The sequence below is a fragment of the Adiantum capillus-veneris genome, chromosome 11 (genome assembly GCF_014529385.1).
Source record: "Adiantum capillus-veneris isolate H3 chromosome 11, ASM1452938v2, whole genome shotgun sequence".
Taxonomy (NCBI): Eukaryota; Viridiplantae; Streptophyta; class Polypodiopsida; order Polypodiales; family Pteridaceae; genus Adiantum; species Adiantum capillus-veneris.
In genome coordinates this window covers 103,047,241-103,119,329 of record NC_140941.1, presented here as the reverse complement: position 1 = coordinate 103,119,329, position 72,089 = coordinate 103,047,241, and the positions used below count along the sequence as shown (strand labels likewise).

At 42.7% G+C, this 72,089-nt stretch overlaps 1 protein-coding gene across 1 annotated transcript; it reads right to left on the bottom strand.

The window, feature by feature from the left end:
• Nucleotides 1–20,350: 20,350 nt before the first annotated feature.
• LOC147447754 (kinesin-like protein KIN-13A) lies at nt 20,351–67,132 on the bottom strand. The gene is made up of 12 exons (XM_086523468.1): nt 65,960–67,132; nt 65,311–65,541; nt 64,932–65,144; nt 64,724–64,831; nt 64,071–64,148; nt 63,717–63,798; nt 62,421–62,583; nt 62,045–62,347; nt 61,747–61,965; nt 21,520–22,096; nt 21,321–21,386; nt 20,351–20,940 (listed from the first exon to the last, which is right to left on the bottom strand). The coding sequence occupies exons 1-12, from the start codon at nt 66,155–66,157 to the stop codon at nt 20,755–20,757; spliced, it is 2,424 nt and encodes an 807-aa protein (XP_086379594.1). The 5' UTR covers nt 66,158–67,132; the 3' UTR covers nt 20,351–20,754.
• Nucleotides 67,133–72,089: the final 4,957 nt, after the last annotated feature.

Genomic DNA, 72,089 nt, shown 5'->3' with positions numbered 1-72,089 from the left:
GGAGGAATCCCTACTTAATGGACCTTTTGAACTCAAAGGATCCCACAATTCTATCATTAAATAGTTGTTTGTCATTTGCTAGGATCTAGTAACTCGGGCCTTGTAACTCCCCTCGCGCTCAAGCATTGTGATGAGAGGTTGCAATCCTATGGCGAAGAGCAGGGGGCTAGGAGGCATACCTACTTAATAGACCTTTTGACCTCAAAGGATCCCACAATTCTATCATTAAATAGGAGCTCTGACTGGCTGCCACCTCCAGTGTGCGAATGAGGCGACACAGGCGAGGCCCAAAGCCGAGAGCTTCCATGACAGCTTCTATCTATGCCTATGTTATTCTTTCATAAGCCTTATCAAGGTCCTGCTCTAGCAAAATGCACTCTTGCTTGGTGGAGTCACTGTATTGCATGCCCACCATTGCTGCAAAGATGTTTTCATAAATGGATATTCTTAACGAACCCATGTTGATGGGGAGCGATGATCATGTTCAGTAGGGGGTCTAGTCTTAGGGCTACTGCCTTGGCAATAATTTTGTGAGCTATTGAAATCATTGTAATAGGGTTCCAATGCTTTAGTTGAGAGCAACAGACCTGTTTGGGGATGGGTTTGATAAGACCTCTCTTCACACTTGTATCCTTTGGTAATGGCTTGGGTAGCCAACTGTGTGATTGGGAGCTTGAGATCATCCCAAAATTCTCTAAAGAATTTAGCCATCATCCCATCCCAGTTAGGGGAATTTTCCTTGCCAAGGGCTTGCAATGCTAGTGAACATTCACCTTCGGAGAATGCCCCTTTTAGGCAGCTGAATTTTGTTTGGGGAACCTTCTTCTCAACACTCTCAAGCAAAAGTCACTTTGGTTTCATGCACTTCCTTGGCCTAGATCTCTATGTGGCCAATAATCTGGCTGAGCTCGTTCAGCATTAGACCAACCATCTCATCTTGGTTTTGAACTGCAGTCCTAATTATCAATCTCACATTGACTTGGCTTGCCTATTTCAACATCTTGCATCATGCCATTTATATTTAAAATGCAATAATAGGTGACCAGATCTAGAGAAAACCCTATATATACGGGCACGCCCAATGCAACCTAAGGACGAAGCTATTCAAAATCAAACATAGACTACATTTTGTACATGTTGACAAGAGCATTGCCAAACATGAGAACATATTTAGAAATCAATGCATTTCTATGGTTTTGACTTGGGGTGCCATTTGTACATCGTCCTTACTATGGGAGCCTCTCTTGCCGTGCTGAGTGATAAAGGTGTTGCTGATTCACATTGATCCAGATCCTCCAAGGATTGACTTGAACTTCCATGAAAGACTTAGCAAGCTAGCCCTCCAAAAAACTGGCTAGTGTGCATACGTGTAGGTAGAACTGACCAGTAGATCCGGTCACACGCTTTGGGGGGAGACTTAGCAAGCTAGCCCTCCCAAAAATTGGCTAGTGTGCATACGTGTAGGTGGAACTCACCAGTAGATCCGGTCACACGCTTTGGGGGAGGCAACCTTTGCAAGCGTGCGTGTGTAGCGTGGAGGTAGCCTATCGCTTGCAGTCAGCGAGATTGTGAGTTTGAAGCACGTAATGTGGAAACGTGTTGACCTTTTGGTCAATTGCTACCAACGATTTCAAATGAACACAACTAGCTTTGACTCCTCTACCACTTAGGCATGCGAGCCAAAATATAACCAAAACCCATCCTTGTGAAGTTGTTAGCCATTATACAAATGCCACACCTACGCAGGTAGGATGAAATCTGAATTCAATTGACCATTTCTATCACACTCCCATTGTGTTCTCCATGTAGCACATGCTAAAGCCTTCTAGTCACATCATTGATACCATGGATCAGCTCTTTATGAAGGGCAACAATAACCTCAATTAGGTACCCCCCACACAGAGGGGGGCCATCATAAAATCAATGTTGAATTTATTGATTGGACTTTCCCACTGACACATAATGTGAGTAGCAGTTTGAATTTTGTGTTTGTTTTGCAACTACACCTCAAGGAGGAGGAGCTAGTGGAGGGGGGAGGGGGTAACTCAAAATAGTTATCCCCCTCCCGTGCGGGGGTACCCTTACATGCAGCAAAAGCTAGAGGTAGAGTCCAACACTAAAGAACCTGGCCAGCGCTATCCAAGCCAATGTTCACCTATTAGACACTCATATCTAAAATTCATGATGGCAACTCTGCTAGCTTCTTGAATGTGAAATTCATAGCAGCAATCGTCCATGGGTCATCATCTTGTTGGCCTTCCTTCTCTTTCTTGCTATCTCGATAATTGTTTTGACTTAAATTTATATGCAAGTGTTTTCTTGCTTCTTTGAGATACCACTAAAGTGTGTGAAATCCTTCATGCAACTATCTTTATTAAAAGAGGAGGAGTTAGTGTTTGGCCCCTTGGAAGCAAGGCAGTACATCCCTCTTTTCACAACTCTCTCTCTCTCTCTATATATATATATATATATATATATATATATATATATATATATATATATATATATATATATATATATATATATATATATATATATATATATATATATATATATATATATATATATACACACACACACACACACACACACATACATTGTGTAATAGTCCAGAAACAACATCCACACGATGGCAAACTTCTTTGAAGCCTTAAGAGTCAACAATCAATTCTTAGTCAAGCTTAAGTGCAAAACCATGCATATCCAAAAAAGACTATACTTAAATATACATCAAAGCACACAAGCACTCATACAATAGGCATATGACTATTAAATAGATTCAATTAACTAGAGCGCTTTATTAGCTGCATGTGAAATGAAATAATGTGTATGAGGTGGAGGTAAAGGGAGCAGGTGTGAGATTTAAGATCATTCATATGATGTATGGAACCTCATGGATCGATGTGGATGTCTCATGTGCATGTGTATACTGCTTTCCACCCTTCTATGACAAAACTAGCTCTATGTGTAAGGAGGGTGAGATGTCGTCATAGTATACCACTTATGCATGGTTAAAAATTATCAAAATGGTATTTTGAAGTTATGTTTAGTCGCTTGTCAGAATTCTTTTAGGCATAAAAAGTTCATTCTTTAAGGGCCATGTGTGTTGGCTCGGTTTGATTACAATGGATGGGTATGGTCAAACTCCAAGTGTGGGAGTTGGTTCAGTAAGGAATATGGTATGTGGTAAGGGGCTAAGATCCCTCATGGATTATGGTTGTGATTTTAATTGGTGAAAGCCGATGTGTCCCTTGGCTCATTTTTTTTGTTATGTTTGTGTTGCCGAAATTTTTGCAGCAATGTTATGTGCTAAAGTGGTTTCGTAGGCTGGATGTATATCATCGTTATTTGGGTGGAGTGCTCACCCATGTGATGGGATTGGATTATGGTTTACTATATTGGGATAGATTATGAACTGTTTTTTATGGTTTTATGGTGGACCTATAAGGATAGAGACCTGTACAGTCTGACTGCTTGGAAAGGATTGTTTGTGCATATACAAGATGCTATTTTGACTAGACTCATGTGTTATGTTCCTCATGACAGCATCCCTACAAGATTAGGTTCCTCTACATGGTTAGTGTGTTGAGGGTTGAACAACCTTCATGGCTAACACATCAGCGATCTTGCCTTAGCATTGCCTAAACACCCAGTTCCAGGTAAAAAAGAGGCATGGCGCCTAAACTAGTACCACCTGCTAGTATTTGGAATCCTTTCAAAGCTTGGGCTCATGGGGGGAGGCAAAGCGGCCTCCATTTAGGTCTAGCCTAGATAAGTTGGAGGCGTTCTCACTCGCTCCCTAAAAAGTGAAGTTCTCTCTGTTCGTAGTAGGAGCAGAAGTGGAGGGGTGGACGCATCAATCCCTAAACACGGTCCGGTGCTTCTAAGTTATGGTATACCCACATTTTGTTATTGCATGAGTTCATGGTTTGCATGTTTCATTTAAATGGGGCATTTAAAGATTATCTTTTGTCATTCTCCTATTTCTTTGCTCTGCTCTCTCTCTCTCTCTCTCTCTCTCTCTCTCTCTCTCTCTCTCTCTCTCTCTCTCTCTCTCTCTCTCTTCTTGCAATGCAGTGTACACATATATTCACCCTCCACTTGGTCATTTTCTTGAGTGCGCTTTCATTCATATCACACATTTAGGGGTAGCACTAGTCACTAGATACCTCTTAATGCAATCCAACTCATGGCTTAAAGGTCATGCTAGGTCCGGTGTTGAGAACTCCTCCCCTATGCAAATGCTCCTGCAACTCTGATATATATTGAAATTGTATAAACGTGTAAATTGTATACTTTTTTCATAGACCCTTGGGAAGGGGTATCTCTCAGTTACACATGACATGGCATATCATCTTGTAGATATACTATCTTGTAAACATATTGGTAAAACTCTGCAATTGAATTGTTGAAGATAAGCAAAACTAGAAGCATACATTGTACTTTCTTTCAACCTGATAGTCATCATAAAAATGCTTGAAATGTTTCCAAAATATCGGTATGATTGAAACATATTCGTAGCTACTTTCCATCTTTGGATAGACTGTGACTATTGTAGTCCATAAACTACTACAAAAGTAGAAAAAATAAATGCCACCTAAATTGGCTAGCTATGGTTCACAACCCTGCTTCATGATAAAAGAAAACATCATCCATTGCTTGTGTATAGAATAGTTGAACTCAACCATAAATGAGTTGTTGCTTGTCAATAGGGGCAAAATAAATTCCTAAAAGAAGATATCCATATCCCAAACATAATAGAAAATGCAATGAGTATAATTAAATGCCAATCCTTGAGTGCCCCCTATGAAACAGTTCCATAAGCACTCACGTGCAAAAAGTCATCACAGAGTGTGCTGCATCATAGAGAAAGCTTAAATAATAACCTTCTTGAGTGGAATTAATTCCACCAAATTGGTACACCTTGCATGCAGTTCACAAATAGCAAATGAATAAACCCTTGGCTACAATGGCAACATCAATGGTTTCAGCCAATATCCTTAAATGGCCTACTCTCCTTTGTGGTTACACCTTGCTTAAACCTTGCCTAAAATAAACATTCATGATATTGAAAACCTTCATGGCTCTACTTGCTCAAAGGTCATGGCTTGCCTTGCAGTATTCCAAATATTTCACGGGACTATGTAAACTCGTCCATGCATGCATCATGCATGTGATATGGATCATCAATGAACCTTGCATACAAGCTCAAGAAGTAGACATGCCTCATGCATGTGTAGCCCCTTCTCTATGATGCATGAGTTCTTTGCTTTGTAAGTCGATTTGCATACCTTGGATATGGCTCGTGCCTCCTTGCATGAGCTTGATTTGTAGCCAATTTATAACCTTTGTGCACAAGCCAAAATGGATGACTTAAAAAATGTAGATTACTTTCATGATAATGAAAGGTTCATCAACTGCTGTTGTTGAGTTTTTGGTTGAGAATAATGGGCTTTTTCTTGGGATATGCAAGAGAGGGGGGGCGAGAGAGAGAGAGAGAGAGAGAGAGAGAGAGAAGAGGGGGGGTGAGTGCAAGATTGGTTGTTGTCATATTTTTTTGCAATCTTTGAAATTGTAAAATGAATAGGATTTGGGTCGTGTGTGTGTGTGTGTGTGTGTGTGTGTGTGTGTGTGTGTGTGTGTGTGTGTGTGTGTGTGTGTGTGTGTGTGTGTGTGTGTGTGTGTGTGAGTGAGAGAGAGAGAGAGAGAGAGAGAGAGAGAGAGAAAGAGAATTTCTTTCTCTTGCTTAAAGAAAGTGAATGGCAGAGAAAGAGAAAGAGTTAAGAGTGTATCCATAGCAGTGGCATGAAATATGTCAACTATCTAGCACAAACACAAGATGAAAAGTTCATCTAATCGTCCTCTTTATGATCAATTATTTCAAAAAATTAGTGAGAGCAAATTTCCAATGGAAATATATATAACTATATGTCTTCTCTTGTAAGGGACAAAATTGAACATTTTCGTTAGTTGCATATGAGAGAGAGAGAGAGAGAGCGAGAGAGAGAGTGAGAGAGAGAGAGAGAGAGAGAGAGATGAACTCATACGTCCACTTTATATAACATAGAAGGCCTGTCTTTGGCTACTTCAAGGGCAAAGTTCATGGGAATGTGTTTGGAATAGTATATGTTATGCACACCTACAAATTTTCATAGCTTAAACACGAATTTTACCATGGTTGTACACCCTATCTATAGACCTTAAAACAATTTTCATCCAAAGAGCTCGAAGGTGTATTACCTCTATGTCATTAGACAACATTGTTGACAATATAAAGTTCAATGGGACAACGTAGCGGTCTAACAAACGTAGAATCAATTGTGCCATGTGCTCCTCCTCCGAGTAGACCTCCAGCTATAGTTCTATTTTGGCCAACAAGCCATGGTCAATCGCTCTATCGGTCACTATTTTCCACACTACCCATTAGGGCCCCACCTACACACGCCCCAGTAGCGCAACCACCACAAGAATTGCGGCCACTGGGAAGTAATGGCACACCAAAACTTATTGGTTGTTCATACTATGTTTTAATTTTTGATGAGCATCATGTGCTATGTGCTTGCCACTATGTTTTGATTTTTGTAACTATGTTTTAATTTTTGAAGGCAAGTCAATCGAAGGTGGTTAATCTTTTAGTGAGATTTTTTTTTTCTTTATTTTATGTGGAAATATTATGGAGGACATGGTACGAATGATATTCAAAGTAAAGTCACTCGGGGTTCTTTATAAATAGCCAAAAAAACACTAGTTTTATTCTTTCATTCATTTGCAAGTTTCTCTGAATTTCTATTTGCAAAAGCTATTCCTTCAGTTTTCTCTCATTCACATATTTACATGTCAAGGGAAAATTGCGGACAACACGATCAGTGTGGGCCACCCGCACAATGCGAGCATTGCCCTCAGCATGTTCAAACCCCCCCCCCCCCCCCCCCCCCCCCCCTTGTTGACCCCATCAACAATGTGTATGCTATGAATTATTTATACAGAGCACAAAGTGCGCGCAACTACACTGAGGCTTCTCGTACAATCAATGATGCCACAATGTCCATATTCAACACCATGCATGACCTTCATTTCAATGCACATCCAACCAAAGGGGATATCGAGCAAGTTTCCACTCTAGCCAACAATGCAATCATGATTTGGGGGGAACATGGTTTTTGCACGCCACAAGAGTGTGCATCCTACTAACCACATGTGGAGGCTTGTGTAGAAGTGTGGATGACATACATTGCTGCGCAAGGACAATCCAATGGATCCAACGATGACAAAGCCAACAATGACACTAGCGATGAGGACGACCGGATTTCACCTTTCCTCATTAATGTTAGAGAATTAAGCCCTTGACACCATATGATCATATTGTACTGTTTTATTTTGGTCCATATCTATCTTATTGTAGTTGTTGTTTTAAGATGTGTACTTTCAACCCTTTTAATATTAGGCTATGTGATTTTGGTATTGCAGTCTTTAAATGTTTTTCAATGTTGTTCAAAGTCGAATCGGATTATTATGGGTTGTTAACCGTTGTAATTGGCTTGTTGCGAACGATTTTTGTGCATATATCATTGTCCGGTTGATGGCTAATCTTGTTGCACGGTGTATATCATGATGTTTGAAAAGAGTGTGCATGCTTTGATCTGGGTATATTTTCTGTGTTTGTATACGAGTGTGCATGTGTACTAGCACACACAAGTGTGACGTAATAGAGAGACACTTATTGCATTGGTAGTTAAGCTTGTTGCCCAACATATATCACAACGTTTGAGAAGACTGTGTGTGCAATGATTCGGGTGCATTTATGTGCTTGTATGAGTGTACATGAGAGAGGCAAAAGAGAGAGAGAGAGAGAGAGAGAGAGAGAGAGAGAGATTTGTAAATAATGAATGTTTGATCAAGGTATGTTCACCAATGTGTGTGTGTGTGTGTGTGTGTGTGTGTGTGTGTGTGTGTGTGTGTGTGTGTGTGTGTGTGGCGACGAATCCTCTATAGAGTAAGACTGACGTTTATACCTGCCACCATCCAACAATACATATGTATTAGAACACACCTAAACATTGTGGGTAGATAGGTATAAGGCAACATCAGCCGCTTGTTATCGTCATCACTCCCATAAAACATCCATCGCACACTCAATTGTCAGTACAACGTTAGTTATCCAGGGTAATGTACAACATTTTTGGCTTTTCGGGCAAGTAAAGGTCTAGTCCTAGACAAGGTTATGTCATTTGTATCATGAATAACTACCAAGGGGTTTGGTTTCTGTTCGTTACGTTCTACATATATTTTCTCATTGATAATTTTCATCCTGACTAGATCAGTACACACACGCATTTTAGCAATACTTTTGTAATTGCATTCCATGCCCTTAGCTTGAACTTGAAATACATATCTATTTATGAGATATTGGCAATAAATGGAAAGTGTAACATTAAAAGCAGTTTTTTTTTAAAAGCTAGTCCCAGTTACCATATCACAACGAGTATGTTAACCCTATTTGAGTTTTGGGTGAGAAGTACTACCATTTTTTTATGTGTGTTAAACAATTAGTTATAATACCCATCACAACATCATGGTCATAGATTTTTCTTTTTTATGAGATTCAAAGACATCCTCTTGATAAAGAGACATATACTCAGTATGCATAAAAAAGACCAGAATTTACAAGTCAACTACTGCCATATGCCTTTTAAAATGAGTCTTCATATACCATCCACCAAATGCTACTATCATGATGACATAATTCCAGTAAAGTTATTGTTTCAAACACATCCCGTACCATGTCGAGACTTCAAAAATTTCGCCAACATTTTGTTTGTTTTTTGTGTCACTTTTCAAAAAAAACCATACATCAACATTATACCTTCGTACACTGTCCAATTTGAAATGGACATATCTTTTTACTGACCCATCAAGTATCATTCAATAGGTTCTTTATCTATTCATGTTTCTACAGTGTTTGGAAATTACAAGGTACTAAAATTAAGCACAAGATAACGGGCTGTTTCTCACAATAAATGTATTTATTGTCTTACCTCATTATTTATCTAATCCATAGAATATACCATTACACTTTCACATGTGTTTGTGTTAGAAATAAAGGATGAGCATTTTAGTAAAAACATATGAGCAGTATTGTATAATTTGAAACTAACCAGTATAACAAAGCAGAATGAGGCAAACATAGCATCATTGTCCATAAGTTTATTTAAGCATTCAATTTAATTAATCTCAGTAGGTATGATAACCTACTGGATTAGTTGATGCCATATGTTACGGCGAAGTAGGATGTAGTAGAACCTTTCATTTTGCTAAACCAGCAAGGGGACAACGTCTTCCCAAGAGATAAGAGTCGCAAGTAGATGGAATACCTTGCAACTGCTAGTGTATGTGAGTGTGAGTTGAGTGTGTGTGCTCTAGCCTTTGCTTATGAGTACTCTCTTTACCACAGCCAATATGCAGAGCGGCAGATTATTATCCTACAGCAAAATGTAAGCATGCGAGAGTGTGCGGGTGTACGCAGGTAGCGGTGTGCGAAAACCCTGCATATGCATGTCAATATATATACCATAAGTTCGGGTGCAGAGCAAGGCACAGTGCCAGCGAGGTGGCATTAATATCGGAGATGAGCATTAGGTAAGGAAACCAAATATAACCTTAAGTAGTTAGAGTACAACTATCTATAGTAAGCAAATCACCATAATATCCCACCACCGCCATGTGCTAGGCCACAAATGATGCACCCAAAGAGCAGAAGGTTTTTATTAAGAAGGAACATTACAATATTGGGCATATTCAAAGTACATGGAATAAAAGAAGGGGGGGAAATCGATTTAAGCTTGCAATTTCACCATATCATCTCCATCATCCAAGTCGAGTGAAGAACATGTTCACATGTTGTCCGAGGGAAAAATGGTGGCCAAAGTACTTCTTGATACATAACTTTTCTGCATAAACCATCATTTATAGTCATAATCATGAATATAGACCCAGACATATCTTGGAAATATTGCCAGTTTGAACATTTGACCTTGAGTATTCCAGCATAATGTTTATTATTTTAAAAAAGTTCCTATGAATTTATGGTACTTAGTGATTTTAGGTTTTTATGGAATTTGTTTATAATATGATACTATTCATGTGATTCATCCAGATCATCCCATGTTATGAGTGTGTGTGTGTGTGTGTGTGTGTGTGCATGTGTGCGTGCATGTGTGCATGTGTGTGTGTGTGTGTGTGTGTGTGTGTGTGTGTGTGTGTGTGTGTGTGTGTGTGTGTGTGTGTGTGTGTGTGTGTGTGTGAGAGAGAGAGAGAGAGAGAGAGAGAGAGAGAGATGAAAAAAATCAGAACTAAAAAGGCCATCCTTTAACCTATGCTTTGTCAGGTCAAAGACGGCTTGGGCTTGATCATCTGGATTTCTATAGAAATTACTGACCACGCCGTAGAAGTCTGCAATCACCTCTTCATCCAATTCATCATAGTCCATGTTCCAATACTCTCGATCAAGCAAAAAAGCAACATTATGGAGAGGGCTATGCGTACTGACCCACAGAGCATGTACATACTTATTAAAGATATCCCTTTTAGATTTACTAAAAGGTTCTTTCCAAGGTTTAATCAAACAATTTGCAGGCTCTAAAGAAGATTTCAAACTCTCCTAAACATTATACCAGCCCATGTACGCCTTCCCTATATTGGGTAACTTAAGATCAAATTGTCGCAAAGATATCATCACACGCCTCATCACCAAGTATGTGTCACCAACGTCAGACCAAACGTGTCTATCATCAATAAGCACTTTCTAGGACCTCACCTTTGTTTTTACTCTTTTTGGTTGCTCAGCTTCTCACTCATAGAAATTAGCACAAAAAAATGTCTCTAAAACAGTATTTCTGTATTGCAGCAGACTTTCCATAATGTAGAAGTTAGTGCAAAATCTTGTTTCACACGATAGCTTCAACATTGTAGACATACTTTGCCGATACATGTCGAGAACACACTATCTCTTCATAATAAGCTTCACCACCTTCCTTGCACTGTCTATAATGATTTTGTACCAATTAGTGCCATCTTTTTTATACCAATCGTGCAATACAAGATTCAAGCTATGTGCATTGCAACCAAATGTGTGCAAGCTCGAAAATCACTCCTCCAATAGACGACCGACTGCTCTGGAATTTTTTGTATTGTCCATAATCACCTGCACTACATTGTGGACACCTATTTGATAAATTGTCTCTTGTTATTATATCAACTATATAGCTCCCTGACTTAATCTCACCTGAACTGTCCACTGCTTTAATGAAGCACTCCCCTCGAGGACTAAATAGCATCACATTAATTAGCGGCTTATGCTGGACATTTGACCATCCATCACTAACTATATTGCATCTTGTTTGATCTATTGATTTCAAGATCAATCTCTCAACTTCCTTTTGGGTGTCTACAAAGCATTTATCCAAGAACGTTGTGTGCATTTGATGATATGATGGAGGGTTAAAACCTACACCTCACCGATATTCTTTCATGCATGTTTCCATGGCTGTAATGTGACCATCAACATACAACCACCTGTAAAGTAGATAGCTTGTGCAAGAGCAGATTGCGCCTCTTCAAGGACAGTTGGTCAAAATCTCTTCTTGAGACTTACTTGCCTCATTCAATGCATTCCAAACTAGTGCTCACACGACCCATCTTGAGTACTAGCTCTGTGTGTGTGTGTGTGTGTGTGTGTGTGTGTGTGTGTGTGTGTGTGTGTGTGTGTGTGTGTGTGTGTGTGTGTGTGTGTGTGTGTGTGTGTGTGTGTGTGTGTGTGTGTAGTGGCTCGGATGCAGGGTGAACCACTATTTTGTATGCCTTGAGAAACACTACATTGCACCTCTGAGGTCGATCGGCTTGGGGTCATTATTCTAAGTCGCTTCGCATTGGCTACACCTCCTAATAACTCTCTCAAGCATTTTGTGGCATTCTCATGAGCTACCCCATTACATCTACCTCCATTTTCCCTAGCTATTAGATGTTCCATTCCCTGATCCAAGGAAGTGCTCCCTAATACGACGTGCACTCCTGACTTTCCTTTGCCACATAATTTGCAACTTCAATCTATAAATGATCTAATGTTCTCTGCAAATTGCCACTCGGGCCTTGGCACCTTGCCACCAACCTTTTGCTTTCCTTTATTGGAAGTTCCTTTTTTTGATCCTTCACCCACTAGTCAATGGGCACCCAGAAGCAGTTGCATTGATGTTGTGGGAGCAAGGATTAGCCTCCATGATAAGTTCACAAGCTGCCTACACATTCATACAAGCACAAAAATGTTAGGTTTTAAAAAAATAAATTTAATTGAATATTTGGATAATAAAATACAATAATATTCATATGAAATAAAACAAAAGACAGCATGAAATCGGTGTAGTGAGGAGGGACGCTCCATTCCAACAATAAAAATGAGCCCCATGCACTTGCACCACCTAAATCCTCCACGAGGATCCTCCCAATCCAAACATGTTTCCAAGTAGATAGACACCCAAGGGAGGTAACAGACGACAGAGGTTGATGAAATGGAAAGAGTAAACGTCAAAGTGGACATGAGGGCAGAAAATCTTAGCAGGATCAATCACACGGTCTGTAAAGAGGCAAAAATGCCCTAAGTTTGGTGAATGTTGGACTGGTGGTGAGACTGGTACCACTACCGCGACCATAATGATCCTCGAAGACACTTGCACCCATGGATGCAAGGTTTCTGATATATCGCCTCACGCCGTCTGTTGCAATCTTCCTATAAAGCTGGGGGAGTTTTACATCAAATCCATGATTGAGGGACATGTAATTCTTGCCCTTTGTTTGCAGCTCCTATTATTGCACAAGCTTTTAAACCACAAGCAAAGGCAACTGCATCTGCAGTCTACATCTGCAGAGAAGCCTCATAGTTGCATATGCTCAAAGAAACTTAAGGCTACTTCACCATGCCCATGGAGAGCATAGAACGCAGCCTGCGCTTTTTCAAATGCATCGCATTTTGCATACATATCTACGAAAGCATTCCCAATTTTGATATGTTTCTCCAGAAAATGCTCTTTACAAATATGAGCATGAATTCATGGCCCTTGTCTACCTCTGGTAAATTGCCACATGCTTTTAATACCCATGGTCAAGTATGCCCGGCTTGAGAAGGACGAATTTGTTCTCTCTCTCTCTCTCTCTCTCTCTCTCTCTCTCTCTCTCTCTCTCTCTCTCTCTCTCTCTCTCTCTCTCTCTCTCTCTCTCTCTCTCTCTCTCTCTCTCTCTCTCTCTCTCTCTCTCTCTCTCTCTCTGACAAGATGGTGGGACAAGGCCTACAGCTAGATATGGTCACTTTTGCAATTGTTTTAGATTCACGTTGTCGCACTGGTCTTCTGGACCGCAATTGGGAATAAGCAAAGATTGTGTTTTTAACCCGACAGTAGATAACTACAACGATATGGTCAAACGTTTTGGGCACGCGGCCCACTAGGACAAGGTAGCTTTGCTTAATGAGAGAATCCCACTTGTTGGCAATGCTTGTCATGAAGGGTTGATGTTGAAATATCCAAGATGGGAAGTTGCAGCCGGATGAACTTGAAGCAAGGTATAATGGTCGATTATTAAATTTTTCTTATGATGTAGCTGAGTTCCACATCAATCCTATTTCATGCTGCTGTAATTATGACATGATTGACTGACACTACTGGTTCATACTGTTTAACCTCTTCTAGCTACACATATGTCATTATGATAGCACCAGGTAATGGTGGTTGATTCCTAAAGATAATGTTATAGTTAGTGGATGCACCCAAATTCCATTCCATGAAAGTTTTGTGTATCTAGATTGGGAGAAAATCCCTTCCCTGCTTCCCTATATGGCATTCCGTGAAGCTTCATTCTTGAAGGGGAGCTCATCAAACACTACTTGTGCTTTCTCAAGTGCACCGCATTTGGCAAACACACTAACAAGGGTGTTTTCGACATATACATTCTTTTCGAGAAACCCACCAGTCACAATTTCTTTGTGCAATTCACGGCATTTACACAGATCTCTGTTGTTGGCACAAGCCTTCAAAGACAAGATGAGGGCAATTGCGGCACTAGGATCTTCTTGATGCAAGAGCATCTTCCATGTGCCAGGAAGCTTGTTAGCGGAATCCCTACATGTTTCTGGTTTCGTGCAATAATCATTGCATGGTCTGCTAGCAAAATGTATGGATATGTGATGTATCTCTTTGTGACGCCTTGTTTGTTTCAACATCAGAACAACCCCCATTAATCGACATCTCTTAAACCGAAGAAAGTGCTCACTGCAACTTGTGTAAGCAGTAGGTAAGCACTAGTACCCTTGTCTAAAGCTGCGGAGAAGAGTAATCAAATTTGGAGGTGGAAACCTCCATGAGATCAAGCATCTAGCAATCTCTCTGACACGTGAACTGGCTCTATAGCAAACTAGTAAAGATGCTAGCCTAGGGTGACAAAAGAGTTGGTCTAACAATAAGGCTTTGTCTTCTCAACCTACAAGTTGTGGGCTCCCTGTTGGGTCCCCTCTAGAGAGACACCTTGTGTTCACGTTCGTAGCTTGTTGCTGGCAGCTACGTGCTCTATCCGTTGTTCTCAGTACATGTGGTGCATCAATTAGGTGGCCATGGTGATGCCTATGTGTGGCTCTTGCCCAATGCAACGCAGCCCTTTCCCGACCATGTTTCATGGCTAATACTTGAAAAGGATAAGCACCTCCCCTTGTGGGCCCTCGTCATTAGAAGAAATTTGGACTCACTTTTGTACCCTTTAAGAAGTTCCACTTCAACTTAGAGAGAGAAATTAAAAATGATAAATAATACATTTTAAGTCATGCTTTTCTGAGCCAAGAAGATGCCAAAATAACATAATATTTGTTAGTTAGCCACCGTTTTCCTTTTCTTATCTTCATTCTCTTATCAGGAATCCAACTAATCGTATGACTACTGATTTGAAATGCAACTCTTTATGTAGTGGATCCTTGACATAGAACATAGATCTGGTTATCTTTGGGTTTATTAATCAATATCTTGCATCTTTTGTATTTGTCTAAATGCGTGTTTTGTGTCTGACAGAGAGGACATATATTCACAACAGTGGACGTTTTGATTGCACAAGCAAGTCTCCAGTTCGACAACACTGCAAGGTTTGTTATCTGCATCCAATATTTTCCATGGCTATGCGTTTGCTTGGCGCAACAGATAAATGCTACGGGGTAGGGTACGGCTTTCGTTTCTTATCATTTTTGGAGAGGCCACAATGCCAACTCTCCACCATACTTTTGTATGGCATTTCTGCATGACATGCACCGTATATTTCGTATTTTCAAATCTGTGACCCTTCATTGCAAGGCAAAATGTTTAACTATTCACATTGTTTTTTTGTAGCTTGACTCAAATATTGGCCTGCAATTTGGACAATCGAAACGCACCTATACATCATTACAGATTAGTAAAGCATTTTATTTCTTATTGCAATTCGTTGATGCTTTATCACTTGCTTGTTTTAGAATTTTGCACAATGCTTCCTTTAGTTTGGTTTACATGTATGTTGTCTTTAAAAATATACAATTAATGTCGATTCTGCATACCGTCTGAAGAGGTTCTAGGCGACATGATCCGTCGCCATTCACAGCTACAATCCTTTTCCCTAATGGATCAAGCCCAAATGAAACCAGTTTCTTGATTTTGGAAACATTGGTTGAGCCACCAAGACGACAGAGATATATCACATCCGATACACATGAATTTGGCTCCATGCAGCCTGTCAAAATCATGTTTTCTTAATGATTCATTGCTATAAATTGTTTTAGAAAGGCCCACCAAGCAAGACTACTTTGTGGATCAAAAGAAAGTTGACAATCTGAGAGCCAAATATAACAGTTAGCGTGTAAAGATAGTCTCACTTTCCCTAATGAGTTGGAGGGGTGGTCCTCAAAGCAAAACTATCCAATCAAATTATGCCACCTAACTGTTCCACAGATGCACTCGACGCTAAGGTCCAATTTTGACCCATCTCTCTCTCTCTCTCTCTCTCTCTCTCTCTCTCTCTCTCTCTGAGTTTAGCTCGAGGCCTCGTCGGATAGATCTTTAAGGTCTCTTGGGATGGTTTCCTACGACGTTAAAATTCTCTTCTTCTCGGGTGTGCGTGTGCGTGTGTGTGTTAATAAGAAGAGGAAAATGGTATAAACTTTCTATCACCCAAGTGTGGTAGATTGGTTATGCCATTTCCCTCTTGAATAACAGGTCTTGAGTTCAGCTCGAGTCCTCGTTGGATATATCTCTAAGGTCTCTTGAGATGGTTTTCTACGACATTAAAATTCTCTTTTTCTCGCTTATTCAACACGTCTTGAGTTCAGCTCCAGCCCTCGTTGGATAGATCTTTAAGGTCTATTGGGATGGTTTCCTACGACGTCAAAATTCTCTTCTTCTTCTTCTCTTGATCAAGGATGCGTGATCGCTCAGCCCCACGACATTCTCCCTTTCTCTCTTTGGGTGCGCCGCGCCCAGGGTTTGGGAGACCTTGAAAAATGCCAAAGGCGATAAAATCCAATGACCCGTGCACATTGATTTTGCGACAACTCCAGAGCAGTGATGCACAAAACAGCAGCGCCCACCTAAATCGCAAGATGGTTTTTGCCACGCCAAGCTTTCCATTTAAACACACACGCACGCACGCAAGCAAGCAAGCAAGGCGATTGTTTGTTGTTTGAATCGCACAGGTGCGCTACTTTGATTGTCCTTGTCATGGACAGCTTGGATTTCTTCTTGCCTGATCTCTTCACTGCCACTAGCATTAAGGCCGCGCCAGCAAAGCAACACAACGCTGCCAAGGCCAAGGGCGATGACGAGGCAGTGGTGCCATTGCCGGCCCCGCCCACTAGCTTTCACAAAAACATGGCCACACCAGCTGCCTCTCCTCCGCGACTGAAGGTGACACTGCCCTTTTACCCACTTGTCGATGCGCCCGAGGTTCTGTGAACAAAATGCACACTCTCTTGTACAAAAACCCTTAGAGATGCTTCTCTTAGTTTTGGAGTTTAGCTTCCATGTTGTAGACTTTGCCACTTGTAAAGGGCTCCCCCGTCCGCCATATTATGTTAGTTTAGATGTACATGCCTCTAATCTGGCAACACCATACCATCTTTTGTAACCAAATGTATATATTAATAGTGCCTAGTTGTGTGAACTCTTGCATTGGTTGTGGTGGTCACTGGTGTGAGTGAGAGGACCAAGATGTCATCTACATCCTTGGTTCCTCACAAGAAGATTTAGAAATTTTCTCGTATAGGAAAAGGGAGACTTTTTCAGTGTTTTTCATACAATGCATAACATCATGAGCTTCTGCTTGAGAGGCACTGCATACCTAACTAGGTACGATTGGGGGCAGGGGACCACCGGCCCGATGGGGAAGCTCATGATGTCGAGGTAATTCATAATGTGAGAGAAGCTATCCAAAACTTCTTGCGGCCTATAGCCTCTTCTACAGCCTCACTTAGCGCAAAAAGAGAGAGAGAGAGAGAGAGAGAGAGAGAGAGAGAGAGAGACCCTACTTAAAACAAGATGAAGATCATCGTGTTAGCATCTACGGAAAATGCTTTTTGTAAATCTTGAAAAAAGTGTGACTTTATAGCAAAATGTGAATAGAAAAAGGAATTATTCTAAAAAGATGTGAAAGAAATTATGTTTATATAGCAAAACCAAACAAAAAATGCATAAAGTGAATACAGCATATAGAAATAGCTTTTAAAATCAAGACTCCACCCTTTCAAAAATGACGTAAATTTTTTTAGTGTTCAATACCTTTAAGTCCCACTTGAGAGAGACATATCCATCAATAGAAGTTGAACTACCTTTGATACTTCTCTGTTTTTAGCAAACCAAAAACTTTCTTTTTTTCCAAACTGACAATAGTGAGTGGATGATTTGTATTCACCAAAAAGAAAGTACGGAGCAACCTCCAGCTCGTGATGAGCCTTGAGGGATACCATACCACAACAATACGCTACCAAGCCTCACAAAGAGGTAACCAACAGGTCATCTTTTGGACAGCTTATAGTCATCAAGCTCTTTTTGGCTCTATAAACCAAGTCTTAAAGAAGACATTTGAGATTGTATTTTATTATTTCCTGTATTGATTGGACCTATCCTTTTATGTGAGGGTTAAAATCTTCTTCTTGTTTTAGTTTGTCAATGGGTCTTTTGATTTCAAGCTTGACTTTATTTCCTTTTATTGTTTTAGAATGCACTCTTTGTTTTTTAAGGCATGGTTGAACATGTCAAAAAAGGCACTTCTAAAGGACAAGGTGAAAACTCAAATGGCATATTAAGCTAAAAACTCGACAAAAAAGAGTCTTATGAAAGAACCATTTACAAATCAAAATAAATATTTTTATAAAAATAGGTTGAAAGGAAGGCATGCTCTTCAATGAAGAATTAAAAATTTGTGCATCTTTCTCCTAGCGCATATTTCAAATCGAAAGAAGACATTCAATAATTTGCATGCCTTGCTCCCCTCTCCTCTATGACATGTTTTAACACACCAGAAATAGCAATTGTTTACTCCGATGTTTGTACACAAGCTTAGAATCCTCAACATACTTCCCCCTTTTTGCCGAAAAGCAATGTCAACAAATCAATTGCAAAATATCCGATACGTATGTGTTTCCATCACGTTTGTGAAAGTTGTGTCCACATATAGTCTGTAGGTATCATCACCACAGCTTTGTAACCATTCTATTCGAAGAAAGCCATATTTGAAACAATTTCTTGTTTGCTTCCTTCTGTTCAAAAGGGTGCAATGAGCTTTAGTGGGTATGTTAGCTCTAATGTGAGTGCCTCACATGGCATTTGTGACGCAATTGACCATGATGCTTAAATTTTGGCATGGAAAATATTTAGTAAATGTAGAGACTAGATTTTTCCGTTATCAATCAAAAAATTTGAACGACAAAACGGGACTGACATACATCAAAGTGTTAGTGGGTCCCCAAACCAAGCACGTACTTGCACACATTTTAAATTGTCTCCTGTATACTCACCGGGGTGGCGAAACTATCGTTCAGGAGTGATGCTCCTCATTAGAATCTTGAGACGATGAATTCTCCAAAGAAGCATGGTCACTGAAACTGAACCCATGGGTCTCCATTACAGCTCAACATTTGGGACCCATCCACAGCATTAGCAGTCTAAAAACTCCATACACGAAAGCTCAAAAGCCTTGATTTGTAAGTTATTGTGGAACCAATTGTTTAACCCAACTGAGTATACAAAGTTAACCAACCTCTTCAACATACTCTCTCTCTCTCTCTCTCTCACATGTGGGGCGCACACACACACACTGGTGCAATCTTTGCACTTTTGAAGAGAAGTATGGACCTTTTGGCATTCCTTCTCATCGTCACAAAACACGAGCTACTTGATTACTCTTATTAGCAACGCAGTATTTTGTGCTCTGGCCATCCACCTGGCTCTAGAGGTTGGAGTAGAACTCCCCAAAAGAGAGACTGACCAACTCTCTCCAAGCCTTTGTGTAAATAGATGACTCAACAATAGATGGCTGACCAACTGATTTAGAAAATCTCTGATTTGCATGAGCTCATATGAATTCTGGGGAAACAGATACATTTAAATAAATCACAAATATCCATCCATCACTTTGAGAGTGGCTCCATCTCTATTACGGATTTGTGACTTGAGGTTCTCTCTCATTACCATTGTTTCCTGTCTCACATTTGTTTTGCAAAGCTGTAGCTGAGGACCTTATCTTCAACCTTGCAGGGCTTGATTATCCAATCGGGCACCATGCATATATATAACCAACAACTGTGCACGCTCTAGCAATAAGCCAATGATAGCCGCTAGGGATTCAGTGAGATCCATTAGCAGACTGCCCAGGCAAAACAATTGTTTCAGAAGCAATGGCCTCCCCTTTTCCTTTATAGACACATTTTTGTTGGCAGAAAAACTGAGACAAGTCAACAAAACTAACCAATGGGCTCACTCTTACCGAATATATTGCTCACTTACTACTAACACTTCATGCCTGCCAAGAGAGACTTCCAAAAGGCTCTGTAATGTGCAGAGCATGAACACCATTGCAGCAAGTTTTGACTTCTCCCGAGCCTCTTAAAACAAGATCGGGCAAAAAAATAATCACGATACCATGAAGAAATGAGCTATAAAGGAAAACGGGTGCCAAGTTAGAATTTGTTTGGGTCCTTCACCTGTGCTACTAAAGCCCCTACCCCCTTCTCAAGCCCCCTTAGGTTGAAATCTCAGTACAATGACAAAAGGCTGAAATAATTACTTGTGCTGAGCCCTGCAAATTAGAAGCTCCAAAAAACAAAACTCCTTCACACAATAAACTTCATGGTAAGTAGTTTGATGGGCGGGAACACTTATGCTTTGGATTCCTACCATCTTTACAGACTTGGTGGTGTGTACAACATTTGCAAACTCTGAGGATGTATCAGAGTGCCAACCATGATTCGAACGTACTCCAAAACTTTCTTCAAACACAAATGGCATCGCACTACCTGTACTAATACAAAACCATAGGTACATTTAAGCATACCCGCTGCTGCGACTCAAGTTTGTAGTTCCTCAAGTGAATGCAGAACCCACACTCAGCTCACATTTATAGCTGAGATGGCAATCAACTTAGGCCCTCTCAACAAGGGATACCCAAGAATTCTCTGAATAAAAGATGGAGATCACCAAGCAAATCCTCTCAATGACCAGCATTCATATTGCGGCTTAAAATTTCCTGTTCCTTGAGATGGCGCTGAAACCTTGCTAGCCGAGCTTGCAAATTCACGATACCGGCTGCTTTTCTTGAGAGAAGATAGCTCAGCTGTGACACATAGCGATCAATCCGGCTACCAGGTTGGTCTACTTCTGTTAGGAGCTTCATTTCCTACACATTCACGTTTTAACATAATCAATCATGCCATCAAGCAGTCATAACTTCTACTAGCAAGTTATCCTGACAGCTACAGAATTACTTTAACTAAAGCAACAGTAAACAATTCATTGTAAGAACTAAAGGTCACAGCATTCAGGACCAAATGGAAGTGCAAACTTTGCATGAAGCTTTATTGGAGGCACAAATTCATGAATGAAAAGGTACACTGAACTTTGCATGAAGCTTTAACACAGGCACAAATTCATGTGAAGAGGTTTCTTGCAACCCGGATCTCAACAACACACAAATACTCAGCATACATATAGACATGTGCAACCACATCAATGATCAATACTTGCAGAAGGTAAAGCAGATTGGATTAAGAAAAATACCTCCCGAACCAGCTCCATTGTGTCCTCCACCTCCAACCTGTGGGCTGCAATAAGGTCCTCCTCTTCCTGAAAAGTTTCACAGACAATACTACGTCAATACACACAAAACTGGAGTTTAAATTCAACATGGTAACAAACACAATTCATCAATAACGAGACTTTGGATTATTACGTTGGCAGTATGTAAGAATTCTTTTACCTCTAGTATGGCATTGATGTGACCATCATAACCATTCTGGGAAACAAGCATCTCAGGGATGTCTTTTGGTCTTAATGGAGCGCCATTAGAAGATGTTTCCTCTTTGTACTGAACACTTCTTCGGACAGTAGCATTCTTCTCAACCTTCACATCATCATTTGGGACCCTCGGCTCATATCTATCAGGCTTCTCGTCTTTGGCAGCCCTTTGACTTTGGCGAGAAGGTGAACTTCTATCTTGTTCATTTCTATCCATGTATGGGTCACGTTGATAATTGAAGCTATTAGAAAGGTTGTCACGGGAAATCAGTCGATCTCTGTCATTCACAGAAGAGGAAACTTTATTCTCTTCCCTGCCCATGGAATTCTGATGAGGAAACCACTGTTCCTGTTCCACTCGTTGCATCTGCCAATTCATCTGTTCCACAGCTCTTTTACTAGCCTCTGGAACTCTGTACTCTGTGTTATTATCCACATCAGCAGGAGGTGGAGCAGTAACAGTATCCCTTTGGGTTTGAACCCCTGTATTTGGACTAGGATCCCTCTTGGAATTGCTGTTTTTTGACAAGCCCTTCACCCTACAAAGTTAAGCAAGCAATCTCAGTCAATAGCTAGCTCTTTAAGGTCTCTTGGGATAGTTTCCTACGAAGTTAAAATTCGCTTCTCTCTCTCTCTCTCTCTCTCTCTCTCTCTCTCTCTCTCTCTCTCTCTCTCTCTCTCTCTCTCTCTCTCTCTCTCTCTCTCTCTCTCTCTCTCTCTCTCTGTGTGTGTGTGTGTGTGTGTGTGTGTGTGTGTGTGTGTGTGTGTTCAGTTGTGAAGTGCTGAAGTCTGTTCCAGTTCTGTTCTTTTCAGTTGGCACATGGTGCATGTTGGTTACACAAAACTCCCTCTTGGGCATATATGAAAAGGAATTCATGCATTGACGATTTGGAAACAGTCTGTTCTTTTCTATTGGCACGTAGTGCCTGTCGGTTACACAGAGCTCCCTCTTGTCATATATACAATGGAATTCATGCATTGACGATTTGGTCCAGTCGCAGGTTACCTTTGCAAAGTTCTCTCTGTGTGTGAAAATCTAAAGTAAAGTAAAGAATTTCGAGTGAAAGCCACAGCCTACCACCCTACGGGCCGGTTTCAAGGTTCCGTTGCCAGGACTAAATCACTTTTTCTTCAAGAAGTGAGCCTTCATTGTTTTGGGAAAAGACATAAGAGTACAGGAACGCGGGATTACACTATGGCCGACAAAGGGAAAGGTACAATGGAAGAGGGTTCCTCCCCGCAGGACGAGCAGGAAATTCCTATGGCGTTTAAGGTTGGAAAGACTTCACGGCCACCCTTGTCCGTACCTTTTCCCAATGAGAATGCTCCTCCAGTACACGGCTTAATGACTGGGCAACTTGAGGATGATGCGTTCAAGACTCAGTTAGTTGCCACGGCGAATGACTGGTACAAAACCCAAGGTTTATGGAGTTCTTGCAAGCGCCACCACTGCCACAACAAATAAGGCGACCTACACTGCCTACAGAGCCTACTGAGGCTTAAGCCCAGGTACTTCATGCCTCTCTGGAGCACTCGCATGTTGCGGAGTAACGTGCTCCAAAACACGTTCCTTCTGTCCATGAACAGGTGGCTAGGACGCCAATTCCACAGGCTATGCCGGTTCAGCCCGCCATTTTCAGAGCCCGCATGTTGTCTTAAATGGACGGGGAACTAGTTACCAGGCAATGCATCAAGTTTTTTCACCACCCACGATACATCCTAGATATTTCCGGGGTGAGTATGGCTGGTTATGCACCTGGACGCTAGCCGTACATGCCAGGAACAGTGTTTGGGGGTATGCAAGGCAGGAGGCCAAACCCCATGTATGGTAGCATCGGCATGCAGCAAGGCTTTCAAAGCAACCAAGGCCAGTTCGGGGTGCCACAAAGTAATTTTGGCATGGCTGGTTTTCTGGACAGCAGCCAGATATGGCACCTATGACGCAAAATGTCAATGGCCATGACGTGCCGATTATTCCTTCTACAGTACCCATGTTGCAGACAATTCCTTATGACAATTTGGGGGCACCGGAAAAGCCGAAAGCTTACAAAGAAGATGGTGCAATTGTAAAGTCCAACACTTTCAGAGGGTTTGAGGATAAGGCAAAGGCTCTTACTTTCCTCCAACGTCACCATAAAACGCGTTTCGACAAGTCAGGGCAGGTGAAACGTTTCAGGCCTTGAAACATTTTGCTTAGCAAGTGAAACACAAGCCGTTTCACTAACAACAAGTTATTGGAGTTTTACTTTGAAAGTCGCTAAACGCACATTTCGGTCTCACGTTTCACTGTGCTCTAATTTTGGACTAAAACGTTTCGTGGTGAAACACCACGTTTCAAGGTGAAACGTTCCAGACTTGAAACGTTTCGCGGTTACGCTGCTTTCCTGCAGCAATTTGATACAGCTTATGCAGAAGGGAATTTTACAGAGGCCTCTAAGGTCAAGAAAGCTGCCACTTTCTTGAAAGACAATGCGCTTACATGGTGGACGACATTGTTAATGCAAGGACCGACACCCGCCACACGGGTCTACTCGTCACAAAAATACGGAAGCATAAACTGACTCTTAATTGTACTTCAAATACACAACAGAATCGGAGAGAGAGAGAAAGTTAGACACTTCATTGGGGACCAGAAGATGGGTTGTCCCCGCCTCCCCCCCCCCACACACACACATAAAGCGATTATCTTTATTACTAAGGGAGAATCTTTACAAGCACAGGAATGGTGTAACAAACTTGGACACTCCAAGTCAAGAATCAACCGCGACAGCACCAAATAACCACTTCAAAACAATTCACAGATCACAATAGATTTGCACTGGCCCGGCGGAGTTCCGTGCCTAGAGATATTGGCCCCAAAGACTGGCGCCCCTTTCGGTATTTCTTTTTGTATTAATCAATCATCAAAGTACAAGAGAGCGGTTAGGGTTTCACTCTCAGACTCTGCGTCCAGATGCTCTGATACCACTGTAACAAACTTGGACACTCCAAGTCAAGAATCAACCGCGACAGCACCAAATAACCACTTCAAAACAATTCACAGATCACAATAGATTTGCACTGGCCCGGCGGAGTTCCGTGCCTAGAGATATTGGCCCCAAAGACTGGCGCCCCTTTCGGTATTTCTTTTTGTATTAATCAATCATCAAAGTACAAGAGAGCGGTTAGGGTTTCACTCTCAGACTCTGCGTCCAGATGCTCTGAGAAGTGAGGCCCTCACCACTAATTTAAAGGTTACAAGGGATGCCCAAAAGCAGAGCCCCAAAAGCTTTTAAAATCAAAAGCATCAGTTCTCTCTCTCTCTTAGAGACTCTTTTCCTTTTTTTTTTATAAAAAAAAAAGGAAAAGAGTCTCTAAGAGAGAGAGAACTGATGCTTTTGATTTTAAAAGCTTTTGGGGCTCTGCTTTTGGGCATCCCTTGTAACCTTTAAATTAGTGGTGAGGGCCTCACTTCTCAGAGCATCTGGACGCAGAGTCTGAGAGTGAAACCCTAACCGCTCTCTTGTACTTTGATGATTGATTAATACAAAAAGAAATACCGAAAGGGGCGCCAGTCTTTGGGGCCAATATCTCTAGGCACGGAACTCCGCCGGGCCAGTGCAAATCTATTGTGATCTGTGAATTGTTTTGAAGTGGTTATTTGGTGCTGTCGCGGTTGATTCTTGACTTGGAGTGTCCAAGTTTGTTACAAATGGGGCAAACGCCCGTCCTTTTTTTCTTTCTTGGTTCTGTTCTGACTACTGATTGAGAGAGCGTTTTCACTCTCTTTCTGCTAAGAGGACTTCCTCTCTTCTGCAAGCTTTGTTGCAAGCTCTCACCAGGAGAGTCTATCTTCCAAAAAGCTTGTCGAAGCTCTCACAATGGAGAGTCTATCTTCCACTATGTGTGGCCCTTCATGCGCAATCATTCATGCATTGGACTCAAGAGAGAAACAAACAAAATGCACACAAACATGCTTGTTGTAATTTTCTACACACAACCTGAAATTCTTACCTGTGCGCACTCCTACGCCAAAACAAGGACCTCTTCGCGATAAAATCTCCCAAAACTTGCGTAGGCGTAGGGTAAGTAGAGAGGAGGGAAATTCTATTAGTGCTCCGCTAAAAACGATCCTAATAGAGCTGGTTAGGGGATGAAAACAGAGAATTTACAGCCACCGCACTCTACGAAGAGTGTCTGCTACAACTTCTCGCGACGAATCTTCACCAAAAGCTGACTATGGTTGTGAGAACCCTTGTTCTAGACAATGGGAGCACGAGGCCACCACATATGTCGCAAGGGGCTGCTCTCAAGCTTCCATGGAGGGCTTCAATGCGTAGAGCACGCTCACAATAGGGAGGGTAGGAGCATTGCCAACCTGAGAAGAGGGGGAGAGGATACTCTTATAAAGCCAGCCAGAGAGGGGGACGCTAGGAGAAGAGGGAGGGTGAGAGTGAGAGTGAGAGTCACTCTGCATTGGTAAGTGTGCCAAGTGGCACACTTAATAACTTAAAAACCATTCAACTTTCACATTTAAAAGTTCCTAAGCTATTAATGAAATGTGCAAATTAACTCACAACTCCAGACATGGATGCTACTATTGAAAACGTTACCTGCTCCACAGCACAATGCCGTACTGGCACTACTCTGGCATTATTTGTTCGCACTTGTCCGGCCATTTGATCCGACACAAACAGTTTAAAATATTTTAACTCCTTAGGATTTCTATTCTAAGGACCCCATCTCATTCCGGTGCTCGCATTAACGCGCGTAATTTTTCTAGCCTGAAATCTGAGGCTACTATCTACCCCTTATTGAAGACCCGATTTCCCAATCACTAGGGCTTTAGCATATTTTCAGCTAGGGTCTCCCTGAGGTGCTCTGGCCCAAGTTTGGGCGCACCTGAGGCCCTATAACTTCTAGTTCTATTCTGATGTGCACACAACTAAATTAGATAACTATTTTCTCGTAAATAAATTAATTATTTACAAAGTCTGACATTGTTACACACTACTTCAAGCAAATGTTTGCATCTGCTCGGCTGTCAAATGAATTTGAAGCCGACGTAATGACAGATTGGCACCAGCTTCCTTCGGCTACTAGTAAGAGCCGATTGGAGTACAATCGGAGGATTTGTAAAGCGTTACTCTCACAGATTCATGCCATTGACAGAGTAGATAGAGAAGTATTGTTGTGGGTTGCCTAAAGGGCTTCGGGACTACTGTACCAAGAACAGAGTGGCTACCCTCACCCAGCTCTTGGAAGTTGCTAACATTGGTCTTGCCTTGTTGAAAGGAGAGGACAGTGGGTTTCCGAGCAACGAAAAATGAGGGCAACAGAAGAAAAATTCAGCGAAGAAGCCCTTTGTGAAAACAACTCCTGAAGCGTCACAGGGATCAAAAAAGGTCAACAAGGATAAGGACTCAGCCGGGACTTCTGAAGCGCAAGCAAAGAAACAGAAAAGTAAGCTTTTTGTGCATAAGTCGCTCGAGGAAAAGGTGGTCTTAATGGCTGAAAATAAATGCTTTATATGCGAGCAGCCTAGTCACTTTGCTACAAATTGTCCACAAAGGAAAAGACCAACTCACTAAGATGATAAAGAGGACCAGAAAGGCAAGAAGCCTAAACCCACGGCAGGTTTGGTGCCAGATATGGTGGGTGATAGGCCCAATATAGATGCAAACAAGTTATATAGAGCATGGGTTAAAGTTAGAGATCAGACGGCACTCATCTTCTTTCATCCAAGTGTCCAAGCAAACTTTATCTCACCAGAGTTAGCTATGAAGCTAAGCATCAGAGCTGAAGAGATGGGGTACATGGCGGAGGCAGGGTTGGCATGTCCTAGCCACTCAGAGTGCGTTACTCCCATTATTGGAAAGCTTCGTCTGCATATTCAATCATATGTAGACACAGAAGAATTTTATATCATGCCATTGAAAGGGTGCGATGCGCTACTTGGAATTCCGTGGATATTCAGAGTACATGGCATGCTGGATGCCTTCGGCAAGACGATCACCCTTCAACATGGGCAAAACTCGTGTTTTAGATGTAAAGCTCAAAGAGGAGTCTGTCCCTATTGTACCTGCTTCGGCTATCACTTCTGTAATAAAGAATCATCTTCCTATGTACTTGATTTTTGCACATGATGTCTCAAATAATTGTCAGTCAAACTTATCTATGTTAGATAAAGAAAGGTCAGCATGTTTGCGAGAGTTTAGTGACTGTTTTTCTTATTCATTACCGTCCCAATTGCCGCTAGAAAGACATGAGGACCATCGGATAGATTTGGTGCCAGGGTGTAGCCCACCAAATAGACCTCCCTACAGGGTTAGCGCGGCGCAACAGAAAGAGATTATGGGCCACGTTGAGGAGTTATTAGAGAAGGGGCTGATCCAGCCTAGTTCTTCACCCTTTTGCTCCCCAATGCTCCTACTACAGAAAAAGGATGGCTCATCGCATTGTATCGATTACCGTGCGTTGAATAAGAATACCATCAAGAATAGGTTTCCTATGCCAAGGATTGATGATATTCTTGATCATTTAGAGGGTGCTGTAATTTTCAGCAAGACAGACCTTAAGAGTGGTTACCATCACATTCGTATAAGGCCAAAGGATGTGCACAAGACTGCATTAAGAACGACATTTGGTCTTTATGAGTTCTTAGTGATGCCATTTGGTCTAACGAATGCTCCTACCACGTTCAACAGGACGATGGACCGGATTTTCTGCTCACATCAACAGTTTGTTGGGACATTCTTCGATGACATGATAGTCTATTCGAAGAATAAGAGGAGCATAGGCGTCACTTGACGGTTGTGTTCGAAGAGTTGCGGAGTCACAGGTTACTTGTCAATCCTAAGAAAAGTGAATTCTTCTTGGAAGAGATCCACTTTCTTGGCCACATAGTGTCAAAGGATGATGTCGAGATGGATCTCGCAAAGGTCGAAGCTATTAAGACATGGCTAGACTTGAAGACCGTGCACGATGTCAAAAGTTTCTTGGGATTGTGTTCCTACTATAGAAGGCTTACCAGGAATTTTGCAGAGATAGCATCACCTCTTCACACTTCGCAAAAGAAAGAGGTTACTTTTAGATGGACCCAAAAAGAGATTTCAGCCTTTAGTCTCTTAAAGGAAAAGTTGACTTCAGATCCAGTAATTGTTTTGCTAGATCTTAGGAAATTTGTGGTCCAGTGTGACGCGTGTTGTAGTAGCATCGGAGCAGTGCTAATGCAAGATGGACAGATAGTAGCTTATGAAAGCCGAATTTTGCAAGGGCCGGAGAAGACTATGTAAGTCTATGAGAGAAAGAGCTCTTGGTTGTGATTCATGCGCTTTCTAGCTGGAAGCACTATCTCTTAGGTGCTGATTTTGTTGTCCAAACAGACCATCAAACCTTGCGATACTTCTTGACACAATCAGCTATCCCAAAAGCATATGCTATGGGCAAACATTCTTTCTATGTTCCACCTCCAGATTATGCATGTGGGAGGCAAGAAGAATATTGTGACTAATGCGTTATCAAGAAAGCCACAAATTTCAGTTGTGTCAATTCCTTATCATCATGACCTTGATGACATGAAGGAACAATATGCTACAGATGAAGACTTCGCAAGGATTTTTGAACAGTTGCAAGAGGGGCAACATCATGAGCACTACCTCCTCAGAGATGGTTTTATGATGATGCATGGTAGACTTTGTGTCACTAGGCCATTGCGACATAAGGTCATGGTAGAAAGTCATGTCCCACCGTATGCAAGGCATCGTGGTATTAATGAGACAGTTAAAGCGGTAGAGACATTCTTCTATTGGCCTACCTTGAGGAGAGATGTGGATGCCTTCGTGCGAGCATGCGTAATTTGCCAAAAGGTCAAGTTTGACAGGCAAAAGGCACCAGGGTTGTTACAGCCACTGCCGATTTCGAATAAGCCATGGGAAAGCATTGCTATGGACTTTATCTTTGATCTTCCAAGAACGCCAACAGGGAATGATGGTATATGGACCATTATTTGCAGGTTCTGCAAACAGGTCCATTTTATCCCTGTTAGGAAAAAAAATCTCATGAGGTAGCACGGTTATTCATGTACAATGTGTTCAAGTACCATGGTATGCCACAATCGATTGACAGTGATCGAGATCCTCGCTTGACAAGTTTGTTCTGGAGAGAATTGTTTGAAAACATGGGCACTACGCTCAAGTTCTTGTCTTCGTTTCATCCACAAACTGATGGACAGTCGGAAGAGGCTAATTCTATTGTCTTGGATCTGCTGAAATGCTATGTGTCAGATAATAAGGACAAGTGGCAACACTATTTACCTATGCTTGAGTATGCGTACAATAATACAGTGCATTCGTCGATTGGCAAGGCACCTTTTGAGATTGTTCAGGCAGCAAAAAAGTTCCTCCCATTTCGCATACGAAGGACAAGATCTTTGAGGCTGATCGATATGTTGAGAACATGGATGTAATGTACAAGAAAATTAAAGTTGCCTTGGAGAAGACTCGGCAAGGAGAAAAAGATTGTTGCTCGTCACCGTTGTGAATTTCTGTTGTCACCTGGTGATTGGGTTCTGTTAAGGTTTGAGAAGGCAAGGTTAAAGAAGATGAAGGGCAAGGAACAACTGTTTCCTAAGCTCAATATGCGTTACTATGGGCCTTTTCAAGTGCTTGATAAGACCAGCGATGTGGCTTACAAGTTGAACTTGCCTGATGCGTGGAAAATTCATAATGCGTTTCACATGAGTCTTCTAAGACCCTTCGTGGGTGATGTGCCAGAAGATATGCCACATGAGGATCAGCCAAAAGTTGAGGAACTTGATGAGATTCTAGTACCTGAGCAAGTTTTGGCACATAAGGACAGAAAAGCTACTTGGTGAAGTTCACGAACTATCCACCTATGGATGCAAAGTGGATGGAAGAGCATGAACTGTCAGAGTCACCAAATGTATTGCAACTTTACCTTGAAGCCATTGAATTACAGCCTACTTATATCCCAACCCCATGCGTGCAAAGGAGGGGTAATGATAGAGCTAGCACATCAAATGTACATATGAATTCAGTGTAACACATGGAAATGACAAAAGTATGAAGGTCTCATTAAGTCATTTGTATCTATGTGTTGCGACCTTTCTTGCAAATACAGGCGATGATAAAAGAGTGTTGATAACACAAGATCATCAGTGGCATGTATATATGGTATGCAATCGAGGACGTTTGCGATTTCAAGAGGGGGATACGTCACAAGGACGTGGCAACTACTAACCTTAGTTCTTGGTTTCTTTCCAATGATTTTTGTTTAATTTTTGAGACCCTCTTTTTGAAGTTGCAAAATGGTAGGACATTGTACGGCCAATGGTGAATGATAGTTTCACCCGCAGACGGGAAGTTGGTCGGCACTGGAACTCCTATAGTAAAAGAATGTCTAGGCTCAGTTCAAGATCATGTAGGTCTCCCCGTCGCACTTAGCAAGTTGGTGGATCCTAGGAAGTGAACTCAATAAAGGCACAATGCCAAGGTGGGGTTACCAAAGGAAAGTACCCGACAACTGGGCTACATTGCATTTTTGGATGCAGTCCCAATGGGGATAGATGGTCAGATGACCAGTGGGAGTCCAACAGAAGCATCCCCTAAAATTTAGGGAACTGCTATTTTGGACCAAAAATCTGTTCGCGCCATTACCTCCGGAATGACAAGGAGAACATTTTAGAACTCTACTGCAAGTCAAATGGGCAACCAGTCGAGAGATTTTTAAGCGGGAAATTGTTTGTAAATGTCCCAAATGGCACACTGTGGTGAACTTTCCTCATGCAACAAGAGGTAGTGCTCGATTTCTAGTTGGGAGAGCCTCACTTACAAGCTTGTCACAGGTTAAGAGCTACTGATTGCAAGCTTTCCCTCTCATGTACAATGTAGTGCAAGAACTCATGTCCTGCACAACTTACACTGCTCTCTCTCTCCCCTACGTGCAGTAATGTGATGCCCCACAAGAGGGCTCTTCATTTGACTCATGTACAATTGTGTGGGCATATGCGTTTTTGTTGAGGCACGAGCCTCTTTGAGCACGAACAGGAGTAGCTAACTGCTGCTCCAAAAGCAGGCACCGGTGAGGGTGATAACCTCACCGTACAGGTGCATTTTCAATGCTGGTTATGCGTTGAATTTGGACTGTTTTTCAGCCATACGGATGCGAGAACCATTGGGAACAATGCTCCACTGTAAGAGGACTTTTTAGGGACTGTTTAGGGCTGAAAACAGAGCTAAAACCAGTAAATACAGCATGCTGTATTTACTGTTTTTGGGCAGAAAACAGAGGGTTTATGTCATGGAAGTCAGTTCTAGCAAGGGAATTGGCTTCATGCAAGTTTTGGGGTTGTTTTACTCCTGAAATTTTGCCAGAACAAGTGGTATCTAGCTGGATAAAGGTAAAGAATTCCCAGGGCTCTTCTTTGTAAATTACCCCTCTTAAAGAATAAAGAAATACCGAAAGGGGCGCCAATTTTGGGGCCTACAGGTTGTCGACGTCTGCTCGGAGCATTCTAGCCTCCGACCTATGTGTGTGTTTTAAGTGTTAATTCCCGTCCCAAGTTACCTTTGCAAAGTTCTCTCTGTGTGTGAAAATCTAAAGTAAAGTAAAGAATTTCGGGTAAAAGCTACAACCTACCACCCTATGGGCCAGTTTCACCACATCTAGCCTTGGGGGGTCTCTTTTCATCATCCTCCACCACTTTTCTCACTATATGTGGCTATTTTAATTAACTTGCTGAAATCTCTCTTTTTCGGCAGTTTTCTCTCCATTTCAGCCATCCCTCTTTAGTCCAGATCATGGGGAAGTTGTCATCGACCTATGTCAACAATGGCAGACTTTCATCACAAAGAATCGCATCGATGAAAAAATTTCAGCCATCCAAGATGTCACATGCACATTGCACTTGAGCCACATGGACAAGCTACAACTACAAGTCACTATGAATCTTAGCATAGAATCTAGCCTAGCAGTTTGTGAGCCTCAAGAGAGACATGCATGACCAAGCAAGTCATAGTTGCATACCCTCACTTGCACAATATAGTCACTTATACAGGCATATGAACAATCACTTACGTCATTTATTAATAAGTGACTTTGACAAGACATTTATGAAAAGTAGGTAGGACAAATGGCTAAAAACCTATAAAAGAGTCAGTTGGCTTTAAGTTTTTAGGATATCAAACGACCAATACCCAATAGCACCCTACGGTTTCCCCCCCCACCACCCATCAGCGTTTCCATCGCCATCACCTCTATCATCATAAGCGTTTTTCAGCCCATAGCATCAACGTTTTCAGCCTATAGCATCAGATCAGCCCTAGCGTTTTGCAGATCCTTTGCAACTCTCTCTCTCTCTCTCTCTCTCTCTCTCTCTCTCTCTCTCTCTCTCTCTCTCTCTCTCTCTCTCTCTCTCTCTCTCTCTCTCTCATTTTTTTCAGTTCAGTTTCTCAAGTGAGCTTGTGTTTGTGTGGAGTACTAGATCCGAGTTAAAAACCTTAAACCCAGATCCTTTGCAACTCTCTCTCTCTCTCTCTCTCTCTCTCTCTCTCTCTCTCTCTCTCTCTCTCTCTCTCTCTCTCTCTCTCTCTCTCTCTCTCTCTTTCATTTTTTTCAGTTCAGTTTCTCAAGTGAGCTTGTGTTTGTGTGGAGTACTAGATCCGAGTTAAAAACCTTAAACCCTTTCGTTGCGCACATGACACAAGAGTTTTTATCGTAAAGACTTCGTTCAATCTACTCATGTAGCATTCTCTTTTCGTATGCGCTTGCGTAGATTGTGGCTACCTTACTTGGAAGACAATTGCAAGCAAATGGAAGAAAATGCAAGCACCTGAAGAACTAGAGAGAAGTCACAGTGCTTGGAGGATTGCCATCAACAGCCAAATGTTTGCAATGCTGGTTTTTCACTTGCCTTGATATGGAAACTCGGCATCGTATACAGTATTATCCATGATACTATGTACAATTCTCACATGAATAAAGAGAAGAAGAAGTTTTGAGGAGGGGCCGGCTGTTCCAACTCATTGTGTGCCTTGTTTCCTTCCAAACTTGTCATTGAGGCTATTGACAACCATTAACACATTCCCCCTTGAGCAAACGTAAACCCCCCTCATTTAGGAGAACTCAAAGAAAACGACAGTTGTCACAGATATTGGAGGTTCAAGAGCACACCTACTACCTAGTTTATGGACTAGTGTCGTATTTACCGACAACCCTTGAGGATTGGTCCTGAGCCCGCAATCTACACGATCTTCTCTATTGTGATTGAAGTTTTTTGACAACAAAATCTTTTACAAGCACAAAAACCAGAGAAACCCTTCGTTCTAGACCTCCTCAGGCTTGATGGTACATTCTTTCTCGTTTGGAAACTCGAGAAAGAGCTCTCTACTCAATCTTTCTCTCTATTCAATCCTCCAATTTGCCTCAACACCACGATGGCCCTGCAAACTATATCGCATTCGGTTTTCGGAATCCCTCGAGCGTAGGTCGAAGCCTCCTTGCTCGGTTCTCAAAGATAGTATACTTGCAAACACAAACACAACAGCAAACTTTTCTAGAACTCGTACACAATCATCATCAGCTGCTCCCTGCACGGAAAGCAACCTCCGATCGCAAACTTGTCACGTGAACTTGCCGGGCCATCGTTGTAGAATCTCCTCGACCACTTCTAACAACAAGGGCACATTGTATCTGTTGCAAATGACTTGGGGGCGCCGCATTTGGGGGAAGAGGGGGGGGGGGGGGGGGGGGGGGGGGATGGCAGCCACAAGGGGACACTTAGCTTTTGGCATGTTGCCCACTTATTGAGTGGGCGGCCGAACAATTTTAAAAATGGTCTAAACCTATTGAAAACTAAACAAAAACTTGTGAGCTAAAAGCATGCTTTCACAAACACAACCCAAGCATCCCTGGACGCAGTCTCATGCATAGATGCGATGCAAACACAGACTCCTTTCCGAGAATGTACTCAAAAAGCAAGTCCCTTTTTCAAAAAGCAACTGCATTTCCTCAAAGCCCATCTTCATTCAAGGGCTTGCATCTTACGTGTAACTCATCCTGAGTCCGCATTTCCTACTCAAACCGTGAGTATTTCCCTAATTGATGCTCTCGTCACCCATCATATGACACATCGAAAAATATCCATTGTTGGGCCTCTCATCCACCAAATTTTCGGAATGACTCCTTAACAATGCCTTACGTCACCCATCACATGACGCATCAAAGGTATCCGTTTCTGATCTTGTAGATCTACAATTCCTAACTTAACAATTCTAATGTGTACAAATGTTAATAGTGCTAATTTCATTAAATTGAAATTACATCAAAAAATTTGCCAATTTAATAACATCTCTCTGTCTTCTAAACAGTTGTCTTCTATTGTAGTGCTTGTACATAACCATCCAAAATATCTGGATAAGGTGCTAACTCCTACTCAATCATCCATTGAACATCCAATGTGGAGTAATTCTTGAGCTTTACTAAATACTTTCACGTAAACTTTCTAGACTTGAATGGTTGCTCCTGATGAAGAACGATCTACTCCAGTTGAAGTATCATCTCTTATGTTTCCTTAACCTCGGGGGGGTACTCAGCAATAGGCTAACTCGGAGGTAGTTCCACATATGTTCGGAATAAACTAACATGGAAAGCATTATGGGAAGCATTGTGGGAGTCCTAATTGGAATGTGGCATCATTCGCTTAGGTCAATTATCTTAAATGGCCCATAGTAACAACCCATAGTAAAGGTTGGCAAGTTTAACCTCCTTCCCCTTTGGGTCGCTTATTTCTTCAGTCTCGCCTTCTCAAACTTGAGTAAGACCAATTGACCCACTGTCATGTCTAAATTTCTTATGTGCTTGTAGGTTTTTTCTAAGAGCTAGAACTGCTCTCTTGACTTACCCATTGGCAATGTCCAAATCTAAGACGACTTCATATGCTACATGTCTTATCCTTAGTTAAAAGGGTTGGTGGAAGCAAATGTCACAAACTAATGACGGTCCCTGATGACGTGGCAATACGGACAGCACAACCATACGGATTTCCGAAGATTGCGTTAACACGTTGACGTGGCAATTGTACGGACCTCCACATTTTGCACTAACATGCCACATAGCAAGCTGTGCAGAATTCCGTGATTTGCGATGGCTGTTTTTTGGCAGTTTTTGGGACCATATGCTTTTGGAACAAGTTGCTTTTGAGTTTAACTTCTTTTGGGGCTCTGCTTTTGGCATCCCTTGTAAATTCTAAGAGCCCTTGGGCCTCACTCTGCAAAGCATATGGACGCAAGATCTGAGAGCAAAGGTCCCTCAGGAGTTGTACTTTGAAATAGTTAATGATAAAGAAAATTGAAATACCAAAAGAGGCGCCAAAATTTGGGGCCAATACCTCTGGGCACGAAACTCCGTCGGGCGTGTTGACTCTCTCTCTCTCTCTCTCTCTCTCTCTCTCTCTCTCTCTCTCTCTCTCTCTCTCTCTCTCTCTCTCTCTCAAAGTTCAATGATTTTGAAGTTTCTGTTCGTGTGTTGCTATTGATTTCACGCTTGGGAGTGTCCAAGCATGTTACAATGGTATCAGAGCTCAGAAAGATTCTTCTTCTGCAAAGGATCCCATCCTTTTTGCAACACACGTTGGTTTTTGTGAAAGAATCTCCGTGCCTCCACCTCGAGCTTATTAGCCACCCCCACCCTTTGTACATCCCGCATTGGGCGCACTCCCGTCTTCATCGCTCCGTCTTACAAGGCATAAGCCATAAAGAACTCCAAATTACACATGGGTTCTCGCGAAGAATCTGACAGAGATAACACTTCTCGATGGGTAGACAGAAAAAAAAAAAGTTAAAATCTCGTTCGAGAACTGAAGAAAAGAATGAAGATTTGGGCAAATTCTTCGGTGAAGAAGTTTGCCACAACGAAGCACAAGCGTAAACTGCACGTTGACACGTGTGTGAAAAGATTGATCAAGTACTCCAAAGGCCCGAGCTTTTGGAACACACGAAAAATTACCCGATTGATGAGATTTACTCAAGATGGCATGAGATCGTTGCTGCTCCTCTCAAGACAGGACGAAAGCTGAAAGGACAGACAAGTGCAGAAAAGCGGAACCTGTACTCGTAGAAAGAGCTAGACAGAACTCTTGAAAAGAAGATGAACCAGAGGACCACCAGAAGATAACCCAGAGAGAGTTATAGTGCAGCAACCGAACCGGGAAGAAAAGGAAAGATGAAAGGAAGACTGGTACCAAATTTTGTGGGGACTGCCGACCTTGATCAAATGAACGAAAATACCGAACTTTGCACGGCATGGGGCAAAGTGCAAAGAGATTGTACTTGATTAAAACTGAAAGGCGAGTCCGTACCATTTGATGAAATCTAATCTTTTTTTTAATTCGATCTTCTTGAAAGAACTGAATGATGAACAAAAGTCAAATATGTTTGACCTCAAAAAGGAACAACAAGATTTTTTTGCAAGCTTAGGCTGACTGTTACTCTGAGGGCGTACCAAACGAGTTGCCTCCTTCATGTCCTGAAGATCACATAATTGATTCCCGATAGTACACCACATCCACCTTACAGAGTTAGTCGAACCCAAAATAAAGAAATAAGAAACCAGAAGAGATTTCTCCATTCGGAGGATCGATGATATACTACACAGACTTCAGGGTTTTACTTGCCGAATTGATTTGAAGAGTGGTTATCATCAGATCCGAATTGCTCCTAGAGACGTCTACAAGACAGCTTTCAAGACGACTTTTGTTTGTTTGAATATTTGGTGATGCCATTTGGCATTACAAATGCTCCGACTGCATTCGATCGCACGATATATAGTGTTTTCAAAGAGTACCGACCATTTGTGGGTCCTTTCTTTGACAACATTATCGTCTTCTCCAAGAATGAAGCAGAACACAGATACCACCCGTTGTAGGTTTTCCAAGCACTGCGAAAGCATAAGTTGGATATAAATGCGAAAAAGAGCGAACTTTTCTTGCCTGAGATACATTTCTTGGGACACATCGTCTCAGCAAAAGAGGTAAAGATGGACCCTGTCAAAATTGAGATTGTTCGTTATAGGCCTGATTTGAAGAATGCTCATGAGATTCAAAGCTTATCTGGGCTTGTGCTCAAATTATCGATGGTTCATTCGAAAGTTTGCAGAGATAGCTTCTCCACTACATATGCTGACTTAGAAAGGAGTTCGTTTTTACTTCGGGACCAACAGAGATTCCAGCCTTTAAGACACTCAAAGAAAAGTTGACTCCTAAACGTGTGTTGGCCTTACCAGATTTGCAAAGGCCATTTGAAGTTTACTGAGATTCTTGTGGTCGCAGATTGGGAGCACTCTTGATGCAAGAAGGCCATGTAATTGCTTATGAGAGCAAGATGTTTTTACATCCTAAAATGGTTGCAAAGATTTATGAGAAAGAGCTTTTGGCAGTTTTTCATGCTTACACAATGGCGACACTATCTTCTTGGAGCCGACTCTACACTCTTTACAAATCACCACAGTTTACACTACTTGTCGCAGAAACAGTTTTTGAAAAAGTAGATGTGGTGGGCTAACATCTTGTCACAATTTCACTTTCAGATAGTCCATGTTTACGGACAAAAAAACTTTACGGCCGATGCATTGTCTTGGAAGCCCTTGGTTCTCACTAATTCCGTGATACATCATCGAAGCTTCGAAGATATGGCAAATCAGTACGCCACCAATCTTGACTTTGCAAACATCTTTCATCAGTAATAGAATGGGGAGCTAGCTGCAGGCTCTTCCATACGAGAGGCTATTTGATGCGGAAAACGATGTTGTGTGTTAAATAGCCTTTGAGGGAAAAGGTTTTGACAGAGTACTATTGTCCACCTTTTTCCGACCACGGAGGCATAGATACCACCTTGAAGGGTGTTGAGCATTACTTTTACTTGCCAAGGTTCAAAAAAGGATGGGACCCTTTCTTGTGGCTATTAAATCCATCGGAAACTCCCTTCGACAGATTGCTGGCCACTCTTGCATTCTCTATCAACTGAAACATATTCATGACAGTAGTCTTTGTGCAATAGTCCCTGATTTTCTTGGGCAATCCGCAACAGTACTTCTCAATTTGTTTTGACAATGGCACAAACCTGTAACGGCCCAAAACTGTTTATTGTACTCTTCCAGATTCGCACACTGTTTAGCATTCAACTCGTGCCATTCTGTTATCACATCCACTTCAAGAGTGTTTGTCAATCATGCTGGCGCAAAAAGCTGTTTGAATTGGACCCACGTTGTTGGGGCTTGACCCTGGTTTAACAATGCGGTCCACCATTGAAGCGCATTCCCTTTCAAGAAAGTGGCAGCCTTGAAGATTCTTCGAAGATTCCGTGAAGTTTCCTCCAGCATAAGCCGCATCGAACTGCTGTATGAAGGTCAAAGCCTTCAATTGATCCTCAGTTCCTCTGAAAGTTTCAAACTTCACTCCCTGCCTACCTTCCTTGTAATCCTTAAGCTGACTCAAAGGAGCCACATTATCATAAACAGGTGCCTGTAACAGCGGTACTCCATGATTGTTCATTCCAGCACTCGCATCAACTGTTTTACCTGTCATATCTGCATTTTGTACGTATGGCTGCGAAAAACCAGCCATACCAAATTGTGTTCCAGGCACTCGAAACTGGACGTAGGCACCCTGAAAACCTGGTTGGACACCCATGTTCACGTACATAGGGTTACCCATGCCTGTTTGCATTGTCCCGAACACATTCCATGGCATATAACCTGTGGAAGGTCCAGCCATAGCTTGAAACACTGAACCACCTCCAAAATAACCAGGATAAGTATTGGGTAATGGAAGTGTCTGACGCATAGCGTGTTCATTACTCCCTTGACCATTCACAAACGGTTCCTCTCCAGCTAAAGCAAGTTGCTTTGGATCATTGGACACCGCTAGTTGCTCAACCACATGGGCTTTCCCTCGAGCATCATGAGTCCTCTGCGCATTGGAAATCTCCTTTTCCTGCAACGGCTCAGTCATGCCCCGTGTAGGAGGCTGAAAACCCTGTGTCGGAGCCTGTAAGAACTTTTTTACTTTTTACTTTTTTGGGCTAGAGCCGGCAAGCAACAAGAAACTGCCTTTGCTTCGCGTGCACACAAACTAGTCAAGGACAAGTTATCTTGCGGACTTGCCGACAAGGGGAAAAGTGCCTCCATGCCGTATCGTGGCATGTCAACGGGGAATGGAAGCAAGTTTCCCCCTCGGGGGAGTAAAAAGTCTTTTCATGCCATGTTAGTCAGTCCATGTTCCCTTGTTAGTCACGCCACCCAAGGGTAACGCCGGAAAATCACCAAACGAGTTCAACCTGTAAGAACTCCTACATCCTTGGGTTGTTAGCCAACTGCTAAAACATGTCCATGCAGCAACGCAATTGAGTTCTAAACAACCTGTCCTCTTCTTGAAGAGTTGAAGGAACTTTCTCCGTGCCATGTGAGGAAGATCCCTCTTCAGGTACTTGGTCTCTCTTCTCTTCCATAACGACAAGCTCTGTGTTGCTTTCACCCACAACAATCCACACTGCACTTTTTGAAGAAAAAGTGACTATCCCGTCGATGGAACCATGTAACCGGCTTGTACAACTTAGAGGGCAGTACTATTTCAATTACCTGTTAACTTCACACAGAGCACTGAGAAGGGAAGAGAACACAGTTGCGTCCAGCGACTAGAATGTCACTGCGCACACGAGACCGACACCCTGTAGGCCCCAAAGACTGGCGCCCCTTTCGGTATTTCTTTATTCAAATTAAGGTAGACGATCCGACCACTTCGCACAAGCTTTCACAAAGCTGTCCAAACCTGGCGAGGGCTGAAAACGCAGGTTTTCGACCTGATTTTGGCAGCATAATAGCGCAAAAACCCCTGTAGGTCAAAAGCACCTCTCTAGGACAGATTCCCTCGCTATCTGGAAGCTTCCTGGTGAGCTGTCACAGAAATTCAGCAGGCTGTAATTCCCTGTTTTTCACTGCCGGGTGCCCAAGAGCATGTACACGCATCCCAAGGCTCTCACAAGGCTCCCCGGGGTTCCCTTGCAGTTTAGGTGCGAAACCCTAAACCTGCAGAAAAACACAGCAGGCTGTAATTCGCTGTTTCGGATTGTTTTTAGCGGAGCGAACACGCCTACGCGTGTCCCGAGGGCTCCCGCACACAATGGGACAGTTCCCCTGTGAATTGGATGAGTTTTCACGCGAGAAAACTCTCCGAACTCGCAATCTTTCGCGATGGAAATGTGCGTACCTGTGGGGGGATTAGCAATTAGCTAATCCGGTTCCTGTTCAGAAGGCTCTTGCCTTGGCAAACGCGCATAAACCCCAAGAACTGTACATGTTCATCTGAGTAGCCCAACTAGTGGGGCATTACCATATGTGCCAAAGGGGAGAGAGAGATGCACGAGAGCAAATCATCGCGCTACACGAGACAGAGGAGAAGGCAAGCTTTCCATTAAAGCTGTAGACCTGCACCCACTACTCACACACACACTGTAGCTCACTTATGAGTCAAATCAGCCTCCTCTCTCAAATTGGGCGCCCCCTCTTACTGATGGAAGTGGCAAAACTGCCTGGAGCCGCCATGTGTCCAGTTTGCCCCTTTTGAGTTAATTCTCTAGTTCCCACTGACTTATAAAGTTATAAGTCCGAGTGGCCCAGACTCCATTTGGCGCACACAGGCTTCCATACTCATCAGAATTCAGTGCTAACTGGCCCGACCAGCCCCAGCCTGACCGACCCAGACTCCCACTCTAAGAAAACTATTCGGCCGCAGCCGTTTCACACTCGCCATGCAATGTCCACTTGCACCTTTCCAAGGGTTCCGGGGAAAACAAGTAAAAAATAAAAATAAATAAAAATATCTAGTATTATTTACGGAAGGCAACAAGAAAAATACACCTCCAGGTGACACTTTCTTTCTGAACATGACTTTGAAAGACCAGATTGAGTGGTTTTGCTATGGTTTGCTAAAAGAGATTCGAGACTATTGTCTAAACCAGAAGTCTGACTCTATTCAAAGACTTATGCAACATCCTAAGGAACGATTTGGAATGCATGCCGGCTCATTGACTTATCTTACGGATAGGATAGTATCCACCTCAACAAGGCAAGAGTCCGTCACATTGAATGGAAATGAATCAGGGGAACCAGATGACACCACATCATAGGATTCTGGAGAATCAAATGGTAGCACATTCGAAGGTTCCGACAACTAAGGGAACCAGATGCAAGTTCATCAAAGGATTCAATAAAAAGGGGATCAGATGACAGTGCGTCTTAGGGTTCCGATCATTGAGACTGTCGTGCCAATGGAAAGGGGAAGCTAAAGAAGCTATCCACAAGTCCAAAGGCACAAGGAAAGAAAGGAAAAAGGAAATCGACTGGTAGATCAGAGAATTCCCCTGACTCAAGTAAGATTTTTGAAGCAGATCAGTATGATCTAGAACTGGATACTGCTTTTGCCACGGTGGACGAGGCTCTTGAGAAGTCTCAAGCATGGCATAAGAGGGCAATAGACAAGATTTGACGCGAATTGCAGCTGAAGGAAGATGATTGGATGCTCTTACAGTTAGAGAAGGCACGTCTAAGGAAACGAAAAGAAAAGGAGCGGCTTTTTCCAAGCTAAGAACGACTATGGCCCTTTCCAGATTCAAGAGAAGATAAATGATGTATCCTTTAGACTAAAGTTGCCAGAAACTTGCAAGATTCACAATGCTTTTCGTGTGTGTAACAGACTTGGACACTCCAAGTCAAGAATCAATCGCGACAGCACTAAATAACCACTTCAACACAATTCACAGATCACAATAGATTTGCACTGGCTCGGCGGAGGTCCGTGCCTAGAGATATTGGCCCCAAAGACTAGTGCCCCTTTCGATATTTCTTTTTGTATTAATCAATTCAAAGTTCAAGAGAGTGGCTCGGGTTTCACTTTCAGACTCTACGTCCAGATGCTCTGAGAAGTGAGGCCCTCACCACTAATTTAAAGGTTACAAGGGATGCCCAAAAGCAAAGGCCCAAAAGCTTGAAAGCAAAAGCAAAATCTCTCTCTCTCTCAATGAGAGTTAAAATAAAGCAATTCAACTCTTTCTCTCATCCAAAATCCTTGCGGAGCAAAAAGCTAGGATTTACGTCGCTCATTAAAAAAGTAAAAAATAAAAAATAAAAAAATAAAAATTTTAAATCGCCTCCGTGATTTCCGGAAATTAAGGTTTTTGGCAAAAATTAGGGTTTGCAAGAATTTTAGGGTTTCTGGCAGAAATTAGGGTTTTTGCTCTCCGTAGCCACATCATCACTTTGTGACATACCCCCCTCTTGAAAGCATTGTAATCGACCGCGATTACGCTTGCAAAACCAACATAAGCCATAAACCGTTGTAGCAAACACTGACTGTTAGTACCTACGTACTAGGAACGCACATCTACCACATGTATAAAATCGACAGTCACATCACACGACATCACAGGACATCACAAGACATCCCATGACATTCACCATTCATTTGGATCTTAGACCATGATTTATCGGCAATGTAGCTAGCAATCACATCTAGGTCCAATCGGGACCTCATCGATGTCCGATTGACTAACCCCTATTGCAACCATGTCTATTCGAGATCAATCAGACCAAAATGCTGCAGTCATTTCGTCTCTCAGTTCTTGCACTCAAAAGAGGTCAAGAACAAATCAGTATCATTATCAGGAATTCCATTTCATAAAGTCATCCAGCAGAATACTGTCAGCTCTCAATATCCCTGAAGCTCAAAGAGACATCAGTGACTTTAGTATCAAAATCAAGGCATTTGTTGACAAAGAAGTGAAGTAACTCCCCTCTTGTGCATTCCACTGCACCAGATCTTCGGCCAAGCTGAATTTCTCGGTTTCGTTTGGAGTAGACTATGCTAAACCAAAACATCGAGGTAAAGTTTCACAATCCGAGGAATATCTTCTAGGTCCTCCTCCTCCATCCACTTCGTATCAAATGCAGGAAAGTTCTTGAACTTAACCAAGAACCGCCTTCGGACTTTACCTTTAGTCTTCGTATCCTTATGTGCCAAATCTGTTCAAGAACAAGGATCTCCTCGTTTTCTTCCACTTCGGGTTGCTCATCAGGCTCCCCATCATCAGGCACATCACCCTTAACAGGTTTCAAGAGACTCAGATGCAATGCATTGTGAATCCTCCAAGTATCTGGCAGTTTCATTCGGAAGGAGACATCATTTATCTTTTCAGTTATCTGGAAAGGTCCGTAGTATCGCATACTAAGCTTTGGAAAAAGCCTCTCCTTTCCCTTTTTCTTTCGTAGGCCTGCCTTCTCAAAACTTAAGAGCACCCAATCATCCTCCTTCAGTTTCAAGTCGCGACCATAGCGATCCGCTGCCTTTTTATGTCGTTCTTGAGACTTCTGCAAAGTCTCGCGAACCTTGACAAAAGTCGTATCCAAATCTCGCGAATATTCATCCGCTTCAAATATCTAATCTTTCGTGCTCAGGAAGGATGGAACCTTCGCAGCACTTTCAACAATCTGAAATGGCGTCTTCCCCGTCGAAGAGTCTATCATGTTATTGTAGGCAAATTCCACCAAAGGTAAGTTCTTTTCCCATTGAGTCTTCTGATCCGAGATACAAGACTTCAATAAATCTAAAACCACTGAATTGGCAATCTCATATTGCCCGTCAGTCTGCAAGTGGAACGATGACGAGAACTGCAACCGCGTGCCAATGTTCTCCCAAATTGCCTTCCAAAACAAACTCATAAATCTGGGGTCTCTGTCGGAGACAATCGTCTCAAACGTGCCATGTAATCGGAAAATCATCGTGATCATTAGTGTTCTCGGGAGATCAAAAATGAAATCCATTTCAATTTCCCAGGGGTGGGTGGGTATGGGTAAAGGCTGTAACAATTCCTGTGCCTTATGCCTATCAAACTTGACCTTCTGGCATACTGCGCACAAACTCTTCCACATTCTTTTTGAGTCTCAACCAAAAGAAGTATCTCTCTACCCCTTCATGGTGGTAGCAATGCCGCGGTGACCCGTAAAAGGTGGACAGTGGCATTCAGTCGTAACCTTTTCCCGCAACGGTTGTGTAACGCACAACATAGTCTTTCTCATCAAGTAGCCTTCCCGAAGAGAGTATCCAGCTACTGTCTCCCCATCTCGTACCTGTGTGAAAATATCTGCAAAATCTGTATCTGTGGCATACTGATCGACCATATCCTCAAAGCTCCTATGATGTATCGCGGAAATAGCCAGAACCAATGGCTTCTGAGACAAAGCATCTGCCACCACATTCTTTTGTCCCTGCACATGGACAATCTAGAAGTGAAATTGTGACAAGAAGTTCACCCACCGCGTATGCTTTTCCGAAAGCTGCTTCTATGACAAGAAGTAGCGCAAACTCTGATAGTCAGTAAAGACAATAAAATCCGCTACGAGTAGGTAATGCCGCCATTGAGTAAGAGCATGGATAACCACCAAAAGCTCTTTCTCATAAATTTGTGATGTCATCTCCGGCCTAGAGAACAATCGGCTCTCGTAAGCAATGACATGGCCTTCTTGCATCAAGACCGCACCCAGACTACAACCATAAGCATCACAAAATACTTTAAATGACTTCTGCAAGTCCGACAAAGTCAAATCTGGTCCTGTAGTCAATTTCTCTTTCAATGTCTGAAAGGCAGTCACCTCTGGATCCCCACGAGAAAGGGACTGCTTTTTGTATCAAGAATATGCAAAGGGGAAGCAACCTCTATAAACTTTCGAATGAACCGTCTGTAGTATGAACACAGTCCCAAGAAGCTTTCAACTTCATGGACATTCTTCAAATCGGGCCAATCACAAGTAGTGTCTATCTTGGCCGGATCCATTTGCACTCCTGCTGCTGAGACAAAGTATCCCCAAAAAAGTGTATCTCTGAAGCAGATGATCTCTGTGTTCTGCCTCATTCTTGGAGAAAACAATGATATCATCAAAGAAAGTGTCAACAAATAGCCTGTACTCTCGAAAAATCCTGTCCATCATCCGGTTAAATGTCGCAAGAGCATTGGTTAAGCCAAAAGGCATCACAAAAAACTCAAATAACCCAAAAGTTGTCCGAAAGGTTGTCTTGTAGACGTCTCCCGGTGCGATTCGAATCTGATGATATCCACTCTTCAAGTCAATCCTGCTAAAGCACGAGGATCCTTGTAACCTGTCGAGTATATCATCGATCTTAGGAATCGGAAATTTGATCTTGATGGTGATTTTGTTGAGAGCGCTATAATGGATGCACATTCTCCAAGATCCGTCTTTCTTCAAATCCACCAACACTGGAGAGCAATACGGTGAAGTACTATGCTGGACAAGACCCTTTTCCAAGAGGTCTTCCACTGGGTTCATAATCTTTCCATTCTGTACTCGGCTCACGCGGTAAGGTGGCCGGTTCGGTGGCGTGCTTCCAGGTATCAGATCAATGGTTTGATCTTCAGGCCCTCTAAAAAGCAATCGACATGAGTGTGGAGAAAAATCTTGGCGTTCTTTTGATCAGGTCAAAACATATTCAACCTTAATCCATCATTCAGATCTCTCCCAAAAGAATGAGTAAGACACTAAAGTTCATCAAGTACAATCTCTAAGTCCTTCATTTATCAAAGTCGCTTTCTCGGCCCGGTAGTCAACCATGACGTAGTTCCTGTGGTACCAAGGGATCCTGAGTAAAACGTCACTCACGTGCCCTGAACACCCCTGTCATTGCAAACGAAGTTCGCCAATGCTCGGTGTAATGGCAACATCCCATACGGGTGCCAGTCGAACTACCTCCGCCTGTGGCATCAGTCTATCCGACTCTATCGAACGTAACTCCAAATCGAGCCGCCAATTCCAAGTGAAAAGAAGTTGGCCTTGGCTCCTTCAAAAGAGCTTCCTAATCCTTCACTTTGCCCCAAAAGCGGCAAAGTTTGTACTTTCATTCATTAGATTCGGTGCAGGTCCCACGCCATGTGGTACCAGTTCTGCTTTTCTATCTGCCTTTTTTGCCACGTTCCTCAGCTACTCTCGAACTCTCAGGCCTATCGTCGTCTTTATCATTCTGTTCTTTATGTGTCTTTTTAGGGCACTTCGCGGAGATATGTCTTTGTTCCCCGCATCCAAAGCACTTCCCCTCTCTGATGAAGCGAGCTCTCTCCTCAGGAGTAAGCTTGGGTCGTGCATCATTTTTCTCAGGGTTGCTCTTTTTCTTTCTACTTTCATTCCCAAAAGTCTATTCGGCTCGTTGTGTCATGGCCTCATCTGTGTGGTAGATCAGACTGCCAGAGTGAATGGCAAAGCCCCACTTCGCATGACTCATCAACTCATAAATAGAAGCTGACTTATGTTCCAAGCAGTGATCTCGGATCTCTGTAGGTAGACCCAAGGTGAACCACTCAATCTGTTCTCTGAACGAGATCTTCTTGAATGAAGAGACGGGTAGAAAAGAGCTCCACAATCTTTCACAATAAGCATTGATTGTATCTTTCTTGATCATCCGAAGATGATTCCAAGCAGCTCGTATATCTCGTTCATATTCTTGCGAATACCAAGAAGAAATAAAAAGCTTTTTAAATTTCAACCATTTAACCGACGCAGTGTTGTTTAAAAGAAGCGTAGACCACCAAGTATGAGCATTCCCCTTAAGGTAAGAGGTAGCTCTCTGAATCTTGGAGTGCTCTGAATAGCGTCCTCCCGCGAAAGCCATGTCAAACTGCTGTATAAAAGACAAAGCCTTTGAAGCATCTGAGTATCCTGAAAAAGTATCAAACTTGATCGAGTGGCGACCTTCCTTAAACTCTCGGACTTTCTTGCTTTTATCTTCGAGAAAGTCATACTAGTTTGCTTTGTAAAAATTCTTCTTGTTCGCATAGAAGTTTCCATTATCAGAATCTGAGCTGTCTGTAGACGAGTCCTTAGTAGAACTGTCAGACTCTAGTCGAGATTAATCTTCTTTGCCTTTTTCTTGCCCTTTCCGAAGCTTTGTTTCTTGCTTCGCGTTTTACCTTTTCTGTCTTCTTCGCTCGAATCTGAAGAGCTAGAAGAACTGTCAGAAGAAGAAGAAGAACTGGGTACTCCTTCAAATCGAACACGCTTCTTCTGTTTCTATGCCTTATCACAAGTTGACTGACGACCCAAATATCCTGGGAAGTCAGTGCTTTTCTTCTGCTTTTTGCCGTGCTTTTTGGCTTTCTTTTGCGCGTCAAAAAACTGGGCGATCCATGCATCAACCACCTCTTCTAATTCCTTCTTTGAATATTTCTTGAGAGCAAAAGCTTTCTTGAGAGTGGGTTTCGAGGGTGCTGTAGTGGTTTTCTGCCACTGCTCATGCACGAAAAGAAGTCTCGCTCATATATTTTGCAAATTTTGGGTCCTTCGCAAAATTGAGCATCATCTTCGTTGCATCGCCGATCAATTGACGACGCGTCATCTCTCTTTGCTCCGCCAGAGTAGGCCGAGGCGGGCAATACTCTCTGTCTAAATCTTCGTTGTGATCCCTGCCCGCATCTCCAAATGTAGAGGAAGTCGATTGATCCTTGCGTGAAGCCATAGGTACCGCGGAAAAAAATTTGGGGATCGGATTTCCCGTAGAAGAGAAATCGGTCGTGCTCTAATACCACTGTAACAGACTTGGACACTCCAAGTCAAGAATCAATCGCGACAACAAGTGAACGACAGTTTTTGGTCAAGAACTACTTGGCATTAGATGTGAAGTGGATGGAGGAGGAGGACCTAGCAGATACTCCTCAAATTTGGAACTTTACCTTGAGATTTTTGGTCTAGCTTCGACTATTCCGAGAAATCCAGTGGATCAGCAAGGTTGAATTTGGTGCAAACGGGACTACACAAGAGGGGAGTCACTCCGCTCCTTTGTCGCAACTTACCCAAATGAAATAAAGTCCCTGATTTTCCTTTGGACTTGTGCTGATAGTATTTTGTTGGATGACGTTATGAAAGAAGTACTTCGACATGGGGATTCGCGAAAATGAATCGGATTTTTGTGCTCACCCATGTGATTGTGTTTCAGTGTAGGTTTAAAAGACGAAATGATTGCAACATTTCGACTTGAGTCTATGGACATGATCGCAATAAGGATTAGTAATCTGATGTTTGTGTTCACTCATGTGATTGTGATTGTGATTGTGATCGTCTTTGAGTGCAGGTTTAAAAGACGAATCATTGCAACATTTCGTCTTGAGAGTCTATGGACATGATCGCAATAAGGATTAGTAATCCAACATCAATGAGGTCTTATGTGGATCTAGATGCGATTGCTAAATACGTGTAAGGTGCAGTGGAAGTGAATGTTGAGCTTTGCTCAAGTTGAGTGCTCCGAACTTTGCTCAAGGTTCCTTTTACTTACGGCCAGGAGAGCCTTCCGTTTTTTTAGTGAGAGAGTGCAATGGACACAAACAAAGTGGTGAACACTGTGAATGAAGATGCATCAGCCTGAGAGATAGAGAGAGAAGAATACGACACTAGAATGTTGTTAAACCCTCCTCCGAAGGCCCCACTCTCTATGGCGAGAGCAGTCTACTTATGATTGCACAAATCTGTACAATGCTTTGGACTTGACGACAATGAGGACAACGACAAGACAAGCTGAAGAAAAATGCTAAGGGTTGAAATCTACAAATCTTTATCTGCTGAATTCTGACTCTATGTCAGTGACGATGTCAATGACGACGGTACGACGACGACGACGCGCTGAAAACGCAAATGTTGAAATCTGCTTTTTCCGGTCTGAAACTGTAAACCTTGATAAATCTCACCCTGCGGCGAGGATCTGCTGCGGGAAGGTGAGATCTGCGAGGTTCGGGACTTGTTCTGTGGAGTCTATGTGCTAAAAACTGAAAACGCTAGTCCTAGGGCTGAATCTGTCGCGATGGAATTGCAAAACACTGAGAATGATCTGCAAACCAAAAACGCTAGGCTGAATTCTGCTTACTGCGGTAGAAATCTGCTAACGTTGGGAATCTAATGTCTTCAGGAGAATCTGCTAACGCTAGGGCTGATCTGTTGTCTACTGTCGCCGAGAATCTGCCAAGTGCAAAAACGCTAGCTGATCTGATTGATGCAAAAACGCTAGGCCTTCTGGTGAGTGAAAACGCTAGAGTTGTCGCGGGGGAAGTCTTGTTGAGAAGTTGCCTTATGAACGCCGGTTTCCTGCTGCCTCTTCTGCCAGAGAATGCTAGCGCTAGGTTTTCTTATATAGTCACTTATTGAATTTGCCCTACCTAGTTCCCAAAAAAAGTCACTTAAAAATAATAAGTGAAAAATGTCAAAAGTAGAGAAAATAGGTCTATGCATTGTAAAAAGGCTCCTGATGGATTCTGATGGGAATGTTGATGATCATGCAGTGTGCAACCAGAGGATATGCATCTAATCTAAGTGTCTAGACATGCACGATCTGCAAACAGACTCACAAAAGTGCTAGATCGCTTCTTATTCTAGACTGACTTTGGACTTAACTGAACCCTGGTCATGTTGTAGCTTGTCCACGGACGCACAGGGTTGGATGTGTCACGTGACATCCCCTCCTTTTCAAAGTGAGGTACTGGTACCGAACTGTATGGCGTCGAGGGAGATCGCCAATAACATCTGGAATCTTGAAAAGGACTCTTCGACGCCCCACTCTGATGTGTGGGTCGTACGATACTTGAACTTCATAAAGGTCTGCAATGCCTGCTTCTTTGGGTCGCGCCGAAAGGGACACAAAGGCTTCTGAGTCTCCTTCAATGCTTCCACTTCTTATATGGACCTTCTTCAAGAATCTCCGATGCTGAAAATTCCTGAAACCACTTCCAACACAAAAACATGAACGTACCCATCCCATGTAAAGTGATTGGAAAAAATCTCGTCTTCTCTAAAGACTGTGCATGCAATGTAGATGAACAAATAGACAGAGTGCCAACCCGTTCACCACACACACGCAACCAATGGGGTCGAATCTTGTCTTTTTGATCTAATTCAATCAACTGTGGCAATTCACAACGAAAATGCCCATGCTTGGTGCTCATACTTTCTTGTGCTCTTTCTACAACTGTGTCGTGCCAAGGAAGAGAGAGGGAATGTGACTTCCTTGAATGCATACTTTTCAGCTTTTCATGAATAATCCGCATACATCCGTGCTCATTCATGAGTGAAACGTGCTCAACATACAATATGTCAAGCTTAGGAAAAGGGATCACATAAAGACGCTAACTAAAATACAAGAAACGATCACGAATGAAACACTCGAACAATAAGTCTTGACGAATCATTCGAACACTTAGTACTTTCTATAAGGGTTCTTTGGACCTAGGCTCGAGAGCCAAGATCGGTTCGTCATGTTTGATCGAATCTGCCTTGGGGGGTGGGGGGGGGGGGAGCCTCGACTCGAAAGCCAAGATTGATTCTTCGTGATTGATCGAATCTGCAACGAGGTTAGCTTCGCCAGAAAAAGCATCAACTAAACCATCATCCTTGTGAACAATCACGTCGTAATCATACAAACCATCATGCTCGTGAGAAATCACATCTTGATTATCATGCAAATCATCATGCTTGGCATTGTCATTCAAATCATCATGCTTATCATTATCATTCAAATAAACATGCTTATCATCATGCAAATTGTGTCATGCTTGCGAGAAGAAGAGACGGAGAGAGTCTCCTTTTCCCGAATCTCTTGCATTTGTGCCTGCACTTGAGAAAAGAGTCGCAACATCTCTTTCATGTGTCGGTCTTTCATTGCTTGTCTTGCTTTGTTCTCGCGATCAAACTTTGCCTCTCTTTCGTCGCATTCACGTGCTATGGTTGCAATTCTTTCTTCGTACTTACGATCAATTTCTGCTTTTCATGCTTGGCGTTCTAACTTCCTTGCTTCGCGTTCTAACTTGTTGTCCATAAACATCTGCTCCACTCCTCCATAGGATCTAGGGCAATCCTTGACGTAGATGGTGTCACAAAGTGATGACGTGGCGGACAGCAGAAACCTAATTTCTGCCAGAAACCCTAAAATTTTTGCAAACCGTAATTTCTCCCAGAAACCCTAATTTCCGGAAATCGCAGAGGTTGGAAAAAAAAATAATAATGACGAGCGACGCGAATCTTGCTTTTTCTCTATGCCATGAGAAAGAGAGAGAACTTGCTTTTTTTTTTTTTTTTAAAGAGACTCTCTAAGAGAGAGAGAGAACTGATGCTTTTTATTTTTAAAAGCTTTTGGGGCTCTGCTTTTGGGCATCCCTTGTAACCTTTAAATTAGTGGTGAGGGCCTCACTTCTCAGAGCATCTGAACGCAGAGTCTGAGAGTGAATCCCGACCCACTCTCTTGTACTTTGAATTGATTAATAGAAAAAAGAAATACCGAAAGGGGCACCAAGTCTTTGGGGCCAATATCTCTAGGCACAGAACTCCGCCGGGCCAGTGCAAATCTATTGTGATCTGTGAATTGTTTTCAAGTGGTTATTTGGTGCTGTCGCGATTGATTCTTAACTTGGGAGTGTCCAAGTCTATTACAGTGGTATCAGAGCACGGCCGATTTCTCTTCTACGGGAAATCCGATCCCCAAATTTTTTTCCCACGGCACCTATCGCTTCAGGCAATGATCAATCGACTCCCTCTGCATCTGGAGATGCGGGCAGGGATCACAACGAAGATTCCGGCAGAGAGTATGGCCTGCCTTGGCCTACTTAGGCGGAGCGGCGAGAGATGCAGCGTCGCTAGTTGATCGGCGATGCAACAAAGATGATGCTCAATTTTGCCAAGGACCCGAAGATGGCAAAATATATGAACCAGACCCCTTTGGAAGAGGTACAGATACAGTGGCAGAGAACCACAACGCCACTCCCGAAACCCGCTCTCAAGAAACCTTCTGCCTCCAAGAAAATATACGGAGAAGGGACTAGAGAACGTGGTTGATGCACGGATTGCTCAGCTTTTTGACGCGCAAAAGAAAGCCAAAAAGCACGGCAAAAAACAGAACAAAAGCACTGACTTTCCAGGTTATTTGGATCGTCAGTCGACTTTTGACAAGGCAAATAAATAGAAGAAGCGTGTTCGATTTGAAGGAGTACCCAGTTCTTCTTCTTCTTCTTCTTCTTTTTCTTTTTCTTATAGTTCTTCTAGCTCCTCGAATTCGAGCGAAGAAGACAGAAAAGGTAAAACGCGAAGCAAGAAACAAAGCTTCGGAAAGGGCAAGAAAAAGGCAAAGAAGGCTACATCTCGCCCAGAGACTGAAAGTTTAATGAGGACTCGTCTACAGACAGCTCAGATTCCGATGACAGAAAGTTTTATGCGAACAAGAAGAATTTTTACAAAGCCAACCAGTATGACTTTCTCGAAGATAAAAGCAAGAAAGTCCGAGAGTTTAAGAAAGGTGGCCACTCGATCAAGTTTGATACTTTTCAGGATACTCAGATGCTTCAAAGGCTTTGTCTTTTATACAGCAGTTTGACATCGCCTTCGGGGGAGGACGCTATTCAGAGCACTCCAAGATTCGGAGAGCTACCTCTTACCTTAAGGGGAATGCTCGTACTTGGTGGTCCACGCTTCTTTTAAACAACACTGCGCCAGTTAAATGGCTGAAATTTAAGAAGCTTTTTATTTTTTCTTGGTTGACGCAAGAATATGAACGAGATGTACGAGCTGCTTGGAACCATCTTCGGATGATCAAGAAAGATACAATCAATGCTTATTGTGAAAGATTCTGGAGCTCTTTTCTACCCGCCTCTTCATTCAAGAAGATCTTGTTCAGAGAACAGATTGAGCGGTTTACCTTGGGTCTACCTGCAGAGATCCGAGATCATTGCTTGGAACAGAAGTCAGTTTCTATTCAGGAGTTGATGAGTCATGCGAAGCGGGGCTTTGCCATTCACTCTGGCAGTCTGACCTACCCCACAAATGAGGCCATGACACAACAAGCCGAACAGACTTCTGGGAATGAAAGTAGAAAGAAAAAGAGCAACCCAGAGAAAAATGATGCACGACCCAAGCTTACTCCTGAGGAGAGAGCTCGCTTCATCAGAGAGGGGAAGTGCTTTGGATGCGGGGAACAGGGACATATCTCCGCGAAGTGCCCTAATAAGGCACAGAAAGAACAGAATGATAAAGACGACGATAGGTATGAGAGTTCGAGAGCAACTGAGGAATGTGGCAGAAAAGGCAAATAGAAAAGCAGAACTGGTACCACGTGGTGTGGGATCTGCACCGAATCTAATGAATGAAAGTACAAACTTTGTCGCTTTTGGGGCAAAGTGAAGGATCAGGAAGCTCTTTTGAAGGAGCCAAGGCCAACTTCTTTTCACTTGGAATTGGCGGCTCGATTTGGAATTACGCCCGACAGACTGACGCCACAGGCAAAGGTAGTTCGACTGGCATCCGGATGGGATGTTGCCATTACACCGAGCATTTGCAAACTTTGTTTGCAATGACAGGGGTGTTCAAGGCACACGAGTGACGTTTTACTCAGGATCCCTTGGTACCACAAGAACTACGCCGTGGTTGACTACCGGGCCGAGAAAGCGACTTTGATAAATGAAGGGCTTAGAGATTGTACTTGATGAACTTCAGTTTCTTACTCATTCTTTTGGGAGAGAACTGAACGCTGGATAAAGGTTGAATATGTTTTGACCTGATCAAAAGAACGCCAAGATTTTTCTCCACACTCATGCCGATTGCTTTTCAGAGGGCCTGAAGATCAAACCATTGATCTGATACCTGGAAGCATGCCACCGAATCGGCCGCCTTATCGTGTGAGCCGAGTACAGAATGAAAAGATTTTGAACCCAGTGAAAGACCTCTTGGAAAAGGGTCTTGTCCAGCCTAGTACTTCACCGTATTGCTCTCCAATGTTGTTGGTTTTGAAGAAAGACGGACCTTGGAGAATGTGCATCGATTATAGCGCTCTCAACAAAATCACCATCAAGAACAGATTTCCGATTCCTAGGATCGATCATATACTTGACAGGTTACAGGAATCCTCGTGCTTTAGCAGGATTGACTTGAAGAGTGGATATCATCAGATCAGGATAGCGTAAGGAGATGTCTACAAGACAGCTTTTCGGACGACTTTCGGGTTATTTGAGTTTTTGGTGATGCCTTTTTGCTTAACCAATGCTCCTGCGACATTTAACCAGATGATGGACAAGATTTTTCGAGAGTACAGGCTATTTGTTGGCACTTTCTTTGACGACATGATTGTTGTCTCCAAGAATGAGGCAGAACACAGAGATCATCTGCTTCAAGTCTTTCAGGCATTACGAGATCACACGTTAGTGATTAATGCAAAGAAAAGTGAATTTTTCCTACCAGAGATACACTTTTTGGGACACATTGTGTCAACAGCAAGAGTGCAAATGGACCCGGCCAAGATAGAGACTATCCGTGATTGGCCCGATTTGAGAAATGTCCATGAAGTTAGAAGCTTCTTGGCACTGTGTTCGTACTAAAGGCGGTTCATACGAAAGTTTGCAGAGGTTGCTTCCCCTTTGCATACCTTGACACAAAAAGGAGTACCTTTTTCGTGGGGACCCACAGAGGTGACTACCTTTCGGACATTGAAAGAGAAATTGACTACAGGACCTATTTTGACTTTGCCGGACTTGCAGAAGTCATTTGAAGTATATTGTGATGCTTGTGGTCGTAGTCTGGGTACGGTCTTGATTGAAGAAGACCATGTCATTGCTTACGAGAGCCGTTTGTTCTCTAGGCCAGAGATGACAACACAGATCTATGAGAAAGAGCTTTTGGCGGTTATCCATGCTCTTACTCAGTGGCGGCATTACCTACTCGAAGCGGATTATACTGTCTTTACAAACCATTAGAGTTTGCGCTACGTCTTGTCACAGAAGCAGCTTTCGGAAAAGCAGATGCGGTGGGGAACATCTTGTCAAAGTTCCACTTCCAGATTGTCCATGTGCAAGGACAGAAGAATGTAGTGGCACATGCTTTGTCTCGGAAACCGTTGGTTCTGGCTGTTTCCGCGATACATCATGGGAGCTTCGAGGATATGGTCGATCAGTATGCCACAAATACAGATTTTGCAGATATTTTCACACGGATACGAGATGGGGAGACAGTAGCTGGATACTCCCTTCGGGAAGGCTACTTGATGAAAAAGACTATGTTGTGCGTTACACAGCCGTTAAACTCAACTTGGCCGAAGATCTGGAGCAGTGGGATGCAAAAGAGGAGAGTTACTCCGCTCCTTTGTCAACAAATGCCTCGATTTTGATACTAAAGTCACTGATGTCTCTTTGAGCTTCACGGATACTGAGAGCTGATAGTATTCTGTTGGATGACTTTATGAAATGGAATTCCTGATGATGATACTGATTTGTTCTTGACTTCTTTTGAGTGCAGGAACTCATAGCCGAAATGACTACAGCATTTTGGTCAGATTGATCTCGACTAGACATTGTTGCAATAGGGGTTAGTCAATCGGACATCGATGAGGTCCCGATTGGACCTAGATGTGATTCCTAGCTACATTGCCGATAAATCATTGTCTATAAGATCCGAATGAATGTTGAATATCATGTGATGTCCTGTGATGTGTGGTGATGTCCTGTGATGTCGTGTGATGTGACTGTCGATTTTGTACATATGCTAGATGTGTGTTCCTAGTACGTAGGTACTAACAGTCAATGTCTGCTAAGACGGTTTATGGCTTTTGTCAGTTTTGCAGGCGTAATCGCGGTCGATTACAATGCTTTCAAGAGGGGGGTATGTCACAAAGTGATGACATGGCGGACAACAAAAACCCTAATTTCTGCCAAAAACCCCAAAATTCTTGCAACCCTAATTTTTGCCAAAAACCCTAATTTTCAAAAACCGCAAAGGTTGAAAAAAGAACTTTTTTTTTTTTAAATGACGAGCGACGCGAATCTTGCTTTTTCTCTACACCATGAGAAAGAGAGAGAACTTGCTTTTTTTTGTTTAAAAAAGAGACTCTCTAAGAGAGAGAGAGAGAGAGAGAGAGAGAGAGAGAGAGAGAACTAATGCTTTTTATTTTTAAAAGCTTTTGGGGCTCTGCTTTTGGGCATTTCTTGTAACCTTTAAATTAGTGGTGAGGGCCTCACTTCTCAGAGCTTCTGGACGCAGAGTCTGAGAGTGAATCCCGACCCACTCTCTTGTACTTTGAATTGATTAATACAAAAAAGAAAATACCGAAAGGGGCGCCAGTCTTTGGGGCCAATATCTCTAGGCACGGAACTCCGCCAGGCAAGTGCAAATCTATTGTGATCTGTGAATTGTTTTGAAGTGGTTAATTGGTGTTGTCGCGATTGATTACTGGCTTGGAGTATCCAAGTCTATTACAGATGGGGAAGGGGGAGAGTCGGAAAAACCTCTTGGTGGGGAAAATTCTTCTTCGCCTCTCTCATGCTCATCACCTCCAAGCGAAGTATCCATTCCGCTTCGAGTGATGACCATCCACTGAAGTTGTGGGTTCTTGTGGTCTTAGGTTCTTAAGTTCACGAGGAACTTGGGTTCTTGTGGGTCTTGGTTCTTGGGTTCTTGAGGTTCTTGAGTTCTTGAGGTGCTTCCTTCACTTGCAATCTGTGTTAGAGAAGGATATTCTCTTCACCCGAGTTCTACTTTTTTCCACAGACACACCCCTTGGCAGCCTTGCGCTCACAGCAAGGTTGCTTTTTCCCACCTCACGTAGATTGGCCGGCTGCTAAGTGCACGGTCCGCTCTCAATGAGTGAAACGAGGCACAAGGGGAGGCTAGACAAGCCCTTCTTTCTTGGGTTTCCTATCACTCTTCAAAAACACGATTAGGAATCGACACACCGAAGAGGACTTGGGTTACGTGCAACCGCAACAAGCAAAAAAAATTCTCTGGTTCTTGTGGTTCTTTCCTTGAGTGATACACAACAATGTCAAAGCTCTGATACCAATGTAAGGTGCAGCGGAAGTGAATGTTGAACTTTTCTCAAGATAAGTGCTCCGAACCGTGCTCAAGGTTCCTTTTGGGAGAGCCTTCCGTTCCTTTAGTGAGAGAGTGTAATGGACACAAACAAAGTGGTGAACACTGTGAATGAAGGTGCATGAGACTGAGAGATAGAGAGAGAAGAATACGACACCAGAATGCTGTTAAACCCTCCTCCGAAGGCCCCACTCTCTATGGCGAGAGCGGTCTACTTATGATAGCACAAATCTCTACAATGCTTTAGACTTGACGGCGATGAGGACGACGACGAGACACGCTGAAATCTGAAATGCTAAGGGCTGAAATTTGCAAATTTTTATCTGTTGAATTCTGACTCTGTCGGTGACAATGTCGATGACGACGGTACGACGACGACGACGCGCTGAAAACCCAAATCCTGAAATCTGTGTTTTCCGGGCTGAAACTGTAAACCTTGATGAATCTCACCGTGCGGCGAGGATCTATTGCGGAAAGGTGAGATCTGCGAGGTTCGGGACTTGTTATGTGGAGTCTATGTGCTAAAAACTGAAAACATTGGTCCTAGGGCTGAATCTGTCGCAATGGAATTGCAAGACGCTGAGGATGATCTGCAAACCAAAAACGCTAGGCTGAATTCGCTTCCTGCGGTGGAAATCTACTAACCCTGGAAATCTGTCATCTTCTGGGGAATCTGCTAATGCTATGGCTGATCTGTTGTCTACTGTCGTCGAGAATCTGCAAGTGCAAAAACGCTGGCTGATCTGATGCAAAAACGCTAGGCCTTCTGGGGAGTGAAAACGCTAGAGTTGTCGCGGGGGGAGTCTTGCTGAGAAGTTGCCTGATGAACGCAAAGTTCCTACTGCCTCTTCTGCCAGAAACTGCTAGAGCTAGGTTTTCTTATATAGTCACTTATTGAATTTGCCCTACCTAGTTCCCAACAAAAGTCACTTAAAAATAATAAGTGAAAAATGTCAAAAGTAGAGAAAATAGGTCTATGCATTGTAAAAATGCTCCTGATGGATTCTGATGGGAATGTTGATGATCATGTTGTGTGCAACCAAAGGATATGCATCTATTCTAAGTGTCTGGACCTGCACGGTCTGCGAACAGACTCACAAAAGTGCCAGATCACTTCTTATTCTAGACTGACTTGACTGAACTGAACCCTGGTCATGTTGTAGCTTGTCCACGGACACATAGGGTTGGATGTGTCACGTGACAATACATTGCCAGGAATCACGGTCCTATATCAGAATGAGTCTATGGATATGATCGCAATAAGGATTAGTTGATTCGACATCAATGAGGTCCTATGTGGATCTAGATACGATTGCTAAATACGTTGCCAAGAATCATGGTCCTAGATCTCCATGGATTCTATGTGATTTGATTTGAATGTGTGAATGTTCAATGACTGTCGTCTTTGTGCAAGTGTTGGATTGGTGTCGTCTAGTACGTCCGTACTTAGAGTCAGTGTCTATTGAACTGGTTTATGGCCTCTGTCTATTTTGCAGGCGTGATCGAGGGCGATTACAATTGTTTCAAGAGGGGGTATGTCACAAAAGCTATCATCTTTGTGCAAGTGTTGGATTGGTGTTGTCTAGTGCGTCCGTACTTAGAGTCAGTCTCTATTGAATTGGTTTATGGCCCCTCTCTCTTTTGTAGTCGTAATCGAGGGCAATTACAATTCTTTCAAGAGGGGGTATGTCCCAAACTAACGACGTGGCAGTACGGACAACACAACAGTAAGGATCTCCGAAGATTGCGCTAACATGCTCGCGTGGCAGCTGTACAGACCTCCGTGTTTTGCACTGACGTGCCACGTGATAGGCTGTACGAGATTCCGTAATTTACGTTTGCTACTTTTTGGTGATTTTTGGGACCATATGCTTTTGGAACAAGTTGATGGTTTTAGCACCCCTAGTACACTTATACGAGTCGTTGGGGCCTCACTCTGCATAGCATCTCGACACACGGTCTGAGAGCAGAGGGCCCTCGGAAGTTGTACTTTGCAATGATTAATGATACAGAAATACCAAAAGCGACGCCAGACTTTGGGGCCAATACCTTGGGCACGAAACTCCGTCGGGCCGTGTCTCCTCTCTCTCTCTCTCTCTCTCTCTCTCTCTCTCTCTCTCTCTCTCTCTCTCTCTCTCTCTCTCTCTCAAAGTTCAATAATTTTAAAGTTTCTGTTCGTGTATTGCTATTGATTTCACGCTTGGAGTGTCCAAGCCTATTACAACAAAGGCTTTACCATAAAGAACCTCATAGGCTCAAAGGGAGCATTGTTATACACGTACTTGACAATGGGCAAATACTTTTCCCAAGGGAATGTACAGCATTGTTGTACACGTACTTGACAATGGGCAAATAAATCAAATTGTCTATCCCACACAACGGGTTTCAACAGGTTCAACACTGTAGAGCTTGCAATCTCACTCTGCACATCCATTTGAGGATTATACCCAGTAGCCAAACTCAGCTTAGTACCAAGGTTTTCCATAAAGAACGCCAAAAATTTCTCGTCATTCGAGGATCTCTATCACTCATAATGGAGGTGTTGCTAAATAGACTACGTTCTTATTTTTTTGAGTAATTTCTATTTATTGAAATTAGGATAATTAAATATGTACACTTAAACCATAAAGGTTAGAAATTGTAGAGCTACTGGAATTATTAAAAGTCATAAGGAACGGACAACTGTAATGTGTAATATGATGGGTGACATTAGGCATCGCGAAGGGGTTGTATTGTTGGTTCGGTAGGAGAGATCGGGAAGTGGATATTCTTGATGCGTCATGTGATGGGTGACGGGAGCATCCAAAAGGGAATATTCCATTGGTCTGGCAGGAAATCCAAACTGGAAAAAAGAATACGCATAAAGACACAAGCACAAGAATAAAGATAGGTTCTTAGAAGCTTTTTCTAAAACGCAGATGGTTTCCCACAAGAAATCTATGTCTGAATAGCATCTGTGATGAGAACTACATCCCGGGACGCCTGGAAATTGTCTATGTAGCATCAATTTTCAGCTCACCAAGTTTTATTGAGTTTTTAAACAAGTTCACACTTTTTTTTAAAGGTCAGCCAACTTTCCACCGTCCCTAGCATCTCAGAAAGTCGTCGCAATACGCCCCTTAGCCTAGCGCAATTGTTAGCATCTCAAAACGTTGTAGCGACGCTAGGTGTCAGCTATTGCACTCAATAGCGTTTGAAACACTCGCCATTAGAGCCAAGGGTCAACACCGCTAAGGTCAACAAAAACGTTATGTTGCTGGCAAGGCGCCAATCCTCTTCTTCGCGCCGGTTCCCCTCCCTTACTGTCAAGGAGCACACAGCTTTGATAGCATGTCAAAGTCGACGATGCGGAAGCATACAAACCAAGGGGAGAGAGCACGAGAGAGAGAGAGAGAGAGAGACAGAGAGAGAGAGAGTCTTCTGAACCAACCAACCTTGGCAATGAATAAACTCATACATGTACAATGGGGGCAACGGGTTGCATATATAATCACCTAAGTAAATTGTCTATCCAGACTTTGACAAACAAGTAAAATAAATACCTAAAAGCCAAAATAAATAATGGGATCACATTGGGCACTTCACTTGAGAAGCCATAATTTAACAAATCCGAGAGGAGGTGTTTGGAGGCCATCTTCTTGGTTTCCAAGTAGATCTTGTGAGAGAGGGCTTTTTTGAGGTTGTGCCCGGCCTTGAGAGATGTTTCGAGTACTAGGCATGTGGGGGGATTTTCCAATTTTTGTCTAGTCGGCGACTTGTAGGACTTTTTGATAGACGCCCCGTGGTGGCAATCTCCATTGACGATTAAATCTCAACATCAAGCGTGCCACCCAAGTAGCTATCTTTTAACAAATGCAGGAACAAACGTATCACTTAATCCCAAAAGGAAAAGCAAGAGTATATAGATCTCAACATCAAGCGTGCCACCCAAGTAGCTATCTTTTAACAAATGCAGGAACAAACGTATCACTTAATCCCAAAAGGAAAAGCAAGAGTATATAGATGAATCCAAAAGCCATGTGTCTCTTTATGGGACGTGGGCACTTCTTACGTAAAGGACTTATCATCTATAAAGAACTAGATTTGGATGGGACTTGGAAGTGGCAGCAATCACATCTTAAACACATGACATCAAAGCCACCATTGTTTCACTGTAAAAGTTCTTTAGCGTCAGCCTTTTTCATAACAGTCATTCCGCAGCAATGAGACTTGGAAATGAAAGATAAATGTTTTCAAACGCTACACATTTTTAACAAAGGTATACCTGTCAGCATATCTCAGGGTATTCAATGTGTGTTCACATGAACCGGTGTTTGGAGAGATGCAAGAAATCATAACTGTCCGTGAATCCCCGACAAAAGAATCGCGTAACACTTCAGTCAACTTGCTGCCTCTAAAAGGAATGTGACCCTGCTCATGATCAAGTGCCCGAATGCACTCTTTAAGGGCAAGCAGGCTCTTGTTGATTTCTGCACCTTCAATTCTACAGCATAAATTGAAAGAAGTCACAACCATGATTTGAAAAATGAAGATCAGATGTAAAATCTGAGGTTAAGCACAACCTGGTTTGGCGATCATTATCGGTAGTATCAGCCCCACGCTCACTACCAGCCAAATCGATGAAAGAGAACTTGCCTACAAGTTTTCCTCCCCTCTCTTCCTTCTTGTTTGAATGCTTCTTAATGACCAGTTGCAGAATTGCATGAGATCTTGAAGACTCCTCATTAGCACCAGTTGAACCTGTACTCCTTGATGCGTTGCCTTTCTCGATGTAATCTTTCACGACTTCCACATTTGACACTGGAAATTCTTTTAGGCCAACTATGCATACTTGCTGGCGCCCATCCTCGCGCATGCACAGTTTCCTGCATCGTAAAAAATCAAGCTGTCAAATGATCCTTTGAGCTTTGTGCAAACCGATTATGTATCAGGTCAAACCTCCTGTCAGTTAATAGATCGTATAGTTTGCCACCATAAATCTCAAAAAAACTGAGCCATAATTGAAGCCCCTGGTTTTTGTATGCAGGATGCTGCATCAAATCAAGGATGTCTTGGCATGCTCTGAGAGGAAGAGGCTGCATGGTGTAGGTCTTTCCACTGCCTGAAAAAAAATCTCCAAAGAATAAGCTTAAAAAATAGGGTTTCCCAATTGCCAGGCATTGCGGATAATGAGATCAATGCACCAAATGAGGACAACCCTATGATAAACCCTGCTTATGAAACAAATGTTCAATTCTTGCAAAACCAAGTGAAATGTAAATCACAGAGGTGGTAGCCCTAGAGCATTCTAGGAAGTCTTCCTACATGGGGAAGTAACCCAAGTAAGAGATCACATTGAAATTCATCTGCTAGGAGGCTTGTCATTTATGATATTGACATGAGCTGCTAGTAAGGAAATATTCCATATGCACAAACAACGAGAAGGAAATAAATCTCTTCCAACAAGTGTAACATTGACATGGTCCAGCAAAATGCTCTTGAAATAGAAAGCTAGCTTCATGAGAAAGAAGTTCTTGAGGATTGTAGAAACATGTCTCCTCCCGCTCCTTAAATCTGGCAATGCATATTTCTTCTTCATACTATGAGATCTCTATCCATTGACTCGGAAGACAAGAACTGCAGATTGGAAAGATGTCTTCTTTTGTAATCTCTTGTCATGTAGCTATACCATGACCGATGCTAGTTTGTTGAGAAACACTCTTAGAAACTTTCTGTTACTTCATCAAAATCTCATAAAATTTGAATCTCAAACCCTTATGTGCTTTGGAGTTTCCACTTTTCAAAGATCATTTTGTCATTGCAGATTGTTCAACAAAATCTATGCATTCTTTTCATCAGTACCTTTTTACTAAGGTTGCATGTATTATTCCATTACTATTTCCTCATTCTCCTGTGTGTTTTTGTTTTTAAAGGGTCCTATTCCTGCCTCACTCCTTATTTGTAATACCCATATCATGTGAGGGGCTCTTGATGGATAATATGGCCCTTACAAACATGATTCACTGATAATGATTGAGAAGGTGGCCCTTGGATAGATATCAAAACATCAAATTTTAAGTTAACGGCCAATACAATGTTGTATAATCTTACCAGCAGCAAGTCAGAACAGCCGATTTCCAAAATGAAAGCAGTGCAAGACCTAATAGTATCTCAGAACATATGCCAACATATAACTGATGGCCACACCCATTTTGAAATACTATGTATGACACAAAAGTAAACAAGAAACTACACCTGTTTGACCATATGCAAAGCACGTTGCCTTCGTGCGTTGAAATATGGTAGGGATGATTGGCTGGACAGTCACCCGATAGACCTAACAAAATATCAGAACACTGACCTTAAAATCTGCCAAGATATTTGACTTTTGAGAAGCTTCTTGAGTAACAACTTTCACATCTACATGAAAATTAGTAGCCTGACATGAATGAGGTGCAACATGTGTTTATTCCCAAGATGCTCTTCCTGCAAGGTAGATACGTACAAGCTAGCATGTAGAACGGGGACCCTCATCACACAGAGCACAATTTTGAATAGGGGTGAACATGCATGTCAGCAAACATGAGCGTCTTTAAAAGAATATCCAACCTCATCATTAGATACTTGGTCATCCAGTACAGCATCAAAAACAAAATCATGTTTCTCCACGTATGCAGTAAGGTCTACCTGCAAGACAACAAAATCCATTGATGTGATTGACAAATATGTACCTTTTGAGATCACAAACTTGGAAATAATTTTTTCTACTTTTCACTTTTCAAGTGTGGATGCACAAAAGAGCTTTCTTCTGAACATTTTTTCTGCAATGTCAATGAACAATTGACTAGTCTTTGCAACTTCATGCTCAATAAATGTAACATAAACCCTCTATGGCATCAATACAGAACATGCTCTTACTTCAAGAAAGCTTTCAGACACAAAAACTGTGCAAAGCTTGGTAATAATCACACCACTTGATAACCATCAAGTAAGAAATTATTGCTTCCCTAATGAATTTGCACTGTCAGACTTCTTAATCCAAATGTTGACCTCTTAGCATCATCCACGACACCATCTTGGGCTATATTCTAACAACTCATTGTATATCTTCCATGGCTGGCCTCAAAAAGCAGAAACTTGACAATAAACAGTGCAGAAATACTATAAACAAAAATGTATCCTGCAAATATAAATCTGGCATGCACAACCACTAATTTTCACTTATGACAACCAATAGCAATCAATTGCATGAAGATCATCACCTTCAGCTTTGGCTCATGAACAGTAAGAGAGCTTCCGGAGCCATCGATAGAGACTATGTCTTCTTCCTTTTTGGCAACTTCCTTCTTGTTCAGAGGTCGCTTTCGAACCTGCACATAATAGGAACAGCATAAGCAATGAGCATCAACTACTAAAAGTAAGAATTGTATTTTGCAGGACAACGAAGGACCAAAATTTGACAGTGCATACCACAACTTTGATCCTTGCAAGACCTGTCAAGCTATCTTTGCCAGGAACTTCCTTCTCAAAAGATGATGCCCGCAATGGGCTGCTTTCATTATGAGACCTTTGTTTGCTACTTGGAGGCTTATTGGTGGACCAAAGTACATCAGCTTCATTTTCATATCCTCTCTCTGTAACAGCAACAAATGGTGACACTTCAAAGGGCTCGTGTCCAACATCCTGCCACAAAATGCCTCAACTGTGAACAAGTCTGACCGAACAGACTGGCACACAAAATGGCTCGACAATAAACCGTGTAAAACTCTTATAACTTTACTGTGCCCATCATATGCATCTCTATCCTGGCAAACACATAACGAATGAAAGATTGGCTGCATACAATCACCTCTGAAAGAAGCTCAATATCATCAATAGAATGCAAGTCCAAAATTCCACCAGTGATGTCGCCCCGCAACTCAGGGGATGACAACCCATCAGCACCATTCCGTCGCCCAGATCCATAATTCGGGGGAGTAAACGGCTCCCCCCCAGATTCCATTCCCCCACTCATTGATTTTATTAGCCGGAACAATTTTTGCCTGTCCTCCAAACTTTGCACACCATGCCTTGCATAATCCTACCACAATCAGAGAGTAAAAGATGGCTAAGTGGCCAGAAAACATTTGTATGTTGAAACAAAGGCCCACGCAGGAACAAAAACCATTAGTATTAGTAACATTGATTGAGACTTGTGGATAGAAGAGACACATTGTTCTGCACAGGGTATCCAATGGTTCCAATTCTACAACAACTTAACAACAGAGCAACAACCAGATTTTCCATGCAAGCATTGCCTAGCTTTTTCCTGGAATTTGATGGAAATAAAATCCTGTATGGGCATGCTTTGCTTGCTAACATTACTAGCATCGTAGGCCCCAAATATTAAAGCTTAGTGGAATGATCGCCAGCACCTGGCCATGAGTGGTGCACACGAAATCCACATGATCCACACCCTGTTAGCATACTACATTGTATGAAATCCAGCAGTCCTATACCTGCATCAATAATGTCGGTAAGTGGCGAGGATCCACAGATGGTGACGCTGTTGGAGAAGCAAGATGCTGCAAGCCAGCGGATTGCAGCCACCGTGCCATGGCTGCATCGGCTACATCACCTGTCTGCTGGCCAGGAAATGAGCTCACATGGTGTTCATAGTGTGAAGCACTGCTTGGCTGCTGCACTTGCCCTCCCATCTCACAACTATACTGAAAATGAGGGGCACCCTGGGCAAAGCTTATACACTAGAACTTTGTCTTTTGCTCATGCACGGTGAAAATTGAGGTACTCCTTCCACCGAACAAACAGTCCCCTTCTATGGATCTTACATGTCCATTTGCACATTCAGGAGCCTGACAGCACCAGAAAACTTGAAAGGTAAATATGTCCACGAAATGCTAGAAGACATGGAGCCTATGCGGCCCTTGCCAAACTATGCCTGGTCATCAAACCCTAAAAGGGAGATCATCTGTGCATCATCAAAAGGCTGCTGGTAGAAGCTCCACGGAGAGATCTGTGTAATCAGGATGCGATATGGAGGGGAAATGCAGAAAAGGGAGAGACGTAAAGAGAGAGACAGAATGCCCGCCCGCATTACACAGGGTGTGTATAGAAAGTAAGAGTCTGGCGTGTGTGGGTGGGTGTGTGTTTGTGTGTGTGTGTGTGTGTGTGTGTGTGTGTGTGTGTGTGTGTAAGAGAGAGAGGAGGGGGCGGGGGGGGGTGTTGGAAGAGGAAGTTGTAAAATAACGAGAAAAACCGGGCCCGATGAAAGAAAAAGAACAAAAGCTACTGCAAAGCAAAGTGGAGTGTGAGTTGCCCTGGAAGTGCCGGCTTCTTCTATTAAAATGGAGTATGCGTGCCTCGTTGCAGAGATCCAGCAAGGAGGGAGGTTGCGATTGCTAGATATCGGCGTGTTGGTGTGTAGAATGTTCTTGCCCAGCAGATGGCGCCAGTGTGTATCTATCGAAGCGAGCGGGACTGTGCGTGAGGAAAATGGTGAGTATCTTGACGAACTGTCAACTGCCCATGTCTTTGCTTCGTCTTCGCCGAAGGAAAAAGAGCAGAAAAGCAAGGCAGGCGATGGTGGGCTCTGCACAGACAGGCTGATGGTGATGACAATGATGCACAATATACCTAAAGGTGGGAATGGAGAACTCAAAAGGAGTGTCTGTGCGCGTGGAGTGAGAAGGGCCGGATACACACTCGCCGGCCACTTTGTAGGACCTTTGGTGTCATGGTTAGATGTGCACATCAACTTTCATACCGTAATGGACACTTGAAGAATACTTGTTGCTTTTGTGTGAATGAAAAGCCTCTAGGCACATTCCACGTACAAGCTAATGTTGCTATGGTTTGGATGCATCTATATGTATTCTATAATGGCAGAGAGAGTGCACTTTACACGTGCCGAGAACTGCGAAATGAAGGCTACAGTCCAAAAATCCTCTATGCACGATAAAGAGGGAGAGAGAAAGAGAGAGAGAGAGAGAGGCCGCCTTCGGCAGTCGATCGTTCTAGTCTATTATAATGGAGAGGAAGGCTCTTCAGAAATTGAGGAATCAACCACGTGGATGAAAGAGGTAGAAGCCCAATGCTAATGACACAAAATTTGAGAAAAAATTACCAAAGAAGGATTAGACTATCAACCATCGGCGACATTAAAAGACACATTACGAGCATGCATAGATTTTGGCCTACCAGCAACAAGCTTGCGTGTTAAATTCAAGTGAGTCTTCTGCTTACCATCCTCTTTCGTTTTAGTACATTGATCATATCAGATGTGGAGAGAGAGAGAGAGAGAGAGAGAGAGAGAGAGAAAGAGTATCTCGGAGTGGTTGCAACCAAAGAGTGTCAATAGTTAGCTTATGATTTAAAGCCCTACCATCCCTCCATGCATGCACTAGCTCCCACTTGCATCACCCCATCAGATGGATGTCCACTTAGTTATAATCAAATACAGTCCCATCAACATGCTACCCATAGCTGCCACAATAAGGGCTTGGGATGCATGAGGTTGGCACATAGAGAGAGAGAGAGAGAGAGAGCTTTGCACGCGATCTCATCGAGGGAGTAGAGGAACCAGTAGAAGCACAGCAAGATGCCAACTAGGGATGGGCAAAGCTCTCGCAGCCACGACTTCTTCTCCAGGCCTTGTAGGCGAAAGAATTACATCCCTATCTTCACATACCTATGCACCTACAGGATTAGTGACTACATGGACATCAAGGTCAATGGACATGTGCACAAGGGTATGCCTCGCAAGTTCTACCATGACCGCACTAGCGAGGAAGCGAACAAGCAGGCAAGTACCAAGATTGTGAAGAAGAAGATCCATGTGCGGATTGAACATGCCTTCACGATGCCAAGAGGGCTTCCTTCATAGATTTGCGAAAGCCTCAAGAACAATTGAGTGATGAGAAGATCAAAGGTATCATTCAAATTCGTTTTCCCACATGCCACCTTGCTTCTCTATGAAGGGAGGGGGGGGGGGGGGGGGGGGGGTGTTATTTGATGTTACAACTATGCTTCAATAGTTGTAAGTATTGGGTACCCTTCTCAAGCTAGCATGCCTCAAAGTCCCACTTGAAGGTGAACATAGACTCCTCTACTCACGATGGTGGCACCGTATTGAAACTCATAATGTCACCCCTCCTTATGCACACCAACAACGAGGTCCCCATTCTAGTGGCCACCTATGCACGGTCTCCCTTCATTGTCGCATGCTTGGTTATTGGGAAGCAAAGGAGATGTGGTGTAGGTACTAAAGCAAAGGATTGATTATTTTTGTTGATGAAAACGAGGGTAGGAAGATTCCCTTGCTTTGATGACAACAGACAACAGTAGGTGCTATTTTAAGCATTGATAAATAGTTAGACATTGGCATGGATGCACACGCATTGTGGAAAATTGAACCGAGCATAATACTGCCTTGATAATGCAAACAAGGAGTGGTAGTGAGACCTTGAAGCTCAAAAAATGATGCACTGGATTGGGACTACCAGATGTGGAGGTCCCACGATGAGGCAGAAGCGAAGGGCTTGGGGTTGGGCAACTTGGAGATTGAGTGGGCAAATATAGTTGATGATGTGGCATCTTAGCTTCTAGCTTAGTTTGACGAAGGACATGATGCACCTCTTTCCCTTCACAAGTTATGGAAGTGTGTTTTGGAGGCCAAGACCCCTGCTCCCTCCGTTTGATTTTTACATGCATACTAAATACAAGCAATTGCGAGTTGGAATAAGATTGCACAGGGAGGCCACGAGCACTATCATGAGAAGACTAGATGTAGAGGATGGGGAGAAAGGGTAGTAGACTTGGCTAAGGTCTTTGGGCTCCAAATTGTAGTGATTTTACTTTTGCTCCTCTTTGGACACGATGATAAGTATATGATTGTATTGTTAGGGTAAGCCCAACTTGTGGCACCATGTGGGAAAGCCCCCTAGCCACCTAAGAAGATATAAGTGATGGGATGATCCAATAGCAAGAGGGTGAAACCTCTCTACCCAATGATTGTAAAGCACAAAGCCTATTTAAGAGGCTATTCTCTAATGAAGCATTTTTGCACTTTGAGCATTATTATTGTGTCTATACTCTTTCTCTCTATGCTCTTGCTCTTTGCATAACCTAACTCTAATCACCATCCCTCTAACCCTAACCCTAACACCATGGTTAAGCTAAGACTTCACCCTCCACAGCCTAACGCTAATCATTGGTGATGAGGGAGTACGATTCTGCATCATCTAACCCATCAAGTGGTATCAGAGCCGACGGTTCGTGCCTAGAATTAATTAACCTCTCCCTCTTTCTCTCTCCCTAATCACTATTGTTGCTCATTAAACTTGGGCATGCTCTTGGCAATACCAATGAGCCACTACCCTTCTTAATTGTGGCATTTTGATTAGTGGTGCTCAATAATCGTGTGTGTGTGTGTGTGTGTGTGTGTGTGTGTGTTCCACTTTTTCTTTTATTGTGCTCATTTTCAGCGTACTTCATCGCATCATAGCTCTCATTTTGATTAGCGGTGCTCAATACTCGTGTGTGTGTGTGTGTGTGTGTGTGTGTGTGTGCGTGTGTGTTCAAATTTTGCTTTTATTGTGCTCATTTTCAGCCTACTTCATCGCATCATAGCTCTCATTGAAGCCGCCATTGGCTAGTGCAATTCTTGACGCCTTTCAATAGAGCTATCAATTGGTTGATTTGCTTCTTATTATGCCCCTTAATTGAGCTTTCTAAATTGGCTTGTTTTTAGCTCCTAGAGGTATGCTCACATTCTGGAGTTTGAGATCATTAGCCTCACCTAAATACTTTGTTATAATTAGGTGTGTGGCACTTTATGTGTGAAATTGTGTGTGCGAGCCATTGGATAGCAGGGATTTTATTCTTTATTTTCAAGTTTGCACACAAGCTACTCATGCGGGCTACTTGGTGTAGCTTACCCAAGATAAGACATTCGCTTTTGTGCGGGGTCATGAGCTTGATTTGGTTTGCCTAATTTCGATCGGGTAGCACGGGCGGACGCGATTTTGTAATTCAACTTGGCTTGATGATATTGGCGGGTCTGTTAGCAATTCATCACACGCGTGCTCATCCTTTTTCGAGCCCAATCGGCGGACACCAAGGTCCGCTCCAAATTCGGTGGCTAACCCTTTTGGGTCCTCAAGGGCACGATCTCTCGTTGAAAATATTGCCAATAACTAGATCTCCCAAACAGAGCTTCCCACAATCCAAGAGTCTCCTTGGCCTTGCTCACTTAAAGCCCGTTCTCACGCTCTGCATCAGTCCAACACCCTCGGCTCAAGTACCCAAAGATCAAACAAATCCCAAATGGCGTTGTATGCCATGATAGAAATGTATGAAATATATGTGTATGAAGCACAACACACGTGAACGCACACTATTGCGAGAGCGAATCACACCACCTATAAAGTGCATGCAACACTACCTAGATCAACATAATGTCAATCGAGGACAAATATGACATGATAGACGCATGAGGCAATCTCTATAGCTTGTCAGGTTGAGACCATCCCACACATACAACACTCTGGACGGCCAACTAAACCAAAACCAACAATCTCATTGCTCTCAACTACACCACCCAGCCCACACACACACAAACAAAAGGAAACTCACTAAATATCACTCCAAACCCATCTGCGACAAACTCGTATGAAGACATATCAAAACTTTGAAAGTACCCAAAATTGAAATTTATGAGTACCTATGCGTAGCGTATGTTGCCACAATTCTAACGACTACTCGCACGCAAAAAATAAACATCATTTATACACTTACGACCACAATAGTTCGTAGACGCGTTAGCGCGTGTGCTTAGCGTTGTTGCGTAGCTCTCTCCGAGCCTATCGCAATGGTGCGATCGAATCTCCAATGCGATGAGCGAGCATGAAGTAGCGTCACGATGAAGCTCACACTCTCTCTCTTTCTCTCTCACACATAGTCGACGGTAGCTCAAAACTTTAATTAAGATAAAGTTCTCTTTACACGATGACCTAGGTACCTTATATACTAAGGCTACCATATGTTAAACAAAATAGAGTTCAATGGGTCAAATGCATTTGTAATTACAATCTAGAAGTGCCATTGCAGCTCGGCTTCTGCAACTAGAATAGCTACTCATTACAAATGATGTTTTTAACCATAATCGGGTTATGTCGTGTTGTTGACCCATGGGTCAACACCCCCCCCCCCCTCCCTCCGAATTCATTTCGTCCTTGACATGACCTGATTGTCAATGTTGGTGCAATCCTTGTTGTCGGTTTTGCTTTTCTTTTTGTTCCATTGCTTGCACATTGTCTTTTGGATGCCTCTGTAAATATCCTACTAGAATCTCTTTTGTTGTCCAATGCTTGTCCTTCAGGAATGACTTATAGCTTTGAGTCTTCATTTATCTGCTCTTCTTCATTGGGGACTTCTTTGTTCCTTCGTCAAGGTAATCAAAGTCTCATTTGCCATTGTTAGCTTTTGTGTGCTACGTAAATCATTATACTACTTCTACTTGATACATGACTTAATTAAAGCCTGACAAACCCCAGTTAATTCCCCAAGTTAGTAACTTGCTTCAAAAGGGCCTTATCCGACATCATTCGCGATAGATGACGCTCTATGAGC

Coding starts and splice junctions, on each gene's coding strand:
- LOC147447754 (XM_086523468.1), bottom strand. CDS start 66,157: ATGGGAGGGCAAGTGCAGCAGCCAAGCAGTGCTTCACACTATGAACAC. Junction 65,145..65,310: donor ATATTGAGCTTCTTTCAGAG/GTGATTGTATGC, acceptor ATTTTGTGGCAG/GATGTTGGACACGAGCCCTT. Junction 63,799..64,070: donor ACCAAGTATCTAATGATGAG/GTTGGATATTCT, acceptor ATATTTTGTTAG/GTCTATCGGGTGACTGTCCA.